Source organism: Sminthopsis crassicaudata, chromosome 5 (genome assembly GCF_048593235.1).
Source record: "Sminthopsis crassicaudata isolate SCR6 chromosome 5, ASM4859323v1, whole genome shotgun sequence".
NCBI lineage: Eukaryota > Metazoa > Chordata > Mammalia > Dasyuromorphia > Dasyuridae > Sminthopsis > Sminthopsis crassicaudata.
The window spans coordinates 83,138,765-83,199,712 of record NC_133621.1 but is presented as its reverse complement, the minus strand read 5'-3'; the positions used below and the strand labels follow the sequence as shown (position 1 = coordinate 83,199,712).

General features: G+C 34.0%; 1 protein-coding gene across 1 annotated transcript; it reads left to right on the top strand.

The window, feature by feature from the left end:
• Positions 1–297: 297 nt before the first annotated feature.
• Positions 298–58,758, top strand: DNAJB6 (DnaJ heat shock protein family (Hsp40) member B6). Its single transcript, XM_074267312.1, is given in 11 exon segments — positions 298–434; positions 29,168–29,258; positions 31,760–31,869; positions 37,979–38,041; positions 39,998–40,013; positions 40,015–40,047; positions 40,049–40,085; positions 40,087–40,105; positions 55,607–55,738; positions 57,173–57,314; positions 57,886–58,758. Coding segments are annotated over 10 exon segments (723 nt in total). The 5' UTR covers positions 298–434; positions 29,168–29,193; the 3' UTR covers positions 57,992–58,758.
• The last annotated feature ends 2,190 nt before the right edge of the window (positions 58,759–60,948 follow it).

Genomic DNA, 60,948 nt, shown 5'->3' with positions numbered 1-60,948 from the left:
CCCACGCGGGAGTGTCTGAGGCGGTCCAGCGGTGTTTCCTCACCGCCCCTAATTCGACGGCCGGCAGATGGCGCCAACGGCCACAGGCTGCGGCGCGTCCGCCAAAATGAGCGGAGAATTTTCGGGAAGGTGGCGTAGGGGCGGGGCGTAGGAGGGGCAAGCCTCGGGTAGAAGCGGCAGCAGCCACCGCCCCCGCAGCCACCGCCTCTGGCCCAGCGGATTTAATGGTGGAAGGGAAGTGCGGCGTCGAACTACGCTTCGACGTCTGACGCACTTCCTGTTTGTTGTTGGAGAAACGGAGAGAAAGGAAAGCGCGAGGAGTCGCCGCCGCCACCACCACCAACACCACCAGCAGCGCCGGAGCCGAGAGGAGACCGCGGGCTTTGCCGCCCAGCCTCTCCTCCTCCTAGTCGCAAGCTGCCAACCTCCTTCGGGTAAGGGAAGCCCCTGGTAGGGCTCGGGGCGCAGGGAAAAGGCAGCCGGGTCGAACCGCGGCAAGGGCTGGGAGGACGGGCGGGTGGCCGACTTGTTCCCAGCGCCTTAGCAACGGCGGTGTTGATGACCCGCCCGGCGTGCCGGTTCCCCGGGCCTCGCGGCCTGCGGGCGAGGCGGGGACCCGGTGTCTCAGTACTGGCTGCCCAGTCGGGTGTCCTTGGCCTGCCGCCGCCGGGCATCGGGCTGCTGCGGCCCGGGCCGTTGGGGGAGGGGGCGGAGGACGCGTCCGGACGCTCGGGGCCTTCCTTCCCCCCTCCCCCCGGCTCTTGGCCGCCTCGGCCTCGATGTCCGTTTGAAGGCCACTCTTAACCCGTCTCCCTTCATCCCAAGGGTCCGAAAGCTCGAATCTCGGGTTGGGCAGCGAGGGCGTTGAGAAGCTTCGGGGTGGTCGTGGGTCCTTCTGGGGGCTCCGGGAAAAGGCGGATTGATTTTTCTAGTCTCCCAGACTAATGTAGTGCCTCTCCTTTGCTGTCATCGCGTGACCAAAATTAGGCCCCTTCTCCCCCAAAATGCGGTCAGTTAATTCCGAATGTGAACGCCGCATCGAGATGGGAGCAACGTTGGTGTGCACTTCGGGTTCTTTCTCATTCAGTCAACATTTATTAACGGCCTACTGTATACCTGAGCCTGCGCTGAATGATGGCCTTATCGAGAAAGGCAAAAGCATAAAGTTCCCTGCCCGCGGGAAGCTGCAAATCTAAGGTGGGGGAGGGGAAGGGACCGGGAAACCTGCAGGAACGAGAGCTTTTCCAGAAAGGCGGGGTGTGTGGGTTGGTTTATTTTTGGGGAGGTTGTTTTTAAAGAGCGAGGTGGTTAAATGGTTTTAACCTGAAGTTGCCCAGCTTCATGCGTACTGAATTTGAAAATTCCTGGTGAAAGGCCATGGTTTGTGGTGCTGAAGTACGGCTGGGGAGAGAGCTGGAATCTGGGGAGTTTGTCATCGGGAGGAGAGGCTCCTGGGGGGAATTTTTAAAAACTCACCTAGCTTTGTCCTTTTTTTCATTCCCCCCTCCCCCTTTTGTAAGAATAAAGAGTAGTTAGAGGAAATAAGATTCTCTTTTTTAGCATGAACTGAAAATAAAATAAAGGCAGTTGGAGGAAATACCAGCTAGTAGAATTTATTTATTACTTTAAAATTTGCTATCACTTTACTAAGGTTTTGCTCAAATTTAGCCTTGGGAGCTAGGTACTGATATTCTGTTCATTTTTACAGTTGAGGAAACTGAGGCAGACAGGTTAAATGGCTTGCCCAAGTTCACAGGAGTGACTGAGGGAGAATTAGAGCTTGGCCCTTCTCATGACTATAGATTCAGGGCATTATAATAAAGGTAACTTGTATCATACGTCAATTGGTTTGGCACTGCAGTTAGGTTGCAACAATAGTAAAATGGTGTCAGTCAATTTATAAGAAAGTTTAAAAGAACAGGAAAAAGAAACCCTAAACTACTATCAATGAACTTATGAAAGTGCAGTTTCTAGTTGTTTATATTTTGTGTCATCTACAGGTCGAGTGATTCTCCACAAGGAACTGACACTGGATAGATAAAGCAAAACAAAATTTCGGGAGATGAATAATATGAAATAAATCCATTAATTCAGATCTGGCATCAGATACTTACCTAGTTGTGGAACCTATCTAGCTCATTTAATCTCCGTTTGCCTCAAGTTGCCTCATCTGTAAAATGGGGATAACACATCCCAAGGTGGTTGTGAGCAACATGAGATTTTTGTAAAGCACTTAATAAATTCTTCCTATGCTGAATTTCTGGAATGTAAGAGATAGTTTTGAATGTGTTGGCTTCTTTAGAATTTAATATGCCATATTTGTTTTAGAAATTCACACTATACATTTTTGAGAGTAGTATGTTCTCTTTACTGTTTTGTTAGAGAAGTTGGAGAAAATCAAGTGTGCAGGTGATAGAACCAAGTGTCTTTAAAGGACTAAGGTGTTTAAGATTCGGAATTGGGGGACCCTACCCTCTCCCCCAAACGGTTTACATTTCAAAGTAGAGAACTTGGAGGTGGTTGTTTTGCTCTGGAGATCAGAATGGTCCAAAGAGAAAGGTGGATGCCAATCCAGTAATGCTACTGAGATGATTAAAACTTGGAAAAGTAACATGTTCATGTGCCAAATATGTGATTCAGTTTAGAGAATTCAATGTAGGAGGAAACTACCATTGCTTATCAGCAGCTTTTGCATTTAAGGTCTCAAAATAATGATTGGGGCTAAAATAATTTGTAATTTGCCTGGAGTCACAGATACAGTTTAATCCAAGTCTTCCTGATTTCAAAGCTGTTCACTTTTGACACTTCATGCCTTCTCTGATAGACTTAGAAAAAGTTGGTTCTAGGGACAATTACATTTAAGTCCCTTTTTAAGCAAACAAGACAGTGTGCTATAAAATGCATTAGACTGATAGCTGGTATGTATCTAGCTTTGTGACCTTAATAAATGACTTCTGTTTCTGTGAAAATGACAAAATTGAGATCTCAATTTTAAACGAGGTTTTGGCTCTAAAACTCAACTTTTTGATAAACAGCAAACATCTCATTTTTAAAAACCTCAAAACAACAGCAATTTCATAGGTTTGATTCTAATCTTTCATTACTGTAGTGGACAGTTTGATATAAGGATTGTATTATTCATGGACCTTTCCCACTGACTGTTGAAGGTATATTAAAAACTCTTTACCAGAATGTTTTAAACTGTGTAAATTGCATTGAAAGAAGTTACCAAAATGAAAAAAGCCAAAAAACACAACTCAAGCCATTAAACAAAAAAAAATATATATATTTTTTATTAAATATTTATTTAAAATATTTTATTTATCAAAATAAAAATTTGATCCCTTTCCAGTCAAGTTGAGAATTTCTGATTTAAAGAGTGATATACCTGCAAAAAAGTCAACTGTGAATTCTCCGTACCCTACCTAAACTAATCTTTGGGTGACTCTCACCAAGACTGGACTAGAAACTTTTCCAGTTTGAAAAGAGGAAAAGAAGTTTACTCTCTGGAAGAGAAATCATTATACCATGGAAAACGGACTCTTGGTGACTCAAAGGGAAGAAGCAATTAATTGCTTTTTACAAATATTTACCATGGGATTCCTTCAAATATAATTTTATAGGAGGTTTTAAATTTATGAAAAATAAATCACTTTTAAGATTTTCTTTAACTTATTGTACTCTAGAATCTACAGTTCATTCTATTTTCATCATAAAGTTGAGATTGAGGAATATTTTAGTTTCAGTACATATGTATCTTAAAGAAAAGATTATTTTCTCCCCTCTAAATTCTGGTATTTTAAATTCACATAGAAACACCACCTAGTTGAGAAACATGGCAAAGATTTGATTAGCTTTTCAAACAAGGGAGCAAATAGTTACAACTAATGGTTGTGAGAAATATAAGATACTTAAAATGGAAGTGGATTTTTCTTTTTTGTGGCTGAAGAAATTGAATGAATTTTTAAGAAAAACAAGTTGGTATTAAAAATTAAAAAAAGAAAAGAAAACAAGTTGGTAGAGACAGTAACGGATATGAATAAATATGTAGGAGGTATTAAAAACAAAGCTCAAATTGAAGACTAGACATCAGATAAGTGCTTAGGTTTCTGTCCTTGTAGATTGTTTACAGTTTACAGTTATTCAGTATACTTTTCCTGTAAGTTTTGTAAGGGAAGAAACATTTTCCTTTCGGGGTTAACATGATGATTGTAAAGAGAAAAATATTTAGTTTTGTTTTAATGGAATAATTATACTGTGCTCATAAATCATGCTGCTTTAAACTGAAAGCCACAAGATAAGGGTTTGCTTTAAAAATTTATTGATTTTATTTAAAGATGTAACAAGCTCTTAGAACTTATTTGGAAAGGGGTTTTTGCTTGATCTACTAATCTTTTATTTAACAGTACTGACTAGGGCAAAGTATTTGTTTGACTATTTGGAGCCTCCTGTAAAGGTATCATTATCATGGTTTATAATTTCCTTAAGTGTTGATAGTGGTGTATTGTTTCTTTTTTAAACTTGGTATCTGTATCTTGAAGAGGGGGAAACTTTGAAATTAGGGAAACTGCAAACTTTGAGAGAAGATTGAAAGGTAATTTGAATTTTAAATTAACTTTTATATCTTTTCTGGGATTGTAAGGCTGGGATTGCAAGGTTTCAGAAGTCTTAGTTCAGAAGAACTCTACTTTTTTTCTTTTAAACTAATGCCCAACATTACTATGGCTTTTTATTTTACTTAATGATTTCATCAATGTGATTTTGGATGCAATTATTTGTAAAAGTATAGAAATTAGGTTATTGGGATATAGGAATTTCTATTGAGTCAATATACATTTTTGAGGTTCAGATTCCAGCTCTTTGATATTTAGCTGAATGATCTTGGTCAACTCATTTGACTCTTCTGGATTTCAGATACTTCTGTAAAAGGAGAGGATTAATTAAAATTTTGAGTTGCCTCACTCCCACTTCTTCCAGACATTTTATCATTATAGTTTTATATTTCAAAATAAGTTTGCAAACTTTTTTTTGCTCTGGAGGTCAGTATGATCCAAGGAGAAAAGATGAACGCCAGTCCAGTACTACTGCTGAGATGGAAAAGTAACACATTGATGTATCAAATATGTGATTCAGTTTAGGGAATTCAGTCAAGGAGAAAAGTGTACCAAACATTGTATAATTCTGTGATCCTTGCATGTTGAAGTAATTTTTTTTTAAACTTTTTTTAAAAAGTTACTTTTTTTTTTAACCTTTTATTTTCAAGTTCATTGGTATTGAGAATTCCTGATGAGGTAACTCCAAACACCAGTAACACTAACCTCCTTGCTATTTCTGTAACACAACACTCCCCATCTCCCAACACAGGAATTTTCATTCACCCTCATGTCTGTAATGCTTTCTTCTCATTTTTGTTTCCTGACTTCCCTAACTTTAAGTTGTATTTAAAATCTCACCTTCTACAGAAAGTTTTTTTTTTTTTAAAGGGTGTGTGTGTATGTGTAGCATCTAGACTGATTTCCATAAGAGCAAGGAATGTCTTTTGCCTTTCTTTATATCCTTACTGCTTAACATGGTGAATAGCACACAGTAGGCACTTAATAAATGTTTTGACTGACTATGGATTAAGCAACTTTTGCATGGACCATTTGAGACAATACTCTACCTCTTACTATTTATTGAGTTATACTAGACATTGTAGTGGAGGCAGAGTAAAAAAACAATTTTAGTCCCTGACCTTAAGAAGCTTTAAAATTCATTTGCGTATATGAGTCCCTTTTATGTGCTAAGAGCACTAGTAAGCAAGCTTAGTAAGTGCAAAATAATTCGTGATAATTTAGAACATTTTCCTACTTAATTGAATATGGATTGGTCTGACTGAATTCACAGTGCTTGCAACCAGACCATAAAATCATTCTTTCAAGATTTGACTTAGAGAAAGCTAGAAAGTTGTCTAGCATCTATATTCTACACACTTTCATAGATTTTTTTTCTTCTAGCTTCTTTCAGACTAATCCATTGCTCCTGGGTTAAAACAAGACAAAACTTGTTTTGATTCTTTTTCTGAACTTTTGGAAAATTTATTATAATTTATATTCTGGACCTTTGGGCTCGACTCTTGGATAAGGGTGTAGTTGATAGTGAGATAGTCCTAAACAGGTTCTCTTGAACTCATTTCAGTACTTCAATTGTTTATGATGATTTGGATGGGCTTGCAGAATTATATCTTGGTTTAATCAATGTCTTAATTATTTCAGATAGTAAAAGAAGGATAAATATATATCATTATGGAAAGCTTCTTGGAGTTATTGAACTTAAGAGGATTGGAAAAGATTTGAAAAGGTCATTTCATGACGGACAAAGAAAGGAATCAATCTTTGCTGGGTTAGCAAGCAAATTAGTTTGGTTACATTGAGACTTAAAGGGGAAATTCTACCTCGAAACGTATAAGTTTAATTTAACTGGGGGTATGAATTAGAAAGTTAAGGATTTTGTTTGATATGTAAGTGGTATGGAGCCAATATTCTTGGGTCTAGGGATAAAGATTGTGAAAAATCATATTTTAAAGAGTTTTATTAGCTTTGTAAAAAGAAATGGATTGAGTGATCCTAGACATGCACCAGTTTATAAACTATAAAAATAACTTAAGTAACAAGATGACATTTTTTCTTTAAAATTACATAAACGTGACAATTTGAGGTAGGAAGCTCAAGGTTTTTCAAAATAGTTATGTCTGGGAACCAATGTAAAATGGTTTGAAAAATAGTTGATGCCATTAGGAAGAGGTTTCTTATGTGTATAATAGTAATTGCTTACTATGTACAACAAGAAGTAAGCAAAATTTTCATTCCATTAGTTAGAATAAATATCATGAAAATATAGAGTCAGCATTTATTAAAGACTTGTTAAGGTACCAGGAACTGTGCAACATTCTGGGTTATATATGCTAGTACAAAATACAGTTCCTTCCCTCAAGGGCTTATATTTTTATAGGAAAAAGCAACATAAAATGAAGAAGGCAGTCTTAGTGACAATAAGTCACTGTGGTAAGGCTGCTATGTTAGTAAGGAGGTGGAGAAATAGAGAGTAAATTTAGTGGGATGCTTTAAATTTGTATGTTTGACTCATAGAACAACTTTGTCCTTCAAGCTTCCTAATGCTGAGTTTATTGACTCAAACTTTAAACATAGTTCAAATAAGCTTGTTTATCAGGTTTTCATATGTGCAATTTTACAGAGAAGGGCATATTTTAAAAAATGCAAAAAAAAAAAAAAAAAAAGGTGAGGGATAAGACCCAGAAAGCTGACAAAAATCTTTTTTTTTTTTTTTAAATTTTTTTTATTATATATATATATATATTTTATAACATTATCCCTTGTATTCATTTTTCCAAATTACCCCCCTCCCTCTATTCCCTCCCCCCGACGACAGGCAATACCATACATTTTACATGTGTTACAATATAGTCTAGGTACAATACATGTGTGTGAATATCATTTTCTTGTTGCACAATAAACATTAGAATCCGAAGGTACATGCAACCTGGGCAGACAGATATTAGTGCTAACAATTTACATTCACTTCCCAGTGTTTCTTCTCTGGGTGTAGCTACCTCTGTCCATCATTGATCAACTGGAAGTAAGTTGGATCTTCTTTATGTTGAAGATTTCCACTTCCATCAGCATACATCCTCATACAGTATTGTTGTTGAAGTGTACAGTGATCTTCTGCTTCTGCTCATTTCACTCAGCATCAGTTGATTTAAGTCTCTCCAGGCCTCCTGCTGGTCATTTCTTACAGAGCAATAATATTCCATAACCTTCATATACCACAATTTACCCAACCATTCTCCAACTGATGGACATCCATTCATCTTCCAGTTTCTAGCTACAACAAAAAGAGCTGCCACAAACATTTTGGCACATATATGTCTCTTTCCGCTCTTTAGTATTTCTTTGGGATATAATCCCAGTAGTAGCGCTGCTGGGTCAAAGGGTATGCACAGTTTGATAACTTTTTGGGCATAATTCCAGATTGCTCTCCAGAATGGCTGGATTCTTTCACAACTCCACCAGCAATGTATTAGTGTCCCAATTTCCCCACATCCCCTCCAACATTTGTCATTATTTGTTCCTGTCATCTTAGCCAATCTGACAGGTGTGTAGTGGTATCTCAGAGTGGTCTTAATTTGCATTTCTCTGATCAGTAGTGATTTGGAACACTCTTTCATGTGAGTGGATATAGTTTCAATTTCTTCCTCTGAGAATTGTCTGTTCATATCCTTTGACCATTTATCAATTGGAGAATGGTTCGGTTTCTTATAAATTATGGTCAGTTCTCTATATATTTTGGAAATGAGACCTTTGGCTGACAAAAATCTTAAAGAACAAAAGTTCTTTGCTATTTCCATTTGAGGACAAATAATGGTTACCTCAATGCATAGTGATCTTGAGTTGTGGGGAAAAGAACAGATTATGTTTGAAATACACTCATTTGAATACAGAAAAATAACATGGTCTAGTGTGAGGAGTATTAAATTGGGACTTGATTTGTGTTCAAATCCTATTTCTGCCACTTACTGATTTGTGTGGCCATGAAAAAATTACTTGTCCTTTTTTGAGCCTTTATATATTTGTCAAATTGGAATATTGTTTTGAGTTCTGCTTCTGTGTGACAAATCACTTGCTCTCTGTGACTTAGGTAACTAAGGCAATACATTGCAATAATTAATAACTGAGAGTTTTTATACTAGGAATTCGCCACACTGATGAAACCAGATTTAAATAAAAAAAAAAAAAACCTTACTGTGAAGATGAGTTTCTAAATTTAAAAATTTTATATAAGTGAGCTATTAATATATTTTAGAATAATCTTAATATAAAGTTGTTAAAGTGCTGCTTAAGAACTTAGGGTTTTGGACAGCTGATGTTTTTGCACTACATTTGTCTTGTCATGTATGGAAGTATAGGTATAGAGAAGTTAAGATCATGGCTAAAAAGAATGTTTAAGGTACATTGAAAGAAAAGGGAGTAGAGAGGCAGAATAGGAAAGCTCTCTTAAAAGTGACACCTAGGTGAATTTTAAAGGACTCCCAAGAGATTTTTAAAAGGTGGCTGCATGGCAGGAAGAGAACTAGGTCATGGAATGTGTTTGAAACAAGTTCTTACTTTCTTAAGGGCTAGAACTGGCTTATGAACTTTAAATGCCATCATGTTTACATATCCATATGAACTTAATACTTAAAAGCTCATACTAAAGGATTTTCTTGGATGCCTTCATGTCAGTCTTCACCAAAAATGGAGGTCAGAGGAAAATTCATTCTGTTTAGTGGAGGAGAAAGCAGTTATATGGCACATATGTGAAGTTGGAGAGGTTTTAAGGTTAAGTGAAGTTTGAATAGTTAATGGTTGAATATAGATAAAAATCATTGTTTGGGTAGAAGGGTGCAATTTACTTGTTGCCTATAAAAAATGGGAAATTGGAACTTCAAAGGGATTATTTTTAAAATTCCTAGTGAAAAATACTTATTTCAGATAATTCATAGTTTTTTTTCCTTAAATGTTGTAACTATTTGCTTACCAGTTATTTTTAATAAAAAAAAACTTGTCAACGATTTCACAATATTTGAACTCTATAGATCTGAAAAGTATTGTATTTTTAACTATTTAACTATGATAGTACATGTGTGTCGTTTTTTATTTTAAAAAATATTGTTTACATTTTTACAGTCTTCAACACTCACTTTTTTAGGGGATATGATTTGGCTCATTAAAAAGTCTTTGAATCATAGGATGGTGCTCTGTTGGAGAAGCTAGGTTTTAATCTCAGAAACTTGTATGTTATGAATTTGAGGGGTTTATTAGTAGAGCCCTCAAGTGTATTTATCTGGACTTAAAGTAATAATATTCAAACTCTTTGTCTCTTTATGGAAAAATCCTGGTTTGTGGAGTGGAATATCAACCTAGATTTTTCTTGGAGTCTTTGGCTCTACCTACCTGATTGGCTGAAGACCTCTTAGTGCAGAGTGACTGCAGGACACTGAAGGTGTTCCTCCCCTCCCTTTTCTCCTCCCATTTCTCCTCTCCTTTTTTGAGGTAATGTCAAGTGACTTGCCCAGGTATCAAAATAGGAGCTAAATCTGGTCCTCCTTACTCCAGGGCCAATAATGTATTGACAGCGCCATCTAGCTGCTCTAGTGTAGGTATTAAATGTTTTGTCTCCATTAATAAGCTTTAGAGTTTCTCACTTGATTGGGTCAATAAATATCTTTGTCCTTTAAGGAATTTCACAATGCTGAAAGTAGTATATTAAATTTGTTGAAAACCATGGTTCATTTCATTTGATTTTTAAATCCTACCCTTCCTTAGTATATTTTCTTTATAATTCTGAACTTAACTGGGTTGTAGTTTATTTAATTTTGCAGCACTTGATTGGGTCAATAAATATCTTTGTCCTTTAAGGAATTTCACAATGCTGAAAGTAGTATATTAAATTTGTTGAAAACCATGGTTCATTTCATTTGATTTTTAAATCCTACCCTTCCTTAGTATATTTTCTTTATAATTCTGAACTTAACTGGGTTGTAGTTTATTTAATTTTGCAGCAAATGGCTGGGTCTCTTTGACCAGTTGCCTTTTTACAAAGATTTCTTTTTCTCTGTTACAAATATAGGAAGTAATTTTCCCACAAAATTTATAAATTAATCTTATGCCCCTAATTGTAAGAGACTTTGCAATACTTTATATGCTAAAAGCTGCTGGTATTTGATAAACATTTTCCTCCAGTCTTCCCCCCCCCCCCCACCCCTCCAATAAGCATTTATTTAAGTACTTAATGGGTAAAGGGTATTTCTATTTACTATTACTATTTACTAATATTCTTTTGTTTCTGGGATAGGTTTCTTTCTTTAGGATGTAAACCTGGACTGTGAATATTTTTGTACATGTGGGTCCTTTTCCCATTTTTATGATATTTTTGGATTACTAACCCAGTAGAAACCAAATTGCTCTCCAGAATGGTTGGTTCAGTTCTATGTGCCGGATCTTTTCAGAAACCTTCAGTGCCTTTTGGAAATTCTAACTACAGTCTACCAGTTCCCATTATTTTATATCAGCTAAATGGGACTACTATTGGCCATTTCCATAACTTATACCATCCTTTTTTCTTTTTGGTTTTCTATATCTGGAGACATTTCTTATTCTTATCCTCTCCTTCCAGAAGCTTTTGATGCTTATCTCCCCTTTTGTTCCTTCTCTGTTAAATAGTGAGGGAGTGTAGGGGCTTTCCTCTAACCCATTCTACTTTTCATAATAGTTAAGGGCAATTTCTTTTTTCAAAAGGCTAGTATACCTGAATTGTTTTCTGTGTCTGCCTTATATCTGGTGCTACTTCCTTTAAAGTATCTTTTTTTATTTCCTCCAGTAAATTTTTTTCCCAATCACTGTGCTATTAAAATTCTTATTCAATCAGCTAACAAAGACAACAAATAAAATATCTGCCTTCAAGGAGTTTTGTTTTGGGGGGAAAGAACAAGTTTTTATTTTAGGTATACAGAATAAATAGGGTCTGGAAAGCTTTAAAATGGAGGATTTGGATTTAAGAAGCTACAACTTTAAGTGGGAGATACAAGGATGTATTCCAGGGATGAGAAATTGTTGGTTGTTATTCAAATGTTACCTTTTCCAGTTACATCTTTACTGGTTCCTCTTGGATAGTGATGCTACTTTCTTGAATTTCATTTAAGACTTTGTTACATCCATACTATTTACTCATGTTATTGGGGATTTTTTGTTCTGTTAGCGTATAAAACTTTGGACAGGGAAGGTTGTTTTTACTTGATAACTTTGTAGGTGCTTCACAAATAGGTGCTTAAATATGTTTGTTGCTAAAAATTTATTTCATGACTTGGTAAGAACCCAGTTTTCCAAAAGTACTTTTAAGGTAAATGTTGCTTGTCAAGAAATCAAAGTTTAAAACATTTTTTGACTTGTTTACTTAGTGTAGAAATCTGACTGTACTAGTGCAGATCAACAAGTTTTGTAATCTCTAGTTTTAGTTTCCCTGGACATTGAGAGGTTAAATGATTTGTTCAGGTTTATAGCCAGTGGTAGATCAAAGGTGGGACTTAAATATTCTGGTCTTTCTGATTTTGAGGTCATGTCTCTCCTATATTTCAGGTTGCCTTAGCATGGTGTTTTAAATACAAAGGCATTTGGAAAATTGTTCAATGTTCTCCCTCTCTCCTCCTTCCCCCAGGGAAATATCTGCAAAATAATTTTAAAACCACCTTTTCCTTTTTGTTTTTTAAAACTGCCTAAGGCATTTAATTTTAAATTTGTAACTGGGTTTTGTCATAGTGTAATTCTTGTGTATTGACCACTACCCCATTGTTATGTTGAGATTTAGGAAATATTTTTTCTAACTTGTATGTACTTCATCTGGTGTACCTAAGAAACCCAAGTTGTTAAATACTGTACTAATACCAAGCTGCTTTCAGAGTTCTTAAAGGCTTTTTAGAATCCTTTTGGATCTATTTATAGAACTTCCAAGATACTTTTATTGTTGCCATCTTAAAATCGGTTCCTAGAGATTAAATTTGTATTTTAAGGTCAGTAATTTACTGATAAAATGTCACAAATAAGATTGAAATGGCATAGACTTAAATAAAACTGACATTTGTGTTTAGAATGAAAGCGCATAGCATTAGGGTAAACATTGAAAAAAGCCAATTAAGGTGTAAAACATTTGTTATGCTGTACCTTTAAAAGATTCTAATACTTGAAAAATTGAAGTTTTATTTTCTGAAATGTTAAAAATTTTTACAATTTTCTTTGTTGCATCATTTACATTTTCCATTGCCTAGAACTAACTGTCCTTCCCCCCGAAGTAATGTATTACAAAAAGGTGTGATAATCCATCAATAAATTTAAAATTTTTTGTTTCTAATAACTGTGCACATTGTAAAGAGCTTTAAAATTTGTGGTGTACTTTTTTTTTTTTTGCCTTTAACTTGTGAGGCAAGTTGGCATCCTCATTTACAAATGAAGAAACTGAGGCCAGTGCCCATAAAATAGGATTCACATATAGGTATTCCTGATTTTCAAGTCTTTTGTTGAACACTGTGGTAGCAAACTCCTCTTTAATGAGGAACTTTAACAATTAGCTAATGGTGTCATGGTCAAGTCATCTGTGCAATTCTGAACCTGCTTCATCTAGGACTCTTGTAAATTGAGTTAATAATTAGTAAATCTACTGCACAAAGTGGCTATGAATATCAGATTATATTTGTAAAGTGTTTTGCAAATCATAGGTTACTGCATGGCTATTAGCATGATTATTTTAAATTGAAGTTGGAATTGAACAAGGGATCGCTACAACTTTTTTTTTTTAAGTTTTATTTAGCAACTCAGTTGCTTGTAAGGAGAGAGGAAGGGGGGGAGTTAGGTTGCACAGTGGATAGAGCTGGGTCTTGAAGTAAGGGAGACTTCATCATCTTTAGTTTACACTTGGCCTCTGACATTAGCTATTTGATCTTGGGCAAGTGATTTCAAACATGTTTGCCTCAATTTCCTCATGTGTAAAATGACCTAGATTCCCCCCCCCCCAAAAAAAAAAACCCCAGACTCCATAAGAAAAAGCAAAAAGGAGCTCATTACTGTATAAGACATGTGCTACACCCCCTTTCCCAAATTAACTAATCAGAAACATCTTCGGGTATAAAGAGAAAGCATTTATTTAATCCCTGCAGGGAGAGGCCCAGATAACTGGTAGCCATCCCAACTCTGGCCATGTGCCCTTGGAACCTGGCCAGCTTCCGGCTTGTCCAAGACTTAAAAAGCAAAAGACCCAAGCTTTTTCATTGGATGAACTAAAAGGGCATAACTATCCTTGGCCAATGGTCACCAATGTTGCCTGCTTCCTGTGGGTCATGTCACTCTTCATGTACCTTCACAAAAGTCCTGCATCTCAGGATTCAAGGTATAGAGATCATGTGACAGTCTCAATACTATTCTTTATCATCTCATAAGAAAGGGCATCTCCCATCTAACAAGGTGTTCAGTAAAAAGTGCAAAACACAAGATTTAATACCTTAAACTGCAGATGCTCTCCCTTTATCCCCCCTGGCCTTTTCTCCCATTGTTTGGGGGGAGTCTGGGTTTACATTCTAAATGAAGAAATCTAACTCTGAAATAAAGGAATACAAGTAAATAATAACCTCTCAATTTAAATTTCCCTAGAGACTTGTAGATTTCCTTGCATAAGAGAATTCAAAGCCAACTTCACCTTTAAAAGAAGTAATTAAATGCCAATTAAAAGCTAGTGGAAACAGGTGGGTGGGGGGAGACAAACTTCTGCAACTATAGAGCTATATAAAGTCTCAAGTCACAATTAAAGGTATAGTTTAAGGCTATATTCCAATGAGAATGTCTTCACTCTCAGTTAATTCCACATAGAAGAAAATGACAAATCACTCTAGTCTTGCCAAGAAAACCCCAAATGGGTTCAGGAAGAGTCAGGACTTGTGTGGGATGGGATGCTAGACTCTTTTACCCAAATTGACCACTCAGAGACATCTTTAGGTACAAACAAAGCATTTATTCCATCTTTGCAAGGAGCAGTCCAAACACCAACTGACCAGCTCAGTCTGGTGTATGACCCCAAGCCTGAAACAGGGAGTGAATGAAATAATTTAGCAAAAGATTTGGATTCATTGGATGGACTGAAAAGGAAGTAACCAGTGGTCAACAATGCTGTCTACTTGTGGGTCACATAACTTCCTGAAGCTTGTCTGACTTTTAGAGACCTCTAGGCCTAGAAATCATGTAATTTCCTGTAACCTGGGCCCAAGACCTGATCTTCAGGCTTTGCTGATCTCTGGAAATAGGGATCTTGTGGTTTAGGCCTAGTCTGACCTACTCCATCTCAGACTTTTTGAGAAAACTTCACCTGGTCTTCACTCAGTAATCATTCTCTTAAGCTGATAGTTATTGCCAAAGGAATTTTTAAAAAGTATATTGGAGTGATCATAGGATACACTCATAACTAAAATCTAGAAGCTGTCTGTTGCCTGTAGTTTGAAGTACTTTAGCCTCTCTGAAATTCCTGCTTTATGTGTTTTGGTAGCCAAATTGGGCTATTAGCTTTGATTTCATTTTCTCTTCAGCTCTTTTGTATAAGTATAAAACATTCTTCCCTCCCAGGTTATCCTTGCACCTAATTCATCTTATAAACCCATGTTATAATTTGTATACATCTTATCTTTCTGTTAGATTGTGAATTCCTGAAGGCAGAGATAGTGTTTTAACTTTGTATCTTGAGTGTTTTGCGTATTATACCAAAAATAGTTGGATGCCTACTGTGTTGGAGACATCTAAACTAAGCCTGTCACAGTTTGGAGGAGACAGTTTGCTTCTGTATCTAAAAATGTGACTTAACTGTAAGAGGAAGCAAAATTAGCTCTATGTTGAGTAGTGATAAACTTAGAGTAAAATTGAACTATGACCTAATAATAATTGTTTGAATAGACTTCAAGTTTACAACTTTAAGCTTGGTTTCTTAACTAAGATTGTACTTCTTATGTTTTTAAAGACTCTTTCCCCTTAGATGTAAAGACAACTTAACATTCATTTAAAAAAATGTTTAGTAGAGAGTTCTCAAATTTTTTCTCTATCCTCAAAACTCTTACCTAGAATTGAACATAATATTCTAAATTTGGTCTGACCCCAGAATAGAAGCTGCACTCTCACTTCCCAATTCCTTTCCCCTTCCCCCCCATAATTCAAGTGGTTTCTTATTTTTTAAACTTGTTACAATGAGTTACAATGAGTCTGGTTTTTCAATATTAGTAGTTGGCTCTTTGATTTAGCAGCTAACAAAAGGAGATGGATGGACTTAGTCATAGCAGAAAGATATTCAACAAGTACGACATAGGGACATTCTGTATATAGAGGACATTTTCACTTGAGCAGCTGCTGAATTGCCATTTTGGTTTACCAACTCTTAGAGCTTTAATTTCCTAATTATGGTTTGTTTTGCCCTAAGATGAGGAAAAAGGGATGACAATCTGAATCTTTAGTCCCTGACCCAATTTATTTTTCAAGATAGTTCCCTTTTTAGGGGGAAGGGTTTATGGAAGGGGTTCTCAAACTATGGCCTTCGGCTGAGAACGTACCAGTCAGGTTATGGCAAATGGGCTGAGGGGCGGAGACAGCTTTTGTTTTTATTATAGTCTGGCCCCCCAACAGTCTGAGGGACCGTGAACTGGCTCCCTATTTAAAAAGTTTGAGGACTACTGGTTTATGGTATTCTTAACCTACAGGGTTATCTTTTAACTTTCTTATTTTTTAAATATAACCCTTTATCATGTCTGTGCTATTTTGCCTACTTGCAAATTATTACTATTATTGCTGCCAACAGCCTGATAAAGGCACTTGGCTCTTCCTTTCCATTGGCATTCAGGCTTCTTTACTATCTGGTGCCATCCAGCTTTACCTCTTTAGGAGGGAATATGCTACATTTACTATCTCTGGAATGTCTTTTTTCCCCTTTATCCATCCATTTTTAAGAGCCCAACTCAAATGCCACTTTCTCCAAGAAGTCCTTATCTGTCTTTGTTTTTGATTCTTTGTAGTATATTTCCAAAAAATTTGATTGTATTTTATTTCTTCTACTAGTTTATTAGGGATTATCTCTGAATATCTTAGCCCATAGTGCCTCATACACTTAAAATACAGTAAATAAAATTGTTGCTTAATTTTATTACAGTATTAGAATTTCCCTGATGAATCCTGGAAAGATTTAATTTTACATTCTTTTAAGAGTTGGTGTCTAGACTAACAGATTCTTTTTTGAAAAAGCAAAGGCAGTCTTTTATTTCTTATCCTGACTCCAAATCCTTTTCCTGATTTCCCATTAATTGGGTGTGAATTTCTACCCCCTCATTACATCTCACAAGTATCTTCTAGTCTGATTCTCTTCTCTTTTGTTCTGTGTCATACTTTGGAAATACCAATGCCAGCAAAAAGGAAGCTAATTTCTGGCTTTCAAGAGCTTACTTTCTCTTAGTTGAAGATGATCCTGAAGGAACCCAAGTAGGGGAAAGGGGGCAAAGTACAGAGGATTCCTTTTCAAATTTAAAATCCTTACTCCTGACTTTCTTTTTTCTGGTCCCAGTCTAGCATTTCTTAGATTTTACTTTAGGTTTAATATCTCTGTATGAATTCAACTTTTGTAACTCTGAGAACATTTAGTTCTCACAGGCATAACTGTTAGGCACAATTGTTTTAGGTGCGGAAGGTACAAACAAGAGGAACAGGCCTTTGCTTTCAAGGATTATGTTCTGTTATATGGTGGGGAGAGATGACAAGTATACATAAATATTATGTCAAGCTTATATACAGAGTAGATATATGAAATTACCAAAGATAGTGACTGTGGGGTGGAATAGTGAAGATTCTGCAGGAGATGACATTTGAGCTGAACTTTAAAGGAAGCAGCTGGGGATTCTGAGAGAAGGAATGTAGTTGATTCCAGACATGGAGAGATGGGCTGTTCAAAGGCGTAGGAGAAGGAAGATGCTGAGTGGTGGGAAAGTCACTTTGGCTGGACCCAAGAATTCATGAAGGGGAATAATAGGGTGGAAGTTTGAAGAAACTAAATATCGTACCAAGAACTTAAATGACTCACTGAATGTTGGAAAGATTTTATTTCACATTCTTGCCAGAATGGGTTTTTGAAACAGCCTAAAGCAGCCTTTTATTTCCAATCCTGAAGCCCAGATCTCTCCCCTGGTTTGGTTTTTTGGAGTTCTTTGGGGAAGCCGCCTTTTCAGCAGATAAATCATCACAAGAATAGCCAGGTGTTAAAAATTCAAAAGTATTATTTTCTTCTCCTGGTGCTCAGCTAACTTTCCTATGGCCTTCAGATGGGACTTAGTTTCAGTGGAGAAAACAATAGGAGTACAGACCTGCCACCACAGAGGGTGAGATGGGATGAATGAGTCTCTTTCAGTCCTCTAGGAGATACACCAGGAGCCTGACTGAAGATGGAATGAATCTCTTTTCTTGGCTCCTAGAGTTTGAGCTCCCACCTCCAGTCCTTTGTCTTCTCTGCCCTCACTCTTGATGCGGCTCCCAGTTTATATGCTTTACACTGAGTATAGACCAGGGGAAAGGGGCATATTCAAATCTAAAGCTTCCACCACTGATTCATAATTCTTTTTATTTAATTTCCCAGGCTTCCATTTCTTGAGTTTCCGTTTCCTAATTTAAGTTACATTTCTGCAGTTTAATTTTTCATAACTGGAAACTAAATCACCATCCAGCTGTCACAAAGGAAGCCCCCAAAGGTCTTGTATCCAGGTTGGAAAGGGCTTAGAATTGCAAAGAGGAGTTTAAATTTTATTTTAGAAGTAATAGGGAGTTTATAAAGACTAATATGCACCAGTCAGATTGGCTAAGATGACAGGAAAAAATGATGAATATTGGAGGGAATGTGGGAAAACTGGGACACTGATGCATTGTTGGTGGAGTTGTGAACGAATCCAACCATTCTGGAGAGCAATCTGGAATTATGTCCAAAAAGTTATTAAACTGGGCATACATACTTTTTGATCCAGCAGTGCTACTACTGGGCTTATATCCCAAAGAAATATTAAAAAAGGGAAAGGGACCTGTGCCAAAATGTTTGTGGCAGGTCTTTTTGTAGTGGCTAGAAACTGGAAAATAAGTGGATGCCCATCAATTGGAGAATGGATGGGTAAATTGTGTTATATGAATATTAAGGAATATTATTGTTCTGTAAGAAATGACCAGCAGGATGAATAAAGAGAAGCTTCTAGAGACTTACATCAACTGATACTGAGTGAAATGAGCAGAAGTAGGAGATCATTATGCACTTCAACAACAATAACAAACTGCTGTCAAAAGAACTATTGGAGAAAATGCAGCTACAGAAATAATGACCAGACATCTGGCTAAGGAAAATGCCAATAAGATTTGCAAAAGAATTATATGGGGATTAGACAAAGATGCTCCTTTAGAGGAGATCATAAGCCGATGTGCTACTGTGGGAACAAATGCTTTTTACTCCCTGGCTATGATGAACATGGAAAGACAGGTCCCTCCTGGCAAGGGATTTCTAGAGAAATTCGTCGATGTTTCCAATGTGGAAATATTGGACATCTAAGAGCTCAGTGTAGTTTGGAGTGAGAAGACAGGGTGTGAGAACAAGACTCAATACCATTGGGCATCAGAGTGTAGACTAATTCAGGGAAATGGGATGAGGGGCCCAGGCAAAAAAGACTTGGGGCATGATGGCAGCTGATGTTACACCCAAAGAGCCTTTAGAAGGTCAGGACTCTGATTTGATCAACCAGCAGAAAAGCAATCACATTGAAAGGGATTGCCTGATAAGTCAGCCAAAAGGCAATCAAATTGCAAAAATGGATTACACTTGGGGAGAATACAGGCCTTTTAACCCAACAGGGCTATGTCCAGTGCAAACAACTCCAATGTAATTGCCAAATGATAGAGATGAAGAGTGGTAAATAGAAGGAAATTAGATAGGTTAACTGCCTGGGAGAGAGGGTTTGCTTATATTTTAACAGATAGAAGGAAACAGATGAAGAAGGAAACAGATAGGTGGCAACAAGCACCTGGAGAGAGACAGAAAAAGAAAGACCTCAAAACAAAGGAGAAAATCTAAGAAACATCTGACACTGAAATATCATAGCTAATAAGAAGACTGTTAAAGAACTTTAAAATCAGGAGGAATCATTGGATTTCCTAACACAAGATGAGACTAATAGACAATGGACTTATGGACATTTGTAAATTCTCAATTTATGATTATTTGATCTTGTTATTTGTTACATACTTCTAGTATGTATTATGTTACTATGTGTTTATATAATCTATGTAATTATGTGCAATACCTCCCATATTGATTTATGTTTCAAGGTCATGACCACCCTATGTTCTAAATCAAAAAGAAAGGGGGAGATGTTAAGTTCTTACTTAGTGCTAATGAGATAATGAGATATTAGGTTCTTACTAAGTGCTAAGTCGATACTTAACAATTTTCTAGTTCTGGCCTTTAAAGGGAGTTTTACAAACCCTTTGATCTTCTGGGGAGGAGCTTAATGTTTAAAAGGAGAAAGTTCATTGGTTGAAGTATTTTTTTTCCCAGAAGCCCCTGAGTTATTCCACACCCATTCTCTGGGAGGATAAAAGAGGGTGGCACTCTGGAGGAGGAGGAGGAGTGTCCACTCTAGTTCAGAGTTGGCGGCAGTTGAGACAACAGATCTCCTCCCAGAGAGCGATTGGCAATTTCTGGAGACAACAGAACACCTTACCAAGAAGAACCCCACTGACTCAGTGATGATTGTAGGAAAGATTTATTTTATGTTCTTGCAAAAAAATGAGTGTACACCAATTGTATAGAATGGGAACACACCTAGAGAAGCCAGACCAAGCCTTTTTTGGGTGTTTAAGTTAGCCCCCACTTCTTCCATCAGGATCCTGATATTTTCCCTTATAAGATATCCAATTTTAAGCAAAACTGAGCAGTTTCCTTGGCATTTTGAGCTTGCGCTGTTGGTCTGGCCTCCTTCTGAGTCCTTTCTAGTCCAAGAAGGAAACTCCCCATCCTTATCACATAGCCAGTCCCTGCCCCCAAGAAGAGCATTCTTCATTCTTTTGGAGGACGATTAATAGGTCAAAGTCCAGGAGCCTCCTGTTCAAATCTAAACCTCTATTCCTAATTATTCTTTGATGTCTTTGTGGGTTTCAGTTTTCTAATTCAAGTTTCATTTTCCACTTTAATTTTTACAACTGTGGAAATCAAAATAAATTCCATCCATTTTTCATACTTCCAAAGATCTTCCTGTTTTATTGTGGATGATTAAGATTGCACACAAAAAAGGGAAGCTGGACATAGGCACTCATGTGGTTCCAAGAAGTTGAAAGTAGTAGAGTTGCAGATGGAGTTGTGAGCTGGAAGGGCAATTTCTGTCATCCCTCAAGGAAAACTTGGGGGTGGGGAGGGTGTTGTTGGCATTAGTGTTCTCTCCTGTATCCTTTATTTCAAAGGGGAGAGAAGATGAGGAAAGTACGATTCAAGACTTGAGATTAGAAATGATCAGTTTATTCTGGGAAGGGCAAGAATTGGATGAGGGTTTAGTTTCCACAGTTATGAAAACTGAATTGGAGAAATACAGAGAATTAAATTTAAGTTAGAAAATTGAAAACTAAGAAATGGGAAACTGGGACCTGGAAAAAGGATTATAATTAGGGGTGGGAGGATTTATATTAGAAAAGAAACCCTCTGAATTTTACTTCTCCTCTCTAGTTTTTTCACTTGTCTGCGTTTATTTGGCACATTATAAAAGGGATATGATCAAGGATGGAGAATTTGAGAACAAGTGTTCATCTAGCCTTTGCTTGTGAAGTTCTCCAATATGGATGTTATACAATGTTATACAAGATGAACTGAAAGAAACATCTTGTATTTTGAATAAAATCAGGATCCCTACATGCTAAAGTATTTATAAGAAACATTTTAAAAATATAATGATTTAACAAAAACAAGATTGATTGATTTCACTGGCCTACAGAAAAGTCATCCATGCAATAAGATTGTGACCAAAATATTAAGTAGTCACTAGTGAGATTTGAGTTCATGCCTTCCTATATCAAAACTCAGTGTGATGGCTTGTTTCAGCATACATATAAAATAAGGAAATCAGTCTGAAGTAATTTTTAACATTTAACAACATCCTAATCAAATGAAGTAACAATTCTGGTTTCAAATGAGATAATATATAAAACTTGCTAAATGCTTGTTGTGTAGTGATTGTTGGTATGCCTCTTTCTAGTTCTTTTTACTGACCCGTTTCCTGGTTCTGTTATTGGCTAACAAAAAATTATTAAATGCTTTACTTTATGTCAAGCACTGTGCAAAGCATTGAGAATACAAGTACAATTAAAAGCACTGATTTTAAGTAGCAAACCTTATCAGGAAGCTGAAGGGAGAGGAAGTATTCAGTAGGGGGATGTGTGATGGAGAAGTCAAGAAGAGATGACTGCCCTGGGCCCTCTCCTTAAATGAAGGTTCTGGGAAGAGCCCTCCAGTCATGGGAAGGGAACCTGGTCTTTGAGGCAGAAAATATTTAAGTTTCAGGGCTTGTGTAGGTTTGAGGTTAAAGATATTTCTGGGACATGATAGGAGAATTTCAGTGGAGAGCAGCCTTCTGGGAAATGCCTGGGTACCCTCCTTAAATGGAAAGTGTTTGTATTTTATTAAATCACAACAAATAATTCTTAACAGAGTTGGAATAGACCTCATTCATTTTAGGAGTTTAAAATTTTTTGTGTATCATTTTGACAATGTGATAAAACCTTTGAATAGGAATTACAAAAAGAAAATAGTCTTTTAAAAAAGTTAAGAACCTTTTAAGTTACAACTTTCAAAGTCCAACTTTCATACATGAATGCCCATTATAGGATATCTGACCTAGTTTGTACCTAGGTCTCTGCTACTTTTCTTGGTATAAGATGCAGTTCTCTTAACTCAAGGAACTTAAAGTCTAATTGGATGTAGTACTGATACAACAAATAAGACAAAAAATGAGTGTAGGATTGAATGCTAAAACTGGTAAACAATATGATAAAAGTATATTATGGTATAGAAATAGCGGATACACTCTACGAAACTATTTACAGGGGGGAAAAAATCTATCTGTACAAAACTTTGTATCAGGATTATTGATGACCATGGCAGTAAACAGGAAGCAAATATGTCCAACCATTAGGGAATTTGAGTGTCATGGATCTTGTTTTTTTAACCATGTAAAGTGATGCTAAATGAACGAAGAACGGAAAATAAAAATATACACAAAATTAAAGAGACACATAGCATTTAAAATTTATTAAACATAGTATACACTACACATTAAATGTATAAATGGTGCAAGCAATTAAAAATTGGTTGCTTTGAACATTCATTCTTGTTCTTAAATTTATAATTAAAATGTTTTTATTACAAATTACTGTTAAGAGTTTAGAGAGAATATATCCAAGTACTTACCTTCATCATTTTCTTTGATCATTCTTCAATCCAAATTATCACGAAGATAACATTTAGTATTCCTTTTTATTAATATAGCATTCATTATGTTATAAATCATTTTACTTCTCAAAGCCTTTGAACTTTAAAAAAAAGCCTTTTGTACTTTTAAAGAGCTTCATTGTTGCATTAGTTTTAAAAAGTGGCTGCTAGGACACTTTATTTTTGGTAGGAGTCAGCCAAGTTTTGAGAATGGCTTTTATAATTTTACTTAATAGACTTATAACCCTTATGCCATTCCAAGACTGATGTTACATATTCCCTTCTTACATGCCTGCATTTTAAGCGACACTAATTCTATTTTTGTAGATTTAAAAAGATACTTTTCTTAGGGAATATCCACACTGAAATACTGGCGTTTAGTTTTTCCCCCCTCCATGCATAAACACATGTATATACAAACATTCTTAATTTGGAATATCAGAAAGAATTTTATGATTTTATATAAACTGTGCTTCCCCTTCCCCCAAAGTATGGTAATTGCACAAATATTTTGTGAGAAATTCTTACTTTTCCAAATGATTAAATTGTTATTAATCAATTACATATATCCATTATGTTATATCTATATGTTATCTATTATATGTAATTTTTTTTTGTACATAATTCTAAATGGGAATAATTTTTGGGAATTCTAAATGGGAATGATTTCTGAAAAAGCCATTAACTTAATTTAGCTTAATTTACATATAAATGCCAGCAATATATGAATCTGAAATATTTTGTAGGAAAGATTATAGTGATTAAGAGCTGGAAGAGACTTTAGAGGTTACCTAATTAAAATCTCTTCATTTTACAGATGAGGTTGCAGTGGCAGATCCAGCCAGTAGAGGCAGCCCCAAAAAACCAATTTAATGTCTGGGTAGAAGATACTAAGGTTTTAAATTTTAAAAATTTGAGCCATTTGAACAGATTAATAGGATGTTTTACAAAGGATAATCACATCAGACTGTATTTAAGAGTCAGTCAGGCTTTGGTAAAACTAGTAAATGCAAAAGTTACAAAGTGGAAAAAGTATTGTTAAACATTTATTATGCCAGGTAGAAGGTTACAGGCAACTAAGGTAATAAGATGTAATAGAATGAAGATTTGATGTCTGAGGACGTAGGAAGTTCAAATTGTTGTGTACCACTTAGCTGTTGAAACCTATTTAACTCTGTGCCTCAGTTATTCATATGTAAAATGATGAGGCTATATTAGATGACTCTCAAGGTCCCTTTTAGCTCTGCTATCCAAAAGGATTATGACCTACTTCAAAGAAAAAAAGTTCCTTTCAACTTAGGAAAAGAATTATATCAGTATATATCATAGATAGTAAATGTATCTAATCCTAGTCAAGAGACACACCAACATTCTGCTTCCTTTTTCAGGCAGGAATGAATGAAGACACAAAAAATTTGAAATGATTTATAGTAGTCACACAAATCACTGGCTAAGAAAAGGGCCACCTTTTTAAGTATCAGAATTAAAACATGCTTTTAAGACATTTCCTTGAATATACCATCTAATAAACCAGTCAACAAAGGAAGTGAGTTATTTTTGATGAATGTATTCTGGCTCTGTTTACTTCCCTTTTAAGATCTTGCAAACTTTAACAAAATCATGTTGTAGAGTTTTTGCCAAGATTTTGTCAATATCTTTGGCTTATAATTTCAAGAATTGCATTTCCCCCCTTCCAGAAATTGAGATTGTGTTTGCCCATCTCCACTCCTGAGGCATACCTCTCCTGTTTGATTTTTCAGAGATCACTGAAGGTGGTTCAGGGGAGCAATAATAAGGCTGTAAAGGTAGGTTGAAGCCACATTGTGAAGTGCTTTAAATGCCACAAAAAAGGTATTTGTATTTGATTCTTACTAAATAGGGAACCATTTCAGTTTGAGAATAATTCTATTCTCTGTTACTACTTCATTTCTTCAGGTAGAAAGTGTGATGTTTGTTTTCATAAACTGTTGGATTGACCACATTTAAGTACCTATATTTGGAGATTTTTATTTTTACAAATCAACCTAAGTTCTGAGTAGAATTTATGTTATATTGTCTCTGCATATATGGAGTAATAATAAAGTCTGTTAGGAGATAGACACATTTTATTAGAATAAACATGATTTAGATTCAGAGTACTTTAGTTTAATGTAGCTTCCTTAACTTGCTTTAGAGATCTGAAGCAAGTCATTTAATTTCTTCAGCTATTCATTTTCTCTTTTTAAAACAAGTTAGTCCTGTATAGGTCCATTATAGGAATCAACATTTTAAAGTGCTTCATAGGTGCTCTATAAAAGATGCAAAAATCAAAAAATTAGTAAAAAATTAGTAAAGTTGAGAGCAGAGAAGTCTTTACCAATTGATGGGTTGAGTATTTGAATGAGAATGGTGATACAAGAACAAGATAGAAAAGTAAGGTTGTGCTGGCCTTTTTTTGAGATTTGGCAAAGTACTTTTTCTCTGGCTGGTTACAAAGAAGAATTTTTAGCAAGGGAATGAATGGCATGAGCAGATTAGGCATTAAGCTGTCTTGTAGCAAAAGCAAAGAGTAACTGATAAAGTGAATCCTCTTCTCCCCTCCCCCTCCCACATCCCATTGGGTGACGTTAAAGGCTTGCTTATGGTAATGGAAATAAAAGTAGAAGTAATACTGAGAAAGATGAATGGGAGAGATTAAAGTAGAAACAAACAGTAGAATTTCATTATACATTTACATCTTGAGTAAAAAGTGAAAAATGTTTTGGTCCTCTGAAGATTGAAGATGGTACTGCTGATAGAAATAGAAAATTCATAGTTGTTTTGGAAGGAAGAATAATATGTTACAATTTGGACTGTGATTGAGGTTTTGGCAGGGCATTCAGATTGAAATATGGGCAGTGTGGACTTTGAACACAAAAGAGATGTCTAGACTGGAGAGTTGGAAGGCAATTCTGCAACAAATGAAATTTTCAAGGGAAAGAATGAGTGCCTACTGTTCTAAGTGCTATATATATATATTTTTTTTTTTTAAATGACAAGAACAAAAAAATAAGGGAGAGACATCAGAATTTTAGAGAATACCATTGCAAGGAGTGGAATTGGTCTGAGGAGGGCAGAAAAAGAGTGGTACTTGGGTTTCAGTAGAGTGGATGAAAGTGATTAATCCATCAGAAACATTTTTCCACTGTGATGTATTTTGCTAGAACATTGAAACATGAGGATGAGGGGGAACCGTACCCTCAGTGTATATTCAACCCCCCGTTTGGGAATCCCCAGTAAATCAGGAACATAGAGTATAGAGGGGGAAGAGGTGGGAGATAATTTCTACAACTAAATCCTAGAGCTATATAAGCTATAGGATGTGTCTTGACTTAGTGGGGGCAGAAAAACATGTTGGTCTTAGCAAGGAAGAGGCAAATTCTCTTGTTCTTTATAGGAATATTTATCATATGTGCCTCATAAGTCATTTCATACAGTAGTGTCAAACTCAAATAGAAATAAAGACCACTAAATCTTACATAAGAAAACTATATATCTTACATTATGTTCTGTTGTGTTTTTATTTTGTTAAATATTTCCCAATTAAATTGACCTGCATGGTAACACCCGATCCAAGTATGAGCCATTTTAAAAAATTCTCCTTTTGTATTGTATAGACTAATAGTATTATCTTGACTTTGTATACTTTTTTGACATAAGTTTGGCATTGTTTTTAGACATACTTATAGACAAACACATGTCAATTTAACATTTTCATGAGATCACTAGGTGTAAGTAAATTTTTAAAATTCAGAGTTATTTCAGGTCAGGAAAAATACAAAGCAAAATAATGTATGAAAAAGAAGAGATGACTCATAATTTTGGAACTCATTTTAGCTGAGATTAGAAGAACATGAAATTTTGTGTTCTAGAATGGATATGATTTTACATGTACTTTTTTAAGGTGGGGGATGCTAGGTAATCAAGTTTACACAGATAGTTTCAAAGTGGGATTGGGATTGGATTTGAATTTAGAATCATAGAGCCCATGCATTCTATCCACCTGCATTACCCAGGTTCCCCTCACATATACTTCTGAGGTCATAAGTTTTGATTTGAATATCTTCAAGAAAGGGTAAACTCAATGCCTTTAATATAAAATTACTTAGATGAGTAAGACTTAATACCTGGTTTGTTAATGAGCCTGGGAAAATTTGATTTAACTAGATGCTACTTGCAAGAGCCATTTTGAACAATACAAAAATCAAACTTTCTTGGCTTTTACTTTACCGGAGATTTAGGGAGTAAGGTAAAGTATAAATCCACAAAAGTGACAAATACAATATTTTAGGTAACAGGAAAATTCTCAAGGAAAACAATTTTGAGAAGATAATAAGCAATGGATCCTCATGGATTAATTTGTAGCTACCAATATCATTTTTTTTTTTCTTGTTACCTCACTTTCCCTTGGGCACCTTTATGAACCAGTTAATTGGTAGTAGTGTAAAGTAGTTGATTTCCTCTGACCAGAAGCAGCAGTCTTTTAAGACAGAGGCACAGTAGGTTAGTTTTTTGGTTTTGCTACCTCCAAGTAGCCACAGCATATCTGCTATGCTTAGCATAGGTGATTGGGTAAGAGTCTTTTTGAAAAGAAAACCATTTTTGAGTAGCCATCTGGATAATAAATCTGGAAACCAAGGACATTTAGAACCTCAGGGCCATTTCTTTTCATTTCACTTCCTTCAGAAGATCTTTACTGCCCTCCATTCTTTTGTCCTCCAAATACAACTTTCTTAGATTTGAATATGACATTGCTATAACACTTTCTATTTACGGGATCATAGATTTAGATTTGGATGGGGAAGTATATTTGGGGAGAAATGAAGGCCCTTGGGGATTTCATTAATTGCCTGAAATCTAGCTATTCTGACATTCTGTCAACTTTGATCACCTTTTTCTCAGGCTTTTGCATTGGCTGATCCTTCATGGTTGGAATGCTCTTGATTTTAACTGTTGGCTCTTAGAATCCCTAGTTTTCTTCTAATACCATTGCCTCCCAGTTTGATAGAGAGACAGAAACCTTGTATTCCATTTTTTTTTTCTTCTTATTTTGATTACCAACATTAATGTTGCCTCACTCATTATAATGAAAAGCTCCTGGAGGGCAGGAAGTATTTTTCTTGTCTTTCTATCCACAGTGCTTAGTTTAGTGCCTAGCACTCTTCTACTCAGTTGCTTAAAATAGTTTTCCTTAAAGTGTAGGTGTGATAACTGTCATCATTTAAATCAGTTCCAACAATGGTTTTTTCCCAGTTATCTTGACTATAAAATATAAAATCCTTTTGTTGGGAATTTTAAAGCCCACCTATCTCCTTTCTAACTTTCCAGACCTTACAATTGATTTTCTTCCACAAGATTCAGCCCTCTGTTCTACTTACTATTTCTCATACCCTTTAACTTTTGATTTTGCACTGGCTCACCTCCATATTTGAGATGTTCTCCTTTATTTCCCACCTTTTTCCCTGACCTCAAATTCAACTCTTATAAGTCTTAAATTCAGGAGACCTTTCTCTTAATATTCCCTCTATCTCCATCTCCCAGTTATTTCCACTCATAATATGCATGCTGTATATTTTATGTGTACATAATTTGTTTGCATGTGTTTTCTTCCATTAAAAGTATGTTTTTGCCCCTTTTTTGGCATCCCTATGACTACTTAGCACAGTGCCTGGCTAAATGCTTAATAAATCCATTCTGCTTGTATCTGCATGATTCTGCAACTGGGATGATATAATTGGTTTAGAATATGTATCTGTTTTGTGATTTATGTTTGCAGACATGAGTCTCCCTTCGTAAATTATTACCAGCTTAGTTCAGAGTCTAAAACATTAAAGCAAAGAAAATATGAATCTTAGAAATTTGCTTTTTTTTGACACTGACTTTCAGCCTTACCATAAGACCTAAAGTTAATGGATAGCAATTTGGGTTAATAATGTAAGCCATCTCCTTATCCTAGAAATGGAAGTGGGTCAGTTGACAACGTGCCCTTTAATTCATCAATTCAGGAATTACTATGTTATAATTAACAAAAGATTTTTAATTTCAGGTCTTATTCCAACAAACTATTAAAACATGGTGGATTACTATGAAGTTCTAGGTGTGCAGAGACATGCCTCACCCGAGGATATTAAAAAGGCGTAAGTATTTTTATTATCTTAAAATAAGGTTTTATTAGAATATCTTTTTAGGTGGCATTTAATCTTGTTTTGAAATACTTTGCATTATCTAGGTTTGCAAAGGGGCTACACAGCTCACTAACTCATACTTTTGAGTAGGTTTAGAAAATATTTACTTGACTTCATAATATTGATTACATAGGTCTACTTTTTAACTTTGTGACTTAGAATTTGGATATTGTGACTTAGAATTGGATATTGGAAGAAAAGACCTCAATTACCTAGAATGAGTAATTTGCTTAATTATTGTTTAGTTTTTTTTTTTTTTTTTTTTTTTTAATCAATCACTTCCCTTTATGCTGAAAGGACTCTCTTAAAAGTTGATCATGGTCCATCACAAACATTAAGAAAGTTGGATAATCTGAAAAAATGGAGGATATGTTTTTGCATACCATAGGGGGAAAACTACTCGAAAATAAAGCTATTTCCAAATATAAACAATTTAGAACATAAGAAGGAATTAAGTTAGTTTTTGTCCTGGTATAGTTTGTATGAAGCTGTTTATTGGAAATAGCAAATTGAATCAAAAGAGACTGGTCGATACAATAGTGTCAGGATAGTTATAGACACGAAGCTATATGGAATAGCAATTATAAGATTGATTTGTCTCCAAAGAGGTTATGACAATTCTGGCACAATTATGCCAAGCTAGACATAGCTTGAGAATTCATGAAAGAGAATGTATTCTGAGAATATATTCTACAGGGAGTTTAAGTAATCCTGTGGTAGAATGAGCCAAAAGACATGATGCACCTACTATGAATTTCAGTGATTGATTAGTTTCAGGGAATTAGTTGCAATTATTAAGTAAATAACTGTTGACTTTACTACAGAAGTAAACATTTTGTAGTAGAAGCAGCAATACAAATCATAGGACAGTTGTTATGAACACATTTCATGCTTTCATCAATTGAATGATCAAATAATTTAATACTGGAGGCCAGAACTTTTGGTTTGCATATATTTAGAAAAATTGTATATGTTTAAGGCGTATTGAATTTTTTGCTGTCTAGGGAAGTATAGAGGTGAGGAGGAAGGGAGAAAAAATAAGGAACACAGTTTTGCAAGGGTGAATGTTGAAAACTACCTTTGCATGTGTATTTTGAAAAATAAAGCTATCATAAATTTCTTATTAGCTATAAATAACTCTGCAAAATCAAATGTTCCATCTCCAGAGTTGACTGTATATTCAGTTAGTTGAGCTTTCTTAGAACTTGGATTTATTCTGTTGCAAATGAGAAAAAAAGTAAAAAATAAAGTATGGAGATGACTTTTTTACATTTAAAATTTTAAAAGGATGATACATACCATTTAATTATTATTGTGAATTGAAGGAGGAAATTAATTCATGCATAGAAATGGACTTTTGTTGTGTTTTGAACAATTTGAATAGATTGGAGACTGAAGTATCTTTGTTTTAGGGTTGGCAACTTAATTCTGTTTTAGATGAATTACTGTTTTTCTCAAGTTACTCATTGCTCTTGCTGATTTTCAGCAAGATTTTTTTAAGAAGTCAAGAATCTTAACCATAGGATTTTGGCCCAAAGGGATGATGATATTAATAGCATTGCTGTTAGAATGGAGAAAGCATTGGATTTAACTGAGGGGAGCCCTGGGATTTGATTATGTAGACAATTCACTTGAGTTCTCAAGTGAGTTCAATTTCCTCACCCATCAAACAAAAATAATGCCTGCTTCTAGCTATCTTACAGGTTTGTTATTAAATATCAAATGAGGATGTATTTGTCTTGTAATAAAAATGCTTTGTAAAAACGATTTTTAAATTTTAGAGCAATAACATCTAAAAGATACTTTATATGGTATATTATTTAAAGTAAACTTTTGCATACTGTATTTGCTTCAGCAAAGTTTATATGTTGGATTAAGCATAAAGTAGGGGAGTAGCTTAGTGACCATGGGGAATTAGGACTTAATGAGAAAATTCCATAAGGTAGTTTCTAGACTTTACATGACTTTTTGCCATTTGTGGTTCTGTTTTATGCATGTAAGTCCCCAAACCCATTTATATTTGCTTTATTTCTAGAATTTATTGATAGTGCCAGATTTCTTCAGGCACTAGGGAGACTCACTATTATTTTGATACATTGAATTGACATCCCTACCCTCTCTTTTGAATTCTAATGTTTTAATCAGATGGGATCTCCTGATAAAATTTCTTTCCTGACACATATACACAATGGTAACTATTTGTAACTCCCCGTGTATTCACGGATTGATATGTGAACTCAGATATTCTTATTATCCAACTCCATATCCCACTAAAATAGGGTTTCTTACCTTTTTATTTTATAGTCCATTTATCTTAGTATTGGAGAAAAGAAGGGCATTTGATTTAAAAATTATTGTAGCAACTATCTAGCAAATGACTTCAGAATTTTTCTTGAAATTAGGCTGTCATTAAAGGTAAATTTATTTTACACATATACCTTTGTTTATTCTAGGTATCGTAAATTGGCACTTAAGTGGCACCCAGATAAAAATCCTGAAAATAAAGAAGAAGCAGAAAGGAGATTCAAACAAGTAGCTGAGGCATATGAGGTATTATCAGATGGTAAGTATAACACAATTGTAATGTACTTTGGATGATGAAGATAAAGTTTTCTCTCACTCTTTTATTTTTAAATTAAAGCTTTTTATTTACAAAGCATATGCATGGGAAATTTTTTACCATTGACCCTCGCAAAACTTTCTGTTTGAAATTTACCCCTTCTTCCCCCCCACTCATGGTAGTTCAATACATGTTACAATACATGTTCAATACATGGTAAATCCAATATGTATACATATTCATACAGTTATCTTGTTGCACAATCAAGATCAAGGCGGGGGGAACCTGAGAGAACAAAATGCAAGCAAACATCAACAGAAAATATGAAAATGCTATGTTGTGTTCCACACTCTGTTCCCATGATTCTCTCTCTGGGTGTAGATGGTTTTCTTCATCACTGAACAATTGTTACTGGTTTGAATCATCTAATTGTGGAAGAGAGCCATGTCCATCAGAATTGATCTTCCTATAATCTTGTATAATGTATATAATAATTAAACTATATATATATTATATATATATATATAAGTATAATAATTAAACAATGTGTATAATAATTGTATAATCGTGTACAATGATCTCATGGTTCTGCTCATTTCACTTAGCATCAGTTCATGTAACAGTTATGCCAAGCTAGACATAACTTAAATTCATGAAAGAGAATATATTCTCCAGGATTCTCTGAAATTCTGTTGCTCATTTCTTACAGAGTAATATTCCATGTCATTTATGTGCCATAACCTATTCAGCCATTCTCCAATTGATGGGCATCCATTCAGTTTCCGGTTTCTAGCACTGTAAAAAGGTCTGCCACAAACATTTTTGCATGTGGGTCCCTTTCCTTCCTTTAAGATCTCTTTGGGATATAAGCTCAATAGAAAAACTGCTAAGTCCAAGGATATGCATAATTTGATAACTTTTGAGCATAGTTCTAAACTGCTCTACAGAATGGTTGGATGCATTCACAATTCCACTAGCAATGTAATCAGCATCCCGGTTTTCCCACAACCTCTCCCCCCCAATGTTTGTCATTTTTTTCCTGTCAGAAGATAATAGTATTCTAAGTGCAAGTAATGAAAGTACAATAATTTGCCTTTTTAAGGGGATTTTGGTGTTATCAGGGAAAAGCATTTATATAAAATTCCAAAACTTTATGATTTCAAGCAGAAAGGAAATATCTAGTTTTCACAACATTCTGGAAAATATGATTTAACAGTAATAGCTATTTATGATTTGAAATAGCTTGGGGTATTTTGGTTTTTCATAGATTTGTATGTTCATAGTTTTCAATTTAAAAACAATACCCATTATCTCTCAAATGGTATGTACCATTGGAATTTTTTTTTTGGGGGGGTCCTGGGTGTTTGAAAGGATTTTATTTGGTTACTGTCTCAGACTGATTTGATATTAAATATTTAGCATTTTGTTAGCAATTTATTGTTAAGCCGCCTTAGACTTTGTAGTATAGTGTTGATATTCTGATGTAGAATATTATACTGCTTTTCTTTATTCAGGAACAGTTAAATGGCCTTTTCTTATATAAAAGAATTAGAACCTAATTTTATGTTGTAACATTTACTATATCTGGTCAACAAACCTTCTCAGAGTTAATAGCATCTGATTTGAATATTCCAAAGGAAAGCTGATTATAAATAAAATTGTATTTGGAGCGCGAATTAGCCAAAATTTTATAAGCCCTTTATAGTTCATTTTGATATTTAGTAATAATGAACCAGTGAGAATTTTTAGAAATTTTTTTCTCAGTTGTGTAAAGTAAAGGCATTTTAAAGACAATTTTAGATATTCCCTAAATTCATTTTTGCAGTTGTGAAGTGACAGAATTTAGAAAATTCAGTTATCAATTATTTTCCTGTAGTAATGTGTGTAAATTCACTGTGCTCCTCCCTCCTCTCCCCCCTTCCCCACTTTGACAGATTGTTTTACTATTAAAAGTTAATCCTCATTATTGGATTATAGGTGAAACTTGTAATTTTTTTTCCCCGTTACTTGGTTCCTTTCTAAAACTATTAGAAGACATAAATTTGTTTAAGCTAAGGCATGTTTCAATAAGTTTCAAACTCATGAAATCACAAAATTATTACACTCCAGACCTTCTAATTTACAAGATTAAACTTTGTTTTTAAAATAAAATGTTTTGTATCAAATGCAGAGTACAACTAATTCTTAGGTATTGAGTTATTGAAAGCTGAATCCACTGGCCTGGATCTTAGAATGAATGGTTATAGTTAATCAAACTAATAGGATAGGTGTCTTGAGGTACAAGCAAGTGCTATTAAAGATCTTCAATCTGAGCTTCTCAGTGGAAAACTACAGGCAGATAGTATTTAGTGTGAGTAACAGTAACAGTAACTGCCCCAGCGGTCCAGCAGGTCTGCCACGGGGTCTGCATACTTTGCCAGGCTGGCCATGAAAAGCACACACTCAAAAAGCTGTCCCATTCTCTGAAGAAATTCATCCATGTGTGCTCGTTTCAAAATGTAGACTTGGTGTACAGTTCCATCGATTTCAGCTGGAACAATAAAGTTGGCATTACTGATGGGCTTGAAGGAGCTGTGCACCAAGGTCTCATCGAGGTCGATGACCATGTACTTTTTGCAGTAGTCCTACAGTAACAGTAATTTGATAACTTGGTGGCTTATTTCATCCAGAGTGGACACTTATAAACTTTCCTCTGCATGCAATAAGATTACAGGTAAAAGATTTGGTTTATTTACCATGACATAGGATGCTTTAGTGTTCTTTTTACTTATAGAAAGTTTCAGCTTTCATGTTATCATGAAAGAAGTACCAATGGATATTTATGGTACAGTGCAATAGAGAAGAGATGGATTCTTTCCTTGACTAGTACATTGGCTTTGCAACTACTTAATCTCTTTATTTTCCCAGCCAATTCTTTTAAGACTAAATTCCAGCTTAGATGGGAAATTAAAGCCTTTGTAATGCTTTCTCCCTTTACTATTCCACATACCCATAATTGCCATCCCTCAGAGCCTTGAATTTGTTTCCTAAATATATACAAAGGTTTAGAATACAAGTGAAATATTTTTAATGAGGGAAAGGAAAGGGGGAACCCCAATTTTCGGCACATTGATAATCCCATGAGGCGCAGTGTCCCCTGTAAAATGAATTTACAGGCCCGAAAACCTAGATTGATTAAAAGGTTTATTGTAGAAATTTGGAAGTAAAGTTCAGTTAGAAAGACACCAGGGCCAAAGATGGCCGCTGGGCGGACAGGAACCCCCCTATATGGCTGGAAGGATACCATGTGTTGGCTGAAAGGGCTCCTGCAATGAGGGAGTTCTGGCTCATCTCTTTTATACCCAAAAGATGATGGGTGGTACCAAGTTCTGGTTGGCTTTTCATTTAGCTCAGATCAGGTGAGGGCTGGGGGAAGCTGAGGGCTGGGGGAAGTTGAGCTGATAGTGGGGGGCTGGGCCTGGATATTCAAAGGGTGCCTTTGACCAGGATTTGTGAATCAAGGTCAGCCATGGGTTGGGCAATTAGAAAGGAATCTTTCAACCCCCATCAGTTTGAAAATTCTTAAATTTCACATTTGGAATATTAAGATAAATGTATAAAATTTACATCAAGGATTTTTGTATCTTTCATTATAAGCTTCATATATGTTTAAAGGTTCCCAAGAAATATGCTTATATAAGTTCTCTCCATTCTTCTCACATGTTATTCCATTTATGGTTTCTGTAGGTTTTTCTTCCATACTCCTCTCCTGCTCTTCTCTGCTTCTACTTCTTAGAATTCTGAGTTTCTTTCAGGATTAGCTTAGGCCCATCTTTCTAGTCCTTTCCAGTCTCCTTTTCTCAAACTCATTGCACATTATCCTTTCCCAGCATACTCAAAGAGGAGTGAGTATACTAGGATTAGTCCTTAGATGATGGAGGGAAGTTTAGAATAGAAAAGTGGCTAATAATGGCCCTGATCTGTATCATGTGTCTTTATTGAGGAAAATCTCTTAAGGCTATGTTTATTTCTTTACCTCCTATGCTACTTTGTACTTTTTTGTGTGTGTGTGTGTCCTTTTCTTAGGTACTGAATAAATGGGGATTTTATTGAATTAGGTTCTCAGTTGTTGCCAGTTACCAACTCTATACAAGTTGATCTAACCACAATCTTTCCTGGTCTGATATAATTTGATTAGAAAGTGATTTTCTGAATGCTATGGAATATTAATGTTGTATAAGAAACAATAAGAACCAGGAAATCATTGTACAGGATAACAGCAATTCTGATTGATATACATGACTCTCTTCAACTATGGGGATGATTCAAACCAGTTCCAGAAATCTTGTGATGAAGAGTTATTTACACCTAGAGGGAGTACTATGGGAATCTAGTGTGGTTCACAACATAGCATTCTCACTCTTGTTGTTTGCTTGCATCTTTTTTTGGTTTGTTTTGATTTGATTTTTCTTGTACAGCAAGATCATTGTATAAATATGTATGCATATATTATATTTAACATTTCTACCATCTTTAACATATATTCAACTACTTGCCATCTAGCGGAGGGGGGGTGGGAGAAGAGAAGGAAAAGCTGGAATACAGGGCTTTGCAAGAGCAAATGTCACAGAATTTTCTATACATGTGTTTTGAAAAATAAAAAGCTTTAATAAAAAAAATTAAATAAAAGTCATTTACTTCTAGAAGAAGCTAGGGTTATCAGTCTGGCAATGAGAGTTTATTAAGTGCCTTTTATATGCCAGGGATTATGCTAAGTGTTGGAGATAACAAAGAAAGGCCACATCTTCTCCCCCCTTCTTCCCCCAAACAAAAACAAACACACCCTCTTTAAAGGGAAGGGAGAAACATTTTTATCATGTACTGTGCTTTTCTTCTAATGCTTATTATAGCCCTTTATTAGCTTTGATGCATTTATCATGTTTTGGATTATATCTATATATGTGTGTTGTGTATATATATAAATTTTTTCTAATACTTCATAAGCTATTTAAGAAAAGGGAGCTTGTTTGTTACTTTAAAATTTTCCCTTATTAGCATAGAAGTTTGAATTATCTAAAGTAAAATGATTAAATTTATTTGGTTTGTAAAGATGTAAAATTATTTTAAAATCCAAATACATTTAATAAGTAAATAAGGAATTTTGTGGAGATGTAAAAGATTATACTTTATTTTAAAGATTTCTAATATGAAATACACTGTCTTTTTGCTTGAAGATCCTTTTGTTAAATTAAGTTATTTGAAAATTCCCCAATATCCCCAACTTCCCTCTCTTCCCACCTCGCCCCTGATCCCTGAAATAAATACCTTAAAAAGTGTGTTCCTCTAAAATGTTTATTGAGGGAATGACGGTACTATCGTTATTAAATTAATAATGGTTAAACATTCATTTTGTATTATTTCTTTTTATTCACCCAAGTAAAATTGATACAAATTCTTTTGTGTATATGGGCGGAGCCTTTTCTTTCTGTTATTTACCTTGGGATAGTTATAATGTAATCTTTTTAGTAATTCTCCATGCGTTTTTTAGAGTTGCTGAGACAGCAAAGTTTTTGATCAGCTGTGAATTTGCATTTTTGTCTAATCACAGCTCTTCCAGCAATGAGACATTTCCCATTGTTTCCTAGCTTGAGAAACAGAAGGCTGTTGGTAAAATGGGGGAACTGGAATCCTTAATATCTGATTTAAAAGCATTATAGCTAATTTAGTACAGAAGACTGATTTCATTTTTCTCTTCATGCCTAATATAATTCCTATTATTGTCTATTTTTAAAATTAGAATATTTATCTGTATTTTTTAAATGAGAATAAGAATAACTTGCATTACCTATCTTACAGGGTTAGTGTTATAATTTATGTAAAGTATTTTGAAGTTTTTTTGAAGTGGAGTATCCATTTTATGGTTTTGTTTCTTTCCTTTGACTACTTATTTCTTTCTGACTTTTATACCAATTGTTGAAAAATTTGGTGCTATGAAAAAGCTTTGTTTATGGATGCTTAACAATGGCATATGATTGGGTAAGTATCTTTGCTATTGCTTTCTTCCTCTTTGAGGAGGCAAAGATTATGAATCTATAAGTGTATCTCAGCTTTATTTTTTTCCCCCACTATTTAGCCAAAAAACGGGACATCTATGACAAATATGGAAAAGAAGGACTAAATGGTTCAGGTGGAGGAGGTATGTAGATCTTTCACACCAAAAATAACAGGGGTTTTTTTGTTTTTCCTCTTGATTTGAATATTTTATTCTTATTTTCAGTAATAGTGACAGTAAAGTTCTATTTAATTTACTGTTAATAGTTTATGAAAGCTAAATTTTCTTAAGGGAAAAACACATCAAGAGCTGAACATATAGTATAAATGATCAAGTTTGAACCCAAAGAAGAATTGATAAATTGCTACTCCATGTCTTTGGAGCAAAGACCAAAAAAAAAAAAAAAAAAAAAAAAAAAGTTTTTGAGCTCATTTGTGCCATGGTTATAAATATATAAATAAGTATTAGAAATATTGATCTACATAGCCAGTGTTTATATTTTTATCCTTTAAACTTTTGTTATTATGTGAGTTACTATGATGGAATGCTACAGTGCTTTAAGAAATAATGATTAGGTTGGTTTTAGAAAAATATGGAAGGCCTTCATAAAATAATAAATGAAATGAGAACCAAGAGAATGGACATAGTAACAATAATGTTACATTCTGTTACATTCAAACCAATTACCAAGGATCTATTAAAAAAAGATGCTCTCTACCTCCACTGAGAAATGGTAGAAATATGCACAGTATGATTTTAACACACATGTAACACGTATCTGTATATGTGTAATTTTTACATCATCTTTTCCAATTATCTTTACCTTCTAGAGAGCTATTACTTGTAATAAAACATTAAGAAAAGAGGGAAAGAAAGCTTAGCAAAGCCAAAAAGACGCAAATGTTTTACAAACCTAAAGTCGCTCAGTTGTACAAAGGCATTGAGTAGTATTCTCTCAATTCAGATTTTTGTGTGTGTGTGTTTTTGTATGTCTATGTGATTTTCAAGTTTCTTTGGGAGAAATATATGGTATATTTTAATATTTTTGATCAGTTACTTTAAAAGAAGAAAATTACTATAGAAAACTAGAGAATATATAATACTACACATTCTTAATTTAACTTGTAAGCTTGATGACTCCTATTTCATGCTATTAAGCTAATTCTTTAAATATGGTTCATCTAGTCAAAACCAAGTCAATAATTGTTGGCCTGTGGCACCTCCAGCACACATTGCTGCCATCCTTCACTCTTCCTGCTAAATACCTCATTTCTTGATGTAGATTGTTCTATCCTTAACTGACTGAATAACTGAGTCCCAATTTTTTTCTCCTTCCCTCCTTTATCCTTCAAGACAGCAATCAATCTGATGATGTAGGTTTATACATGTGTGGAGTCATCGTAAACATATTTCCCTATTAGTTATGTTGTGAAAAGAAAGTGGAAACAAAAAGGGAAAAAAACATGAGAAAGAATAAGCAAAATTATGCTTTGATCTGAATTCAGTCTTTGTAGTTTTTCTGGATGTAGATGGTATTTTTCATCTGTGGTCTATTGGAATTATCTTAGATGTCTATCATAGTTGATCCACATGTGAATTTTAATAAGGCCTTTCTGAAGACAAATTATTTGATCTTTTAATATTATCTCTTTAAAGTATAAAATCAATGATGTATAAACCAGTATAAATGAAGATGGTATAAAAATCTATGCTATTTGGAATAAAACCAGAAACATAATGGTTTGTCTTAGTTACATTCTAAAAAGATAGCAGAAAATATTGTTCCTTAAGTTTGCTCAGTATTGTAGTGGTGACCATGACTCATGAGTCTCCTCTTCAGTATATTTTTTTTTAAAGTGAGAGTTTTGCATTATAGAAGTTAACAAGATTAATGTATTTTCCCTCCATTGTGAAATGTAAATCTTATTACTGTACAACCTGTACAAGCGAATTTTTTTGTGTGTGCTTTAGAACCCAGGTTACGAATTGACTAAATGTACTCTCATGCCATGTTGGACTTTGCTATGTCTTCCTAAGAGAGACTATATAGCTACAATAGGCTGATAATTAAAAACATAATTTTCTTAACCATTTCTACAGGTGGAAGTCATTTTGAAATCCTTTGAATATGGATTCACATTCCGGAACCAGATGTGTCTTCAGGGAATTTTTTGGTGGAAGGGACCCTATTTTCATTTGACTTCTTTGGTAAGCTACTGGTTATGGTACTGTATTCCTGGTATGATGGCACTATATAAAATTTAACAGTGTTTAAGATTTACTTAATCAGGATATTCCATTTAACTGGAATTATGCTTTTCTATTTAAAATACATGGAATATTTCTTACTGTCATTTTAGGTTTGTGTTATAGAGACTTCTCATGGTTTTTTTTTTTTTTTTTTTTTTTTTTTTATAACAGTCGTTATCTCTTTAAGATAGTTGAAAATATAAAATAAGAATTAAATTTCTTTTGCCAGCTTAAATGGGGAAAACTTAAGGGTTGAGATGTTGCGTACATATGTTGGTGCCCATTTGGAAAACTGGTTCTTAAGCTAAGTGTATGTTTGCCATGTATAGAAATCATAAGTGATGGCTTTTAGTCATTCTTTAGAAGCAGAAGAAATTTTAGTCTAATCTACCAATAATCCTCTTTTTTTCTAAGTGTGGAGTACTATGATCTTTGGGTCCAGTTTTGTGAAAAGGAGGGTGGGAAAGATCACCAAATGCAGATCCTGCAGATTCTTTGAAGTGAAAAAATAGTTTTGTAAGGAGAGGTAGTGTTTGATTAGGTTGCTTTTTCCTTGGTTAGGATTATGGGCTTCACGATTACATAGATCTCTTGTTCATCTTTGCTACTTTAACATGTGCCTGGACTATTAAAGAAACATTTACTAAGCGCCTATTCTTCAAAGAACTGTGCTTTGGCTATCCTTCAAGGCTTGTCAGGTACCTTGATGTCAGCATTTTGCTGTAGTGTTTCTTCCCCGTTTTCTAGTTGGCTGTTTGAACTATCAGGGTGTTAAATGCATGCACTGCCTATGTTGGAGGTCAGGGTTGAAATTTGTGCTGCTACAGCCACTTTTGTCTTCTGGCTCATTGAAGGGGGAAATACACCCTGTGTTTCCCCCTCATTTCTCCGGAGCCTGATTGGAGAAAGTGATCACCATCTGGACCTCCCCCCAGGAGGGAAACAAGAAGAGCAATTCTGTCTACAAAGAATATAGGGGAAAACAAGTGGAGCCCCCTGCCCATCGTAGGCACAGAAGAGGAATTAAATCACCAGCACTTCGGGTAGGTAATAGGTTTTATTTATGGTGCAACTCTGCAATATATCGTGTGGGGATGGCAAAAAATTCCATCATTCACCCTCATCCCACACTTTCAAGAAACCTGATAGGGAAAACAATAGTAATTGTTTGCCATTTTCATTTACACAAATAACAGCTAAAGACCAAGTACATACCTAAAAAAGGGGCAGATATTTGTGGCAAGAAAAGCAAAGTGAATATATGGGGATCTTGTTAATCCTTATTACTAAGGACTAGTTAAGGGACCAGTTGTCTGGAACCCCCCCTTCCCCACCTGTGAATCATAATATATTTCAAGGAATTGCAAAGAAGCCTTTACTAACACAAATATTGCTTGTGAATTGGGAATGAAATAAATTGGAGGGAAGAGGAGAGAGGTGGTCAGAGAATGTAGTCTCAGTCTCCTTGTATCATCATCCTTTCACATGAAGGAATCTATTCTGCTGATCAGAATTAGATCCCCAGCAGCCATTAGCAGATTGTGCTTGTAATACCTTTTATGGTTATGTCTAGAAGTTTTGATTGCAAGTATAAATTTATATATAATCTAAATGTCCAATGTATGAGTCTTCACATCATAATTAATGAAGTCAGAACTCTGTTTTAACAAGAAATTGTTAGAAATAGATGATAGAAATACTAGAACTAGTGCTTGCTAATTGTTATGTCAGTATTTTTCTTTCTTGCTCTCTTTAGCTAATCATTTTTTAGCTTTAGCCTGCTTGTCTTTAGTACTTATGCTGCTCATTTTTCTTAGGGGAAAAGGAAAGTAAGGGCAGAGAATTTTTAGATTTTTTTTTTTTTTTTTTTTTTTTTTTTTTTGGATGGACTGTATCTAATGTAATTAAGGAGAAGGCGGCCTAATTTTTGTGAAAATACTTTGAATTCTCCTCTCTGGGAGGTAATTTTAACTCTTTCCCTTGGAAGTAGGGTAATTTTTAGTTCTGATTCTATCTTTAGACTTGTTGAATATGATTTTTCTTTAATGATAACAAGAGTGGGAAGTATCCTTCAGTAATGATGGGTTTTATTTAAACCCCATCTTTTAGGAGAAAAAAAGAGGTTATGACTCAATAGACCTCTTTGTAACATTTTTCATGAGTAATTTTCAGATGTGGATTTTTTAAATTAAAAATGGTTATTGCTAGGGAAGCTTAGTGTTTTTACGTATGAATATTGTTTATAAGAAAAAGTTGATAGTAAAGAGAATTTATATTACATGTAAATAAAGGCTTTCAAAAATTAGCCAATTTAAAAAATTGTAATAGAAGGCACTCTTTTTCTTAAATATCTTTTTTGGAAGTCTTAATATTTCCCAACTTCTCATTTTCAAAACCTCTTTGTTATCTTACCACTGCCTGCTCCTTTTTTATATTTATGACTTACATTAGTTTGGCAGTGACACTTCTTCCATTCTTATAGGTCTTCTAGGTGGCTTCCATTTTCAGTCACTAAGGATTTACGCAAGGGAAAAGAGGATGCTTGATGGCTTCCACGTGTATGAAGTAACTGTCCGTCCTGCTGGTGGTATGTTTAGTGTAGATTTGGGTGAATTCAGGGATTCTCAGCTTTATTTTGAAATTGGGCTTTTTCCCCCCCTTTTTGTTATTTCCACGATGCAGGAGATTATCTATAAAGCTCTTTAATGAATTTGCTGTTTTTTTGTTTTGTTTTTTGTTTTTATTTTTATGTTTTTTGTTTGAGCTAACTGAATTTTAATCTTAATTACACAAAATAATTTTTGAAGTCTTTTATTCCTAGTGCTCTGGTATGTATGTACATATGTGTACTGTTCATTTCAAAAGTGATGATGCCAGACACACTTTTTATTAGACACATTTTTTTATTAGATTATAAGCACCTAGAATACTATTTCTTGTTTAGGTGCCCTGCATCATAACCAATGTGGAAAATTAACAAGATTAGGCACAAAAGCAATATCCTTTTTTGGTTCAAAATCTTAGAATAGATTTAGGTAGAAAAACCAGGGGAAGCCTGAAAGGGATATAGTTGATGTCTAAGGACATGTTACACGTGGTGGAAGGTAGTAACTCTTGAGGACAAAATAATAAAAGAGGGTTTAATTTATGGCAGTAAAAAATTGGGTAGACATTAGTATGAACTTTGATTCAAAAGTTGATAAGGGAAATAGGTTCCCTATAGAGCTTCGAAATTCATATCCTGGCTTTAAGATGAACTCAGAAAATTGATTAACAGGGTGTGGCTATAACTACCTACCTTTGTGGGGAGGTTAGTAGATTAGATGGATAGATGACTAAAACTTAAAGCTTTATGTCCATACTTTTATACAACTTGGTTGAGCCACTTAAATATTTTAATATGTCATTGATGGCACCAATAAAGTAAATTAGACATTTTCCTTACTGTGAACCCACATTTTTTTCCCATACAATTTGGGGGTGGGGTTAATATAGTTAGTTATATTAGTTGCAATTATCATCTGATTTTAAACACATTAAAGAAGGCAGGCATAAGGATCCTAATCTTAAAGATGCTTATGAGCTCAAGTGTTCACAGTGGCTTTTTATTTAAACATTTCCCCTTAATGTTAATTTTTTTTTTTTTTAGCTTTGGGAATAAATAAGATAATGAATTAGAGAAAGATTATAAGAATTGAAGAGAAATACAGGAGAGAGTTTAGGTCATTTGAAAACACAATCCATTTATGAATCTGAGATAGTTTAATGTTATATTTTTCTAAGCCATGAATAAACATTAATATGGTGAGTCATTTTACCCTACCAGGATTCGACGAGCTGACCAGTGAAGATTTGGATGCTAATGAGGAATTAGATCAGCCTGGTTTTGAGGAGAAAAGTGATGGGTTTGACGAAATTACCAGTGAAGATAGCAGTGAGGTTTTGGATATGGTGTCCAGTGAGGATGAGCTCTGTGTTTCAGGACATCAGTTTTTTGAAGATTTGACCAGTGAGGAACTGGATGTTATCTCTAGTGAAGAGGAACCAAGTGAGGTGAACAGTCGGGGCCCAGGGGAAGTGCTTAGTGAGGAATTGGAAGTTATATCTAGTGAAGAAGAAGCAAGTGAAAGGCTTCCCTATTATGGGGATATGGAAGAGCTCAGCGAAGAATATGAAGAGCTGCTCAGCGAGGAAGAACATAGTGAGGCGGAACGTGAGGCACTACTGGTTTAACAATAAACATTAAAAGAAAATATGGGTGATGACTCATTTTTGTTTTATAAGATACTTGTTAACAGAATTCTGTAACCCGTTTACGCAATAAACAAAAACAGGGAACCTCAGTTACCTTGAAGAACACCAGGAAATAGGGAAAAAAAAAAAAAAAAGCAAATAAACATCTATGAGGACTCAGAGGTAGAGGCCACATAATCCAAACATTTCAGGCTCAAGAATTTTCCTACTTCCCCTCAGCCCTTCACTTTTATAGCCTTTTTGTTTTAGACATTAGCTTGTTCCCTAGAACACAGATTAGAAATGGGGGTGGGAAAGAGGTCTGCCCCATGTCTGCAATAAAAGGTGATCTCTGGGAAGAAAAAGTTTTTTGTTTTGCTTTGTTTATGGGTGGGTGTGGATTTTTTCTTTTTTCTTTTCTTTTTTTTTGGAAAGAACTCTGAAGTAGTAAAGAGTTATCTTTACTGCATCATAATAATAATGGCTTGAGAGGGCTTTGTTGTATAATGTAAAATAACTGATCCTTGTAATTTAATCTTTGATGATTCAGTTCCCTTTTTCGTGAAAGGAAATAGTTCTTCCCTCCCCTGCCCTTTTCCCTTCTTTTCCTCTTCCTCTAGCAGGAAGCCACTTAATTTCTATCCTTAGTTTTCCTTTCTATAAACTAACATAATTGGGTTAATTCTCAGTGATCATTTCTATCTCCAGATCCTGACCTGAATATGATTTAATTCTGTTTTGGTGGAGAGAAATACTTTATGGATATTTTATTTTTCCAACATTTGTTTTTAAATTAAGAAATCTTCATGGAAATATGACACGTGAAAAAAGAGTAGTCCAGAAGTTGTTTCCCCATCCACCTATCCAATGATAACATGAGTCTTATTGAGGAATATGCTGCTTTTATTAAATCTAGAGAGAAGATTAGTTTACTAAATGCATCTAAAAGCCATCTGAAACTGCCTCTGATGAATAAGAAACTTGGGAGCATTTAGAATTGAAGACGTGATTGTAGCTTCCCAACTTTTTTTTTTTTTTTTAAACAGTTAATGTTTCTTTTCCCTTTTAAAAAATATTCTTATATAAACACAATTTTGGGAACTTAAAAATTCATCTCAGAACCAGAGTTTTAAGATCTCAGATGCTGGTTTTCCTAAAACTTACATTTCCTTTTCTGCTTAACCTGTAATTATCTTCATGAAGAATTAGAGTTCATCCCAGGAACAAGAAGAAACTCTGTAAACTTGCTCTGAGATGATGGCAGTGTGCACGTATGTTAGTGAGCGGTTATTTAACAAAAGTTCAATAGAATAGTGAAAAATTTACTTCACAGTGAGTACTATTGATGTCTCTCTGCATTGTACACATATATTTTTCTGCAAGTACTTCAGCTTTGACGGTATTACATATATAATTTATGATGGTATACATATATCATTTGACTTAAAATCAACATCCAAGAAAAACCGTTTATTATAAATATCATAGAATTCTAGGTCTTCACATGGTAATGGTTGAATTAAATTGTTATCAAGTATGAATCATTTAGATCTTGGGCTCACGGGTTTAAGTTTGTTTCTTGAAAAGTTAAAGCAATTATGGGTGGTGATTGTGAATTGGTATAGGGTTTTATTAAATGTTTCTGTATAACTTAAAATAATTTTAAAATATAACATATTAAACCCTAGTTGATTTATAAAGAAGTACGTGGTATTTGAGGGAATGAATGAATAATGCCTGAATTTGCCTGAAATACAATTTACAATAGCTTCAACTGTTACAATTCTCCAATAAAAAAAGTAATTCTTACTGAGAAATAAAAATTTACTCTATGACTACATAGAAATTGAAATTTTAAAATGAGATTGTTATATTCTGAAATTTTAGCTTTTCTTAAAAGAATTGAAGACCAAATGTTAGCATTTTATTTTATTGCATAATGTTTCTTTTAGAAAATTTGGGTGGGCCATTTTCTAATGGCATCTAAAATGAAATTGTTATTAGCAGCATGTTCTAATTTTCTTCCTTATTCTTTAATGCTTACTTACTTGCTCTTTTCTGGCAAGAGATTAAGATCTGGATTTTTTTTTTTTTTTTTATTCAGTAATGAACTGCTTAAACTTTCATAAATGGAAAGTTTTCTGTGTTACTTTTCCCCAAAAAAACATCTAATACTTGAAATTTTTAAAAATTGTTTTTGGGTATTTATAAAGTATGACTTTAGCATGGCTTTCTAAGAGAAGAAAATTTAGTTGATGAAATAGAGGGTGATTAAATAGTTTCTATATTACTTTTGGTTGTTGAGTTTAAAATACTGGGGATTATTCTATAATTTATATTTATAATATTTTAACTTTATTTCCCAGAATATTCTATATCCATCATGCTTTTTAGCCAAGAGTGGTAGATTTGGATCTTATAGTTCCCTATTTTTTATTTTTTCTAAATTTTTGAGTTGTAACTTCTGGTTTTTTAATCTATACATTCATTTAGAAATTTAGGTAATTAGTACTTTCTTGAAATCATTTCAAGATAATCCCTTGTGTTTTGTTCCTGTTAACATTTGACTCATTTAACATTAAAAAGTACTTAACAGACCTAATATTGGCACTGTGGATAAATAGTTGCTTATTGGTTTGATCTTAGTGGTACTGGCAAACTCCTATCCCAGCAGAGCTCTTTTCCAACCTCCTAATGTTTTGGTTGAAGGGAATGTAGTTTGCTGGGAAGAACATTGATCTGGGTACTAGGAGAGTGGGTTATTATGAACAAGTAGCTTATTATCTTTGTGTTACATTTTATAAGAATTAGGCTGTTTAGGTTATTTATGGTTCTAACAAGTAATACAAGTTTACATATATGTTTTTAATGCTTCAAAAAACTTAACCTCTCACTTTAACATGCATCTCTCTTTTCTCTCCCCTCTTTGCCTTTCTATATTTGAATCACAGCCATTGTATTCCATTGTTACCTGGATTGTTTAGAATATTCTTCTTAGTCTACCTTCTTTATATGTTCCAATATGTTACCAAATTGATAATTCTTAACATATTTACCCCCTTGTTTAGGAAATCTGGTCTCTCATTACCTGGAGGGTAAAATAATAACTTTTAAACATTTAAGTAACTTTTCATTTGGGTTCTATAGACTCATTACATTTAGTTAGATGAATACCATTAATTCTAGCTTAAACTGTTAGCTGTTATTTTGGAATATTTTCCTTGATAATTTCCATGTTTGGAATCCCTGTCTCCTTTCAAGATTCAGTTCTAGGTTAATGCAACTTGAATCCATGGTTACTTATTTTAAATATATCTTGCATATCTAGTTCTTTGTGAGTGTTTACCTCAGGGGCCTGCCAGGTTATGGCAAATGGGCTGAGGGGCGGAGACAGAATATGAGCTATTATTTTTAATATAGTCTGGCCCTCCAACAGTCTGAGGGATAGTAAACTGGTCCCCTATTTGTTTGAGGACCACTGGTTTACCTAATCGAATGTCAGCCTTTTAAAGGCAGGCACCGTTTCACATTTCTGTTGTTTCATAAGTGCACACCATAGAGCCTTGCACAAGACAATGCTGTTTTATTATAAGGGATATTGTCTGGAAATAAGAAATATTTCCTCATTTCTCATCCACCTCTAGGGAAGATCTTCTTTGAAGTCAGGATTGGTCACTTAGATTCTTTTTCATTTAACATAAATTTTACTTCATTTGTTGAAGTTTATTCTGTGTACTTTTGGAATAGCTCTAAAAATTTGAGGAGGATTATGCCAAGTTGTTTGTTGCTTAGCATTTTTGTTATGCCTAGATTAATGAATTCAATATCAAAAGTTTGCAGTTTGTAACCTTTCTCTAACTGGATTTTTTCCCACTTAATGTTTTTTTTCCAATATTATTTTGCTTGAATAATATTTTTATTTGATGTTTGCAACATCATCCCTTAATTTCTGTTTAATTTCAAAAGTGTTAATGATATATCCCTAGGAATTATTACTTACTATTATGTAATCAAGAAAAAGTAATACAGAAAGTATAATCTTCAAAAAAAAAAAGTTTAAACGATTTTAAAGAAATTTTCTTTTATCATTGCACTGTCATTATGTGAGAGAATCCAAAAATGTGAAAGGTGACTCTTAATAGAAAGAAAAGGAAAATAGTAGAAAGCTTATCACAAACTTGGCTGCTTTTGTCTTCTTCCTTGTAGGATAGAGACCATTATTAAGCTTTTATTATCCCCAATCCTTGAGTTCACTAACCCAGGGATTTGGGGGTTATTTTTCATTAAAAAGTGAGTTGAATCATTCCCAAACAATGCAGTTTGTAACCTTTCCATTGTTGCCAAATGGAATCTATTACCTATATTTCATCCTCTTGGTTATTGCTATAGTAGAAGACTGAAAATTTTAGGCTGTGAAAGCTCATTGAGATGTGGAACTACAGTTACATTAGTTATATAATTGCTTAATATGAAAAGTGCTACCCTGAACCTACTATTCATCTCAAATCTGTTTTTAATGTATTCGGTAATTTTAACTTCACAAAACCAGAATACGTTGTATTTTAGAATAACAGGATTTTGCATATTCATGTGAACATTACTAATACTTTTGTGGAAATATTTTATTTCTGGTAGAGCTACTATATTTGGCTATCTTAATAGATAAACATTAATGTTTCAAAATTGTCAAAATGTTCAAATATTCAGTTGATTTATTAAATGCTTAACATTATATAAGGTCATTTAATAGGCATTGGGGATGCAGATACAAATAATACAATACAAATTGGGGATGCAGAGAAAAATAAGTTCTTTTGAAATAAATTTTGTTATATCCAAATCACTTTCATAGTAACCCCTTACTTTTCTCTAGAGCAATTTAATATTCAAACTCTAAAATCATGGGTTTTTTTCCTCTATGAATTGAATTTTTAAAAAGAATTTGTTAAAACCAAGGGAAGGGAAACCCCGTCAAGCCTGATGTAGTGCAGAGACTTCTCCTTTCTGGAGTGCTGTCTTTTATCCTCCCAGAGAATGGGCGTGGGATAATGCAAGGGCTTCTGGGAAGAACCACTTCAACCAATGAGCTTGCTCCTCCCAAGCACGCAAGCTCTTCCTTAGGAATTCACAAGTCAAACTACCAGGAAAGGCCAGAACTAAGAACCTAATATCTCATTATCTCATTAGCACTTAGTAAGAAACTAACATCTCCCCCTTTCTTTTGATTTAGAACATAGGGTGGTCATGACCTTGAAACATAAATCCATCAATATGGGAGGTATTACACATAATTACATAGATTACATAAGCACATAGTTAATACAATACATGCTAGAAGTATATAACAAATAACATGATCAAATAATCATAAATTGAAAATTTTTAAATGTCCATAAGTCCATTGTCCATTAGTCTCATCTTGTGTTAGGAAGTCCAATGATTCCTGCTGGTTTTTAAAGTTCCTTAACAGTTTTCTTATTAGCCATGCTCTTTCAGTGTCAGATGTTTCTTAGATTTTCTCCTTTATTTTGAGGTCTTTATCTTTTTCTGTCTCTCTCTGATGGACAAGGCGAATACGACTCGTTGGCACCCATCTGATTCCTTCTGCTGAAGAAATAAAACGGCAAATGAGTAGCAAAGCCCATTTAAAAAAAATCTATATTGAACATTTAGTTAAAGTATAAGTAATTTCCATTATAGAGCCTATTGAATTGTAAGAAAAAAGACCAGTGGTATTATTAGAGCTAGATGTGACTTTGGAGGTTATTTGGTTGATCTTATTTTACAGCCTAGGAAACCTACCCAGACAGTTTAAATTGCCCAAGGACACAAAAGTAATATTTACCAGAAAAAAAGATATAATAGGTTCTGATTCCAAATTCAGCTCTTTCCCCACTGTACTAATAGGTCTTAACAGATGAGATTTAAATGAAAAGGACTTAACAAGTAGCTTTAAAAAGATGAAGTATAAATAGTAAGCATAATTGGATAATGTAATAGAGATTGTACTCATAAATGTACAAGAGATTTGTGGTTCTGTTTAATGAGTCACTGTAAGCTTATTTACAGAACTGGTTAATTTTACCTGACAGTGAAAATACCACTCTGAAGGATAGATTGTTATATGGTAAAATTGAAATAAATTGGTTTTATTTTATTCGTTCATTCGTTTGTTACTGAAGCAATTGGGGTTAAGTGATCTACCCAGAGTCACACAGCCAGGAAGTGTCTGAGACTAGATTTGAACTCAGAACCTCCTGACTTCAGGACTGGTGCTCTATCCACTATACTATACTATACCAACTAATTGCCCCTGGTTTTAAATAACATTTCATAGGCTTTATTGCACAAATATAAATTGCCATTTGAATTTTTAACTCCAGCTATTTGTATTTAAGTTTTTAAATTTGTATTTAAGTTTTTAAATGTGATGTTTTAAAATGTTTTTGTTTTGTCGGGGTAAGTGAGCAATAAAAATCTGAAAAGTAGTTTTATTAACAATTTCAGATATTTTACAGCAATTAAAATTAATTTTTTTAATAGTTGGCAGGAATAATTTAATTATGGTTATTTCTAAGAGTTAATATTCCATGTTAGAAAAAATTTATGAAACTTTCGAGTAAGCACTTGTCCATATTTGGGGTACACCTTATTCTTTTTATGGGATAACATTGAACATGAGTTCAGCCCAAACTGGAGATCTGCCCTAGGTGCTTAGAAAAAGCTCCCTGCTGCCTCTGTTTCTAGAATATTCTTCCCTTCTTTGTCTCCTCCCAAATTATTATCCCTGAGCTATGGAAATTGAAATGTCCACCCCACATTCCATTATGTGTTAGTTTGTTTGGGTCATTGTGTCCTATGAGTAAGAAACTTGCAGAACCCATTCTTCACACACCTACCTTTTCCATTTCATATTTTTTTCTGCCTTCCTCTTTCATCAAGCGATCCATAATCTCCACTGTATTGTAAAGACAATTTCAAGAAACTGCAAGTTTTCTTTTGCTTTTAATTTTATCTTCTAGCATTAATTGGTTACATAAATCTAGCTCTCTAGAACCTGACAGTCCTTTCCATCACAGGGTATTGATAGAAATACTGGAAATGTTTCTTGATATATTGTTTTGCATTGCCTTTGTAAGTTTAACATCCATCTATATCACCTAGTGAAGATTTTTCTTATCGTCATATATTAGTGTCCATATCATTTCTCCTTTTTATTCAAGTTTGGTATCTGACAGGCTTTCACTTCCTGTTTCCAACCCCTGCTCTTATACTTGAATTCAAATTTAATACACATTAATAAGAACCCCTTTGACATTCTTAATATACTAGTTCATTAACCTTAATTCTCATGAACCTACATTTTCATTTCAGCCTACATTTTTTGGATATGTTGAGCTGTCCATAAAAGTATTTAGCTTTGACCTTGCCATCATCTGTGTTTTATAAAACCCCACTCCTAAGCCCTGAAATTCTTTATAGATTCAATCCTGTAGTTACCAATTCAGCTATTCATGATTAAACCTTTTCTTGTCATATTCCATTAGACCTAGTTTAATCTGGTTAAGCCTTATCTCTTTCTCTTAATTTACTAGCTACTTAGTATGTTAATTTGATCTATATTTTTTACTCCCTCCATTCACCATGTTCTTTAATGCTTTACAATCTTCCATTATTATCATTTTAATGGAATCTCGCTCAGAGAGTTATTAGTGTAGCATTCTGACCACTGACTTCCTTTTGTAAACTCTAGTTTACTCTTTCCCTTAACTCTTTTTTGAATATCATTCTTGTTTTAATTTTTGCACCCCTTCTCATCTTACTCAACCCATAGATAACTTTTCCACTCTTAAAGAAATCTATTAGTTTTATGTTCACACCTCCCATATTGAAAATTCCAGCTTTTTATCTCCCCATAGGTAGATTTTTTTTTTTTTTTTTACATATTTTGTATGTTTCTGTCACCGTTTACTAGTGATTTGATTTTACAGGCCCCAACCAAAATCTCATGTATCAAATATAGTCAAGCAGAGAAAACAAACACATTGACCAAATCTTAAAATGTTTAATATATTTAATTCCATTGGCAGTAAGTGGGAAGCATACTTTACTATTAACTCCTCTTGGGCATTGATTGAATGAGTTATGAAAACCACTGGAATTTTCCTTGTCATTAAACAAATTCCTTTGATTTTGCTTATTTCACATTAATTCATAAGAATCTCAGTAAGTTTCTCTGAATTCTTGATGATTTCTTATGGCCTAATCTTGCATTACTTTAGTATTTTATAGTTGGTTCATCTATTCCCTAAATAATAAGTATTAAGTTCTATGCTTATTCAGAAATTGCTGCCATATGTTCTTAAGCTTTATTTATTTATCTGAATATTAGTTGTTTCCTGGTAAAATACCTCAAACCAACATCTCTTTATTGGGGTAGGAAGGGGTGGTAAATACAAATAGTTATAAATCCTTTTTGTCAGTAGATTCACTATATTCTTGTTAGTTTTCATCATCAACCAGTTACCAAATGTTTCAATTTTTTTCCCCCCCAGTTATCTCTAGCATCCTTAACAAGTCCTTGTGTATATTAGAATTACAACTGGTCCAGTGTTTTCACTGTGTAAAACACCTTTTACCCTACATCCTTATTAGGCTTCTTCAAAAACATTTTTGAGTGCATAACAATTCGCGCTGATTTTTATGGGTTTCTATAAATTCAATATAGCTCACCTATGATCTTAATTCCTACTATTTCCCAACATGCATTTTGTTATTTAGTCAGTTGATGGAATATATACTAAGCAATCTATACAATCCTCACTGTACAGTATACTAATTTTGACATCTCTTTCCTTGTTCCCATCACATTCTGCCCTTCACATTTCTAAATAGTGCTCATGCTTTAAAGTTAAGTTCTCCAATCTCCTTGCTCTTCTTTAACTGATAAATTGTTACTGCATGGTTTGCTATTAGTTTTCTTCTTTTACATTTTTTCTTTAAATACACACACACACACACATACATATATACACACACACACTTGGTCTCCTCAAGAACCAAGAAAGAACAGCCTTTTATTTTCTTCCATGTTTCTGAGAAACATGATTAGGTGCTATGTGAATAGCTTTTCATTGAAAAATATCCTGAATCTACTAACAGAAATAGAAATAGGTAACATAAATTTTTTTAATTATTTGAAAAGTCTATATAATCATTTATTTTTAAAATTTTTGAGCTCTAAATTTTTTCTTCCCTCTTCCTTCATTGAGAAAGCAAATGAGGGGCAGCTAGGTAGCGCAGTGGATAGAGCACCAGCCCTGAATTTAGGAGGACCCTAGTTCAAATTTGGTCTCTGGCACTTAACACTTCCTAGCTGTGTGACCCTGGGCAAGTCACTTAATCCCAGTCTCATATAGAATTGTTTGCCTTTTTTTTTTTTTTTTTTTTTTTTTTAAGTCGTATGAGTGTAGTAATGGAAAGTATTTCCATATTAGCTGTATAGTGAAAGAATACAGAATTCTCTTCCCTCTCCCCAAAAAGTAAGAAAGAAAAAAAGAACAAGTTTAAAAAAGTATGCTTCAGTCTGTTTAGATTACATCAGTTATCTCTCTGGAGGTGTGTGAAGACCGAAATCAGCAGGAGTCACCAGAAGCAAAAGTTCTTGGTCTTTATTCTTGGTCTAGAAGTGAAGGGGATGGATGCTGACTTATTTTACTCTACTTCTAATCCCTCCTACAATTCTCTGTATACACCAAAAGATGCAGCCAGCATGGAATACTAAGAAGGGAATTTTCTAAGCATATGCTAATAGAGTTATTGTCCAATCAGTAATTAGCCTTAATTGCTCTGTTATCTGATTCCACTGCATCAACTGAGTTTTAGCCCTTTACAGAGGTAGATAGGATTTTTCATCATAATTACTTCAGAATTGTCTTGTATTATTGTATTACTCCTAATAGGCAACAACTAATAGTAGAAAACCGAAGTCATTTAATAGTTGATCATTATAAAGTTTTTCTGTTAATTATATTTAGTGTTTTTGGTTCTGCTCACTTAACTATTTCATAGAAGTCTATAGATTTTACAGAAACCATTCTGCTTGTTTTTTCATACTGTATAATAGATATGAATCTTGATAATAGTCTTGTTTTTTGGTTATTTTTGTGATATTCATCTGACTAAATGAAAGGTTGTAAGAAATTCTTATTTAAATAATTTTATGTAAAATTTAATAAATGTATATATGTATGTAATTAGATAGTCATGCAGAATTATTTTTATTTATTTTTATGATGTGTGTATTCTCCCCACCAGAGTAAAGTTTTTTTCAGTCCAGAATGTTTTTTGGTTCCTGTGGTTCTATAACTTCTTAAGTGCAATACAGGCTTTCTAGGTCTTTCTCTGTACTGATTTTTAATCCTGGCCATTTGTCTCCTTTACCTTTTCAGTATATGACCAGCCCATTATTTTTTTTTTTAATGTCATACTACTTTTTTGCATTATATTTTATGGTAACAATCATCACTTACAATATACCATAATAATCTCTTTATCCTGCTTGACTGCCATTTTCTTCTCTGAAAATTTTTGTGTTAAGGTCACAATGATATCAACAAAATAATATTCATTTCTAAAAATGCTGTCTGATGGTTTATTTTTGTACATATTGGTGTGTTATTTAAGATGTTTTAAAACAGTGTAATTTTTCAAATGGAATACAGAGTGGTTTGATTTTATTCCCCCACCCCCCCACCCCACCCTGGAACAATCTCATTGTGCCATCTACAGTAGTTTGAAAATAATGTTTTAATTCATTAGGCTGCTGATTCAACTGCTTGCCCAGAATTGAAGAGGTATTCTTTATCCATTTGGGTTTTGCTTTGTAGATATTAAGTGATTATGGTTATCTTTGAAGATTAGAATATTTTTATTCATGATGACTTTCTAGTTCTAACTTATGAATTTTTCATCCTCAGTAAGAGAAAAGAGCTGTTTGGAAAGATTTTTTTCTAATGACAGTTATTAGTATAGGTATATTTTTGCTAATTGGTAAGTTTTTTTTTTTTTCTTCTCCTATGATGGTATTACTTTCCTTAGCAGTTAAAGAATACAATATTGAAATTGAAAGTGCCTCATATTTCTTATTACTTTTTTATTACCCATTTGTAAAAATCAAGTAATTTAAATGGGATTTATAAATAACAAATTTGTGTTTATTTGTAGAAGATCCATTTGAGGACTTTTTTGGAAATCGAAGAGGGACTCGTGGAAACAGAAGCAGAGGTGCGGGACCCTTTTTCTCTGCCTTTGGTGGATTTCCAAGTTTTGGAGGTGGACTTGCTTCATTTGATACAGGTATTTTATACTCATATAAATAGGAACCAATGCTCTTTAAAAAAAAAAAAAAGATTCAAAGCTGTATTTTATGTGTACTTCTTAATTTTGTAGACTAATCTAGCCATTGTATTCTCTGGTATGTTAATGGTTTGTTGCCTAGTGATAGTTTTTTTTTGGGGGGGGGATTGTATGTGACCCATACCAAGAAGGAAACTTTTTTTTGCCTACAAGTGCATTCAATTGTCTAATGGAGCCTTTTATGATTAACCTGATCTATCTGATTGCTACTTGGACTGTTAGTAATTTGTGTTCCCTTTGCCTTATTTCCTTTTACTTTAACCCTTTTAACCCCTTTTAAACTCTTGGTTAAATACAGTGTTTTAAAAAGCTAGATTTTCTAAGTCCTCCAAGGACATTTGGATTTCAAAATTTTCTTTTGTTTAGAAACATTTTCATATTTTGTTAGTATTTCTTTACTCCCTTAGTTGTTGCCCAAGATGCTGAGATAACAAGCATAATGTATCTTCTACACTTGGTATTTGATATCAATAGAGAGCAATCATACCCTTGGAAAATTAGCCCAGAGAAAATTTCTCCTTTTTTGTGATATTTCCTGGTCTCTAGGTTATGTTGTTGAGACAATAAAGTTTTGAGCATTTTTTCCTACATGTGAATTGAAGAGACTTGTAAAAAAAACTTTTCATGCATTTTGAATTGTATTAATGTACAATGATTAATATGATGAGTCTAAAAATTAAGGGATTCAATTGTATTGTGTATTATTAGCAGAGGAAAAAAATAGAAGAAACAATCCCCTAACCTTAATTTATAGTTAGAGCTAGGATTAGCCATATGAGGTATAAAAAAAAATTTAAAATAACTTATAGTTGTTCTGTCCCTTTTAATGGTCTCTGAAATATTTGGACAGAATTACACGGTATATAGCCCCATATCCTTTTATAGTTAAAATGTTGGGAGAATAAAATAGGAAAATGATACTGTTTAAGAGAGATACTGATGAGGATCGTTCACAGCTTAGAATAGGAAGTATAGTGCGCTATCTGACACTGTCAGTTGGACAAAGCCATGTTCACATTAAAATAATCAAGTTTAAAAGCATTTTTTATAACAAAGCATGACCTTTAGTGAAAATGGCATGACTTTGGTTTCCCAAGTCTAGAGAATGCATCTTTCTTCTTACGAGTTTAAAAAAAAAAAAACCTCTAGGTTCTATTGACACATTGTAATTAAGACAGTTGATTCATTTCCACACTATTTCTGGTTTGACATAATTGAGGCTCATTTTTAATCCTTTGTTTTGTGGTAGCTGTATTGACTTTAATATTTCAGTCTTGTTACTTGGAGTAACATTGGATTTTTTGAGCTGTTGTCTCTTTATCATTTAATAGAAACAGTATTTTAATAATTGTAATATCTTTTCTATTTATACAGGATTTTCTTCATTTGGTTCAGTGGGTCATGGAGGACTTACTTCCTTCTCTTCAACGTCATTTGGTGGTAGTGGGATGGGTAACTTCAAATCCATATCAACTACAACTAAAATAGTAAATGGCAGAAAAATCACTACAAAGAGGTACAGTTATATTTTAACCACTATCTTATGAATTAAATGTCTCAATGATTTGTTGTCAGTCTTAACAAATTTTATGTTCATATGCTTATTTTCAGTGATAAACTTAGGTCTTAAAATTATAAAAAATGTTTTGGTGGGGGGCAAAGTCCATGATTATTAAGAACTGTTTTCTTTTTTTTTCTTTCTGCTTGATGTTATTTGTTATCTGAATTACAAATAGTTATTGATGTATAATGATTTACACAATTGGAACAGTAATTCTATTTTTTAAAATTATTTTTACTTTAATTTTAATCTCTCTTGATTAGGAGATTATCTCTGTAGGTGGTTTAATCTTCAAACCTGTAATTTGCTGAGCCAAAGTTTATCCATACTTGGAAAAGAATCTTTTTAGGTAGGAAAGGTAGCTTAGAAAACTTCATGGCAGAAAACTTGGCTTACTATAGTTGTTGCATCATAGTGTATTCAGTCACCTAAGAATGGGGATTAGTTTTTTCTTGTATTTGTGTTGCAGTTACTTCCTTTAATAAACATACTCCATAAAGGTTTTTAAATGAATTTTGTCCTGCAGAACTGTTGAGAATGGTCAAGAAAGAGTAGAAGTTGAAGAAGATGGCCAGTTAAAGTCCTTAACAATAAATGGTAAGGAGCAGCTGCTACGCTTGGATAACAAGTAATTCAACGCACGCATTTAACAGAAATATTAAGCTATTACAAGCACCATTTGAGGATTAACAGGAACATTTTTTTGAAGATTTCAAAAGAACTCTTTCAGTATAACTGTATCTAATCTAAAGTATTTATAAACGGCTCATCGAAGCACCTATTTGTCATAGACTTTTGAGTTTATTGTTTGGGACCACATTAATAGGACCATTTTTTTTTTTTTTTTTTTTTTTTGTGTCTTTAAAATTGTTGTAAATTTCTGTATGCACTTTGCTTTTTATTAAAATTAATCCAAGGTGAACAGTGATCCTTTAGTAGTGCTAGGGCAAAATGTACACTAACACCAGCATGAATCTTGCTTTTCCATTTTGTTTGAAATGTGAGCCAAGTAGTAGTTTAAGTCTGCTGTGAAGTTAACATTTCCAGGATGCATCTTTTTTTTTTTTTTCCCTTAATTTCTTTCTTTCTTTTTTTTTTTTTTTTTTTTTTTAAATTTCAATTTTTTAAAAGTACTTAGTAGTTAAAAAAGGTATTAATACGTTAATGGTAATACATTTCTGGTTTGAAATAAATTAAGGATGTTTTCTAGTTGTGCATGAATGCTGCAAAACTTAGTAAGTTTTGACAATTGTTTAAATATGTAATGTTAAGCCTAGGCAAAAACAAAAAAAGTAAATCTGGTAAAACTGGGTCTTTGTCATTTGCTAAAAAAAAAAAAAAGAAAAAAGAAAAAAAGAAATGAATAAATGCTAATGTTTGTGGTGCATTCTTTCATGAATGGGATTTGTAGCCTTCTTGTGTCTGTGTGTGATTCGGGTACATGGGAAGTCAGCTGCTTTACTAGTATTTCAATTTATTTTTGCTGGTGGATATGGGCCTTTCATATGCAGATTATTTTCTTTTTACAATTGCAAAATATGTGTAGTTTCCCATACTTGCAGGCAACTCTTAGCACTTAAGTAACATTTCAGTTGTTGGATTTATTTATTATTTTTTTAAAAGAGGGAGTTTGATTTTATGGCAGAGAGGGATGTGTGTGTGTTTGTGTATACATGTATGCCTGTGTGTGTTCATGCATGTATGTGTGCTGTATGGAATAAAAAAGTCAATGTGAAAGCACACAGTTGAAGACACTTTGCATAGTTAAATTTTTCGGCATAATTTGAACATGAAGTAATTTGTTATCACTTGCTAAAAATTTTACACAAAGGAAAAATACAAACTACTGAATTTTTAAAAAATTTCATCTAAGCTACTATAATCTATGGTCTTAAAACTTTGTTTATTGATAGGGTATATACAAATAAATGAAAATTTCCTGAGGTAGACTAATCTTGATTCATTGGGGGGGGGGATAAAATTTTTTTAAAAATCCAAGACATTATATATTTAGGAAAAATATGAAGGTTGCTGTGACTTCAATTATTTTAGTCTGGTAGCTTTAAAAATGAGTTTAGATTAAACTTTTTAAATACTTGAATAGATAATCATAAACATAATGTAGCTAACATGAATTAGCATACCAAAGACAAAGCAATTGTGTAAATTTGTTTTAGTTTAATGTTAGGTGTTGGAAGAGATCTTGAGCACTTGGTTAAACTAAAACAAAAGGTTTTTTACATCTGTTAAATGATATCTATACATATGTTTTTAAGAGTAATAATTCACCATTTTCCCTCAAAAAAAAAAGGTAAGTGGTTTTTTTCCCCAATATCAGTTGGTGGTAAAGCAATCATATTTGAACGAACTTCAGTCAGGAATTTTAAAATCTTCTCATTTTTGCAGTCAGGATGAGAAAAGCATTCTGTCACTAACATGTTTAGATGCTGCAGATTTTAAATGGTAAATATTATTAATATGTACCTTATATTTGTTTTTGTAATTGCAACCTAAAGTTTTATTATATACATGGGTGAGAGAAATCAATGTTGGTAAGCAAGTCAGGATCATTGAGATTTTAGGTTTCAGCCGACATTATGTAGTGAGGGATTTTCTTACTTGAAATATGTTTTAAAAAGAAAACTAGTTTGGTTCTGTAATTAAAAACAATGAAAAAGATTGTGGTGTTTTTGTTTTTAATAAGAATACTTGTTTTCAGCAATTTTAGAACATTATATTGATGACTGAATCTTTCTCTCTCCTCCTCCCCCCTTTGCTGGGTTTAAGTGACTTGTCCAGGGTCACACAGCTAGGAAGTGTTAAGTGTCTGAGACCAGATTTGAACTCTGGTCCTCCTGAATTCAAGGCTAGTGCTCTATCCACTGCGCCACCTAGCTGCCCCGATGACTGAATCTTGATTTAAGTGTGATTTATTTCTTACAATTTACTTGTTCAAGTTAACATGATTTTTAAATTATTTAAAGTTTTATGAGGAAACTTATGATATTGTATTATGTATGCTTGAGTAATTACATTTTCTTATTTTGTCTTTATAATTATGATTGATTGATTATTTTCTTTGTCACACCAGAAGTTAGACAGCTACATTCTAATTTTTTGATTCATCTGTTATATGAAAGTGAAATTTTCATCAATCTGTTTCTTATTACCCTTCTACTGTTTTCCAAATGATATTTTGAAAAGAATTTTGTCAAATTCATATTCATTAAAAGTTTATTAGTCAAGTAGGAGTAATTAAGTTGCTTGCCCAAGTTATATCTTGATTCTTAGGTAATTTTGAATAGTTTTGGTATGATGTGATATTGGTAGCCCCAGTAAATGCTGATCATAGGGAAAAGATTCATTTCTTTACATTTTAAAATATAGAATCAGTTGCTTAAAAAGAAGTACTAGTTCTAGATTGATTTAGCCTTGTAAATTATTGTGAGACTTTCTTTTATTCCTTTCATTTTGATTTCTTCTCTATTTAGCATTATTGCCATAGGGAAAATAAATCCCATCACCCAAGGCAAAGAATTATTGAGTTTTGAATAGAAAGAGAACCTAGCAATCTTCTTTATTAGATAAA